We start from the raw sequence: 71,208 nt of genomic DNA on the forward strand, positions 1-71,208 counted from the left end.
CCCCTCCTGTGCTGCTCCCACAATCAAGAAGGGATGGGGATGCATTCATTTGCCTTTTTTCATTTGATTTTAGGGAAGAACTGTGTCACTGCAGGCATTTACCCATTTAGACACTAGCCTGATACTGGCTCCTTCTGGTTGGCCATCATTTCCACACATTTGCAAGATGACTTTTAGGGAATGCTGAGAAGTCTACATGAATAAACAGAACACTGTCGTCTAGACCTTAAAGTGTGTGCCCTGAGGCTTCCCCGTGTGTCCTCACCACAAGGCCACGCACCTGCTTCTTCTTAAGATGGTTCATTAACTGAGATCGCCTGTGAGGAATAACACACTCTTCCTTGCAACAATCTCATGAGCCAAAGAATGCTTTTTAGAAATAAAAAGTATGTTGTAAGTCCCTTTATTTAGGAATATTGGATTCAATTTTTAATTCACTATGGGTTGACTGGAAACCCTGGTGGCGTAGTGGTTAAGTGCTACGGCTGCTAACCAAAGGGTCGGCAGTTCGAATCCGCCAGACGCTCCTTGGAAACTCTGTGGGGCAGTTCTACTCTGTCCTATAGGGTCGCTATGAGTTGGAATTGACTCGGCGGCACTGGGCTTTCTGGGAAGGGTTGACTGTCACTTCTCTGTAGTCTCAAGGCAGAGCGTGCCTGCCAGCCTGTTTTCTTCCTCCCTCCCTCCCATTCTGAAAAAAACCACATCTGTTGCCCATTGCCAGGCCCCTAAGGGTGGTGGAGCCCCTTCTCCGAGCTGTGGGGATCTCGAGGTCACCCTCCTTGTGTTTCCAGGGCCGGGTGTACAGCAGGGCCTGGGTGCTGAAGATAGCCGTAGGCTTTTTAGCCTCATCTTGTTTATGTCATCTACTTGGAATCTTGAAAACGCCCCTGAGATGAGGATGCAGGGAGCCTCAGTGCCACTTCTAGCATGGACGTGGCTCGCAGGCCTGGTGTCCCTCGCTGAGTACAGATGCGCATTGTTCCCCGAATGGCTCTGGAATGCTTCCTGCCTACTGCCTGGCTGGCTCCTGCCCTTCCCCACCCTGAGCCTCCCCTCCCTACCCTGAGCAACCTCAGCTGGGACCTGTGGCCACAATTAACAGCTGCCTTTGAGGTGCTTAAGCTGTCAGTGTATCTCTGGATCTTCAGAGGTGGAACGCTGTGTCAGAGATAGGATGGATGATAGGGTCTTGGTGAGTGGAGGGTCCTGCATTGGGAGCAAGGGAAGCCCAGTGGCATCTGAGGGGTTTGACTGATCTGTCCCTTCTGGGGCTAAGGAGGCGGCCCCTGCAGCCTTGTGTGACGTGAGAGTCATGGTCTCCTTCTGGGAGGTGCAAGGATTCCCATACTTTTTGGCCAGGAGGAAGGACTCTCACTTGTGGCTCCCTGGGCCTCTGTAGAAGGCTGACATGTCACATCTCTGATGGCCCCAGCCACGGTAGGGTTGTTTGGCCACCCCTTCCAGAGCTGACCTCTGAAGACTCCAAGCTGTCTGTAAGGCCTCACATATTGGGAAACTGTAGGCAGGGCCATTGCTCTGTGGAAACTCCCCGGCCTCAGTGCCCCAGGGGGAGCAAGTGGCTCAGAAGAGGCCCGTGGCCGTGAGCGAGGACATGAAGAGTGGGGCCTGGGGTGGGGGGATGATGGGGGCGGTGTCCGAGGTGGTCTCCTCTGGCTCGCTGTCCCCATCGTCCAGGCCCTCAGTGAGTGATGGGATGATCCTGACCGCTTTCTCTTCAAAGTGCACCTGCTTCTTCTTGGGCAGTGTGTCTGTGGGCTCCAGGCTCAGCTCCATCAGGGTGTCTGGGGGCTTGCAGTCACCGGGTTGTGTGGCGCCCTTCAAGATGCTCTTCATGTGGACGAAGAGGGAGCCTGGCCCCTCCTTGAGGGCCCCGTGGAAGGTGTAGGTTTGCTCAGTGTCCCCGGAGCCGGTGGTGCTCACAGCGCTGCTGGAGGGGTCGGTGTAGTGCTCTAGGGAGGCTGGTCCCCGGGGGGCTGCTCTGCTCTTCTTCCGCTTGCTTAGCAGGAAGTAGGCCAGGCCAGTGATGATGAGCATGGAGCCTGGAAAAGAGCTGGAGATCAGGGGCACTGGACATGGTGTGGGGAACACAAAGGCCTTCCAAGCCACATTCCGAAGGGCTGCTGCAGCACAATGCTGTGTGGCGGTGGCCAGGCCCCCAGCCCAGCTCTCACACCTGGCTCACTTGACATACAGACACACACACACACAAACACACACACACACTTCAGCCTCAGGGACAAGGCCTGCCTCCAAGCCAGTGCATGTGACTAGCACAGTGACCACTTGCCAGGGAGCCTGGGCTCTGGATTGGAAACCTGAGGAAAGGCTCTGCCTGGGTCCTGAGGCCTCTCTCCCTGTGTCCCTCTGCCTGAGGCCTCTACTCGTTGACCGTTCATCTGATGCTGCTGCCTGGCTTCCCACTACCATTCTCCACTGCTCCCCTCTCAGGACAGCTTTTTGGGCTGGACTTGTGTTGCTGGCCATGAGTCTGGACCCTGTTTTGGTTGCTGGGCCTATTGCTGGACTGGGCTTCCTTTCATTCCCAGAACTGGGTCATCCCTTTACTTCAGCCTCCCCCAGTCCTGTGGGTGCAGCTAGCATGGCATTTGCCCTCCCTGCAGGCCCAGCCCAGGACCATGCTGCTTTTCATCTCCTGTGTGAGACTTGTCCCATCTCAAAAGGAATGGGTGGAAGGGGTTGTGCTGTCTGCCAGGGCCACAGCCTCCTGTATATCTGCTTCTCCCCAAGGAGTGGAGTTTGTGGTTTGTTCTGGCCTCGGTCAGAGCTGAATCCTTCTCAAGTGCCTGCCTGGAAGGTTGGTGCATCTAAAAAGATCTCAGAAAGGATGAGGGCAGCTTTGCCTTTCAGGTCAGTCTCCCTGGACAGTTGGCCTTATGGCACTTTAGATGGGCCATAAAGGAAGGGTACATTTTTACAGAGAGAGAGGATGGAAGAAGAGGGTGATAGAAGAAAAGGTCATGGACAAAAACACAGCAGCGGGAACACTGAGTCCTAGGTTCTGGAGGACTCGGTGCCTGCTGGGGTGTAGGGCTTAGAGGGTGAGGTCTTTTGGGATCAATCATGGCGTGCCTGGAAAGCCGACCTGAGGAGTTTGGGCCTAAATTGGTAGGCACTGGGGAGACTAGAAGGTTTGGATAGAGAATGAACCCATCTCAAGCCTTCTGCAACCTCTGACCACAGATGCAATGCAAGGAATGAAGAGTACCCCTGTGTGGGTGCAGCCTTGTGCCACCTCCACAAAGGATGTGGCTTCTTGTCATGTCCCTGCCATTCAGCCAGGATGGAGGGCATCTGATGGCTTCTCACCCCTGTGCTCTAGGCCAGGGAACTAGCAGTGGGGCTGGTGTGGGTCATGAAGCCAGCTTCAGAGCAGATGTACTTCCCCGAAGGAGACCAGAGAGGGAGACCAGCCCTTCCCGCTCCGAGGCCTGGCTTCGCAACTTCCCAGTGCCCATACCTGGGATGGTCACATGCCAGACCAGGACTGGGTGGAGGAAGCAGGCCACAGACAGCAGCAGGTAGGCCAGGAACTTCTGGAAGCAGCCCAGCCAGCGGGCCTTCTCCTTTGCCCTGTAGGCCAGGGAGCCTGGCTGGCACCTGGGGGAGGGAGTCCTAGGATTAGCCTGAGGTGGGCATTCCTGGAAATCCCCTTCCATACCAGAGACTGCTTCTGTCCCAGGTTTGGCTCCACTCCCCATGGAGGCTGTGAGAGGCTGGGGCCAGGCTGTGCTGTGGTGATTTCCTCTGTGGTGGCCCCAGGGGCTGGAGTTCTGGGAGCTTCAGAGATCCTCACTATGGGTGCCACAGCTAAGGGTCTTGCCTAAGCCTCTCTGGAGCAGCCACAAGTTTTCTGAAAGCCCGCCTAGGCCTGCCCTTCTGGTCTAGGGGGAAGGAAGGTGAATGCTCTCGTACCCTGCCCAAGGCAGTCAGAAGGAGAATGGGTTAAGGGCTCACCATGGAGCCCCAAGAGGAGTGAGAAGGTATGGAAGACAGGGCCCACTGCCGCCAAGGTGTGTGGAAGAGCACTGCACAAGGGGCCTCATCAGGTGAGTGAGCAGGGGGCTGAGACCCAGCCTTGCCTCATGCCTTGGGACCACATCTTTCTAAGTCAGAGGCCTAATGGGAAGTGGGTTTCCCCAGGGGTGGGCCTCCAGGTTCCAAAGGAGGAAAACACCTGTCTCATCTTCTTCACCTCTGAACTGGCCTAACGGGGTTGCCTAGGCCCTGGCCAGGTGCGTCCTGCCCAGGCGGACTTTGCAGGGAATGGTGGAGGTGAGCAGGTTAACGTGGAGCCCAGAGCATCGGGGGCCAGCTGCCCTCATCTCACACCCGAGCCGCAGGCAGCCCTGGCTCGGGGCACCTTGGCGACTGCTAGTGGTCACTCCTTGTTGGTCAGATTCCAGGTCAGAGTGCAGGGAGACCCTAGCAGATAGAAGGCTTGCTTTAGATGCAGGACTCTTCCCTCCCCACACCCCTGGGAAGTTACAGGGACTCCTTGGCAGAGCAAGCAGGCAGCAGAAATGGGGCTCTTGCAGTGTTCCTGCCATTTGGCCAGGATGGAGAGCGTCTGATGGCTCCTCATCCCCTGCTCTAGGCCAGGAAACTAGCAGTAGGGCTGGTGCGGGTCCTGGAGCCAGTTTCAGAGCAGGTCAGAGAGGGAGATCAGCCCTTCCCGTTCAGAGGCCACCTGTCTCTGATGACCCTGGAGGAAGTCAGTGGCCCTGCAAAGTGCTGGCAAAGATGAGCTCGAGGTCTGGCTCTCTCACTGACCACCTAGTGACCTACTGTGTAGGTTCCAAGAGCCCTTGGCAACACTGATGACAGAAAAACCAAAAAAGACCCAAACCCAGTGCTGTCGAGTTGATTCCGACTCATAGTGACCCTATAGGGCAGAGTAGAACTGCCCCATAGAGTTTCCAAGGAGAGCCTGGCAGATTCGAACTGCCGACCTTTTGGTTAGCAGCTGTAGCACTTAACCACTACGCCACCAGGGTTTCCACACTGATGACAAAGTTGATTTATTGAGCTTGGTCACAGAGCAGGCTCAGGGACTCCATGGCCTTTGGACTCTTACGATGACCTGCAAGGTGGGGCACTTTTGCACTTAAACAGGGTGTGGGATTGCAGCCCCTGACCCTCTGTGGCACTGGCGGGTGGCAGAGTGCGCAGACACCCAGCTCTGCTCCCCCCAGCCAGGCCCTCTGTGGGCTTGCTCCTCCCCCTACTTGTAGATGGCTTGGACCTGAGCTCAGTGATAGGCTAGTGTTTTGGTGGGGCTTGGCTTACCCCAGGAACTGTGAACTGAGGCAGGCACTGAACAAAGATGTGGGTTCACTCCCTGGTCAGGAGTAAGGACAGAGGACGAGTGAGCCGGCTTACCCTAACAACAAACCTCTGGGCCGGTGGCTTACGGTCCCTCAGGGAGGGGCCGCTGGTGTCAGAACAGGAGGTCCCAGGGGCTGTGGTCTCACTGGGGGTGCATGGAGCTGGGGGGGTAGGTGGTGGGGGAGAAGCAGCTCTCCTGGTACTTACTGGAAGCAGGTGGTCAGCAGCTGAGCCATGAAGTAGGCACCTTCACACACAGAGACAGCGGCTCCTGTAAACCTGAGGATGCAGACAGGTGAGGAGGGCTCGGCCAGCCCTTGGATCCCCTCTTCACTCTCCCACAGCTGTCTGCTCACAGCCTTCTTGGCCTCCTGGGCATCTGCAGCTGACTGGACGATCTATATTTCTTAGCATGAGGTTCCCACTCCAGCCACCAGCCAACAACTGCCAGGTGCTGTCTGGGCACCAGGGCCAGGCCTGGGCTGTGCTTGGTGGTGGAGGGGGAGGGGGACAAGCTCAGAGACAGGTGAGGAGGAAGCTCCTGTTGAGCACAGGAGACCACCATCACCTCAGGACCCTGTGAGGACACTGGCAGGACACATCCCTCTGTCTGCTGGGCGCCAAGATTGACCCTGCTGCCTCCTTGTGCAAACCTTAAAGCTGCATTCATTTCCAAGCCGTTTTCTTCTCTCTCTTTCAGGATCAGCTACCAGAATCTATTGATTTTATTCCTTAAATGCCTTTAGAGTCATTCCCGTTTTCTCGGGCCTCACTGGCATCACATGTGGTCAGGAGCCTACTCCGGGCCCCCTGGCACCCTGGCTCCATCTCCTGAGCCTTCACTGTATCACCACTGAGCCACTCAGGGCTCCTTCTGACGCCAGAATCGGATCACGTTCCTCCTAATCCAGATGCTTCAAGGCTCCTCGTACTCAAAGTGTGGTAAAGGGACGCTCCAGAATCTTCCAGAGAAATGCAAAAACCCCAGATTTTTTTACCAGCATCTTTGGGAATGGAACCTACACTGGCCTCTAGAATTGGAATTTCTTAGAAAGTCTTTTACGGAACTTCAAGAACTCCTGTACTCCCCTGACTACACAGGAAGCTGTCAGGTTCCACCGGGCCTTTGCGCGGGCTAGCCCCTTCCGTTGAAGGTCTCCCTCTTCTTGCTCTTGTCTGCCTGGCACCCTCCTATTCCTCGTGTTGTCCAGTGTGACCAGAGCCCCTCTCTAGAGCCCCCGTGCAGCCAGGCTCAGCTCTGTGCATGTGCATTGGAATGAATAGATGCGTGAGGGTCAACGCCGCCCAGAAACACTCAGGTTGGGGTAAGCTACCTGGGCAAGAGCAGGATTTCCCCAGGGCCACGGGCATCTCTTGCTCTCTCTGTGACCATTTTGGACTCAGGTTTCTACTTTCTCCCACTCTCTGTATGCCTCTCAGTGTCTGCCTAACTCTTCTTGTTAGCTGCCGTCGAGCTGCCCCAACTCATGACAACTCTATGCACAATGAGCTGAAACACTACCTGGTCCTGCACCATCCCCATGGTGGGTTGTGAACTAGACCATTGTGATCCACAGGGTTTCTAATGACAGATTTTGAAATTAGATCGCCAGGCCTTTCTTCCTAGTCTGGAAGCTCCACCGGAACCTGCTCAGCAACACCAAGCCTCCACTGATGGATGGGTGGTGGCTGTGCATGAGTTGGCCAGGAATCGAACCCCAGTCTCCCACATGGAAGGCGAGGATTCTACCACTGAATCACCAATGCTTGTTAAGTCTTAACCCTTAGCTTTAAAAATGATAATAACTAAACTTCATATAAAGACCTCTGGTGGTACAATGGTACAGTGTTAGGCTGCTAACCAAAAGATCAGTGGTTCAAGCCCACCGGCAGCTCTGAGGGAGTAAAGACCTGGCAATCTGTCCCTTTAAAAATTACAACCTAGGAAACCCTACAGGGCAGTTCTACTTTGGCCTGTAGGGTCGCTATCAGTTGGAATTGACTTGATGGCACACAACAACGTTTATATAATGATTACTGTGTGCTGAAGGTAATTCAAAAATGGTTGCAGCAGTACACCCACAGGGAACTACCAGAAATTCAAACTGGATTCAGAAGAGGAGGTGGTATGAGGGATATCATTGCTGACATCAGGAGGATCTTGGCTGAATGCAGAGAGTACCCGGAAGATATTTACCTGTGTTTTACTCACTATGTAAAGGCATTTGACTGTGTGGATCGCAACAAATTATGGATAACATTGCAAAGAATGAAAATTCCAAAACTCTTAATTGTGCTCATGAGGAACCTGTACATAGACGAAGAGGCAGTCATTCCAAAAAACAAGGGGATACTGCGTGGTTTAAAATCAGGAAAGATGTGTGTCAGGGTTGTATCATTTCACCATATGTATTCAATCTGTATGCTGAGCAAATAATCCAAAAAGCCAAACATGGCATCAGGACTGGAGGAAGCTTCGTTAGCAATCTGTGATATGCAGACGACATAGCCTTGCTTACTGAAAGTGAAGAGGGCTTGAAGCACTTACTGATGAAGATCAAAGACCACAGGCTTCCATATGGATTAAACCTTAACATAAACAAACAAACAAACAAAAATCCTTACAACCAGATCAGTAAGCAAAATCATGATAAATGGAGAAAATATTGAAGTTATCAAGAATTTCATTTTACTTGGATCCACAATCAACACCCAAGGAAACAGCAATCAAGAAATTAAATGACGTACTGCATTGTGCAAATCTGCTGCAAAAGACCCGTTTAAAGTGTTAAAAAGCAAAGATGTCACTTTAAAGACTAAGTTGTGCCTGACCCAACCCATGGTATTTTCAATTATCTTATATGTGTATGAAAACTGAACAATGAATAAGGAAGACCAAAGAAGAATTGTTGCGTTTAAATCATGATATTGGTGAAGAATATTAAATATACATGGACTGCCAGAAGAATGAACAAATCTGCCTTGGAAGAAGTACAGCCAGAATGTTCCTTAGAAGTGAGGATGGTGAGATTTTGTCTCACATACTTTGGACATGTTATCGGGAGGGACCAGTGCCTGGAGAAGGACTTCATGGTGGCTAAAGTAAATGTCAGCAAAAAGAGGAAGACCCTCAATGAGACGGATTGACATAGTGGCTGCAACAAGGGGCTCAAATAAGGATGGTGCAGAACTGGGCAGTGTTTCATTCTGTTATATGTAGAGTCACTATGAATTGGAACCAACTCCATGACACCTAACAACAACAACAATGTGTGCCAAACATGGTTTTAAGAGTTTTGCAAATATCAACTTATTTAATCTTTATAACAATTTTATGAGAAGTAGTATAATTACCCCCATTTTACAGATGAGGAAATTGAGGCACAGAGAGATCAAGTCCCTTGCCCATGGTCACACAACTGTCCAGGAGAAGGGGCAGCATTTGAATCTAGCACTCGGGCTCCAGATCTGTGTGTCCAACAACTGCACTAATCTGCGTGCTTTGCAAATAAATTGGCATTGCCTTTTTCTAGGCCCTGGGACAGAGGCAGGAATTGAGGCTAGTAGAATCAAGAGGCTCATTCAAACTTCAGTCTGGTGCTACAGAGGCTGTGCCTTTTGGGGCCATGGGAGTCCAGGTGCTTCTGTGGGACAGCAAATTCAAGCAGAGGGCCTTGCCCCGGTAGGACCATCTGCTGAGAGGCCCCTGCCCTGGAGCACCATGCTGGTATTGGCCTGGCTCTGAGTCATCCATCCCACCACTTGCACATGAGAGTGAAGAAGGCAGTGGAGGCCTTACTGGAAGAAGGAGGAAGACAGAGAGGAAGCAAGTGTGGAAAGGATAAGCAAAGAAGAAAATGGGAAAAGGCAATCACAGTTTAGTTCCTGGCAGTGCTGCTCTCGGCCATGGACCTGCTTGGCGCTGGGGATGCAGAGAAGTGGGGGACAGTTTTGTTTAGGGCGATTTGCTACCATTGACTTGTGCTGCCAGTGGGAGGGGCCACAGTGGCTGGAGTACCAGAGAAGACGGTGTGGCGGGGAGGGTGGTGTTAGAGGATTGAAATGAGAGAGGCTGGTGTCTAGACACCGCCTTGAGGAGTAAGTGGGGTAGTCAGGTGGCAGGAGTGATGGGTGGAGTGGACAAAGGGTGTCGGCCCTGCAAGGCTTAGAGAACAGAGTGTTGAACTAGTTCATGATGAGGGGCAGGGGACACAAGGCACAAGGCTAGAAATAATGTCTTGTGGGACTGGACCATAGATTGACCAGATTGGCACAGGGACAGAATAGACAGGAAGAAAGGACCCCTCAGAGGACCTACCTGTCACACTGGGATAATAACTCCCCATCTCTTATTCAAGGTGATGTTGGGGTGACTTCACAATCATGTGAAGAGGAGGAAGCTGAAGCCTGCTTCTAGACACAAGGGAGACAGTGGGACAGTGTGTAGGGGCAGAACCAATGAGACACGGGGTTGGGGCGGAGGGGGGGATCAGGGTGTGGAGTAATGTCTTCCAGCAAGTAGGGGCTCCAGGGCTTGGTGCAGGCTTCACAGGGTGGAATGTGATAAGTGGATGCCAGGCCTTCCAAACCCATTGCCGTCAAGTTGATTCTGAGACTCTATAGGACAGAGTAGAAGTGCTGCGCATGGCTTCCAAGGCTGTAATCTTTTCAGAAACAGACTTACACATCTTTCTCCCACAGAGTGGCTGATGGGTTCAAACTGCTGACCTTTTGTTTAGCATCCGAGGCTTAACCACTGCACCACCAGGGCTGTTGAAATGGGTGGACAGGCACTCAGGGCAGAATCAGCAGTGTGAGCAAAGCCTCACAGGCAAGGTGACGTGGGTGAGTTTGAGAAAATGTTGGGGGCTCCAAGGTGTAAATATGAATGGTGGAGGCCAGGTGCTGACAGAGTGTGGACCAGAGGCAATGGGAGCCCTTGAAGATTGTGAGAGCTCTGAGTTTCTAGGAAGTTACTTCTGTGGCCTCCTGACCTGTCTGCTCGTTTGTTGTACTGTGGAGGCTTGCACGTTCCTATGATGCTGGAAACTATGCCACCAGTATTTCAAATATCAGCAGGGTCACAGACTGGGAAGAAAGGCCTGATGATTTACTTCTGAAAATTAGCCAATGAAAACCCTGTGGATCACAACGAATACTGTCACATCATGAGAAAAGATCAATTGCTAGAAAAAGGACATCATGGTTGGTAAACTAGAGGGCAAGGAAAACCAGGGGAACCCACAATGAGATGGACTGACACAATGCTTTTAACAATGGACTTAAACATACTGAGGATAATGAAGATGGCACAGACCAGGGGATGTTTTGTCCTGTCATACATACGGTCACCATGAGTCAGAGCCAACTTGATGGCAACTAACAACAACAACAACCACAACCACAACAATTCTGTGGCAGTGTGGAAAATGGGCTAGAAAGGAGGAATCTGGTTGGGAAATTGTAGGTGTGATGCAGGCAAGCCAAATCAAAGAGCCCACTCTAAGGAGGGTTGGAAGGAGGGCCGCAGACTTGAGGGCTCTTGGGTATCCAGACCGGGCAGATTATGAAAAAAGAGGATGCAGAGGGTGAGGGAAAGACAGGATCGGAGGACACAGCCTGATGGCACTGCAGGAGGTGAGGATTCTCAGGAATAGCCGCCACAGACTAGTGCTTCTGTGGTCTGCCCAGCCGGTTATTACCCACAGCTTCCCAGCTCAGTGGAGCTGGAGAGAGCAGCCTTCCTGCATTGCCAGGAAGAAACTCCTGTTAGCTCCAGGGCCCTCAGTAGAGGGCAGCTGAGAGGCCAGGTCAGAGCCTGCAGGGACCCCAGGCTGTCCTCACTCCTGTGGGGCACCCTAGCACAGTTACCTCCTTCCTGCCAGGGAACGTTCTGGGTGGAGAAGAAAAGGCACAGCTGGGGATATGAGGGACCTGGTTCCAAACTGGACTTTGCTGGTGATGTGCTCTGTGATGTGGGCTGAGGGGTTTTCTGAATGTTCTGATTTGTAAAGCTCAGCAATACATGTTTCTCATATGGTAGCTGTGAGGCTTAAATCACATACTATAAACAAACGCTTAACTGTACTTGGCATGTAGAGGAAAGCAAATATGTATTCCTTGGACCTGATTTCTTTCCTCTAAACAAGAGCTCAGTTAATGTTTACTCAATGAAGAAATGATCGAAGGAATGGATAGATGGATAGAGGAATAGAGTTGGATGAAATGGTTGAATGGATGGGTTGATATATAGATAAAAGAATATACATATGGATAGAAGGAATGGATGGATAAATTGATATATGAATGGGTGGGTGGATGGATGGATAAATGGATGAATAGGCAGATGGAAGGATAGATATAGGGATGAATTGATGGATGGGTGGGTGGACTGATGGATAAAAGAACAGATATATGGGTAAACAGATGGATGAGTAGGTGAATAGATGGATGGAAAAAAGGATGGATGGATGGATGGATGGATGGATGGATGGATGGATGGATGGATGGATGGATGGGTGGGTGGGTGGGTGGGTGGGTGGTGGATGGAAGGATAACTGGCTGATTTAGAGATGGTTTAACTAAAGCCCTGGTCTGACCAGGGACCATCCTAGAAGGCCCCTCAACTCTTTCCATCTCTGTGATAGCATAGGATTAGTATGGGGAAAGGAGGCTCCTCTGGTCTGTTCTGAGCATACAGATGCAGGGTGAGTAGGAGCAGACAGGTGGGGAGGGCACACTGGGGTCATACTCACAGCAGATAGAAAGCCAGGCTTGTGAACTGACCCCGGAGGAAGGTCTCGGTGCCCACGCCGATCAGCACTAATGGGGAAGAGGAAAAGAGGAGTGTTCCCAGTTGTTCCTCGCCATAGCACCGCCTACCAAGTGTGCAAATTCACACTGGGGTGGGAAGTTCTGTTGAGGGCTCCTCAGGTGTGGAGTGAGCCTTCTCCTGGGGACCAAGAGTCAGAGCAGTCTTTTCGCATAGCACTGGGAGCTGTGGCTGGGAAGAAGCAGAACAGGGATCTTCTTAGATTGGTCTCTGGAAACCACAGGGAGAATCCTGGAGGTCTTAAAACCCAGAGCACAATGCCTGTCTTTCTCAGCACATGCTGGTCCTGCGGCTGCCCCTTAGTGCCACCAGATATCACCCACAGTGGCCAGGCCCCCACTCCTCTGCTCCGCACTGTCATCCTACCCATGTTTCTCACCTGTTGTGGCTTCAAGGGCCCTCACCAACATGGCAGCCATTGCCAATGTGTGCTGAGTGTCTGGGCTTGAGGGTTTGCCCCCCCCCACCCCCTGTCCAGAACCCTATTCTTGCTTTGCCATAACTTTGTTTTCACTTGCTGATTTGGCAGCTGCATCAACACTCTTGGCTCATTGCTTTGGACAAGGTGCTGCATGCCACTTCTGTAAGGCCTTCTACAAGGCCCTGAATCCCACTTTTCTCTGAAATGCCACTCAGCCTCTTCCATTTCTGGGCAGTTGGTGTTCTCGCCCAAACATCCCACCTTCCCTTTGTCCTGGGCGAATTTTGTCTTGGATCCAGGCTTTGCAGACTTGCTTGCTCCTGATACTCGTTTCACAGGGCTTCTCTCAACCAGCTGCTGTTACGACCCTGTCCAGTCCCTGACACAGACATTCCAGAGACAGGCTGAGGACAGAGTCCAAGAAACACCCCTGGACCTTCCTCCAGGTTGGCACTGACCCCTAACCAGGCCTCTTTATGTCCCTAAGTAATTACATCCCCATGCATGATACCTGGCCAGTGCCATCTTTGGCTAGGTGTCTGTGGGTGGCCCTCTGTCCTTGCCACTCATGGCTTCCCTTCTTTTTCCTGGCAGAGACATTGCATGCGCTCCCTCTCCACCCTGAGTGTCCAGGGTCCTCTCTGCTCTCAGTGAGCAGCCCACCCATGCTGGCAGGGCCCTTTACCCACTGCTGAACTGCTGCCTTCTGAGAAGTAGGCCCTGTTCCCGACCTGTCACTTCAGGGAGGATTGTAGAAGTAGCCCAGGGAGAAGGGGGCAGAGAGCTTACATCCAGGAAGGGGACGGCATTTTCCCAGTGATGAAGGGTTCAATTGCTCCCTGTGCTTTAGGGGCGGAGCCTATCTTCCAACCTCTCCAGATTCTACCTGCTTTGCCAGTTCATGCTGGGGGATGGGCTGGTCATGCAGTGTTGACATAATTAAACAGCCCAAATTCACGGAGCACTTAATACCTATGCACAGCGGTTACACACGCACCGTGACTCCTCACAGCAGCTCCTGACTCCGGGAGTCCTAATCTCCCCATTTTACAGAGGAGGAACTGAGGCTCAGAGCCTTTGTATAGTTCACTCAAGGAAGGTACTAGAAAGTAAAGGGCCTAGAGACCAGTTAACAGCTGAGCCACTCGATTTCTTTGAGTCTCAGTTACCTCATCATCGTTACATAAGTGGTCACGAGGATTCAATACACTAATTGATGCCAGTAAATGTTCCATAAAATCAGTCTCTAATTTTGGTACACAGGTCCGGCCCAGCCTGGGGAAGGGGTATTCAACTCAGGGATGATGCTCACGGTTGTGTGAGCTGTGCTTTGCACTTCTCCTGGGCTGCATTCACGTTTGTAGCCTGAGTAGATTTGTGGAGTCCCTGGGTGGTGCAAATAGTTAAGGCACTTAGGTGCTAACCAAGACTTGGGAGGTTCGAGTCCACCCGGAGGTGCCCCAGAAGAAAAGCCTGGCAATCTACTTCCCCCAAATCAGCTATTGGAACCCTAAAGAGTACAGTTCTACTGACACACAGTGGGTCACATGAGTCTGCAACGACTTCAAGGCAGCCGGTTTTTTATGGCAGATGAGCAGCAGATGGCAGTAGAGGGTGTTGGGAATGCAGCCTCTTTCCTTGGTTTGCACCAGGTGGGCACCTAGACAGCTACTCTGATGCTTTTTTTTTTTTTTCCCCTGGTCTGCTTTAGAGTGCAGCCAGGGTCAACAGTCAAAGGAACATGCGAGAAAGGCTCTAGAGGCAGCGCTGGATTTACAGTTAAAAAAACAAATCCAAATAACAATAAAACATGAGAGTGGGCTGGAATCCCAGGTCTGCCTGTTATCACCTGTGTGAGCCCGGGAAAGTACTTCACCCATCAGATTCAGTGTCCTCATCTGCAGAATGGGAATAACAATATACCTCACAGAGTTGTTGCTTGGGTTTTAGGAAATAGCAAAAATGAAGTGCATGGCTTTGTGTCTAATGGTAGGTGGTAAATAGACGTGAGCTCCTCCTGCTCCTAACTGGGGCCATGGCAGCTCTCACGGCCATCAGCTGGCACATTTGGCACCCAGGAGAGAGGAAGCACCCTCCCAAAACTACTCAACCAACCACGCCCAGGGAACAGAGTGCTGCCCTTGGCTGGAGGAGAAGCACCAGGGGTGGGGGAGTGATGAGATCTGGGTGGAAGTCAGGAGAACAGACCCTCAGCTGGGATATCCTTAAAGAGACCCCTTTCTGATTCTTCTGGGGTGCTGTAAGGCCCTTTGACCCTGAGTCACCTGCTTTCCACTCGATCCTCCTGGTTCTGGGGCTCATCTCTCAGGGGCGGGTCATGCCAAGGCGAGGCAACTTTGACTGCCATGAAGTCCTTCCTCCTGCCCCCGCATCTGTCTGTCTGTGGTCCTGGCCTTCTGCCCAGGTCTGCATGCTCTGCATGGACGATGCTGGCCATCATGCAAGTGACTTGGGGCCAGGCCCATGCTGGGCTGAAGTCAGGCATGGGGATCCTCTCTAGGTGTCTTTGGTCCAGTAGGAGCGATGGGGTGTGGACTGAGGAAAGCACATACATGGAAGACAGCATCCTGGGCTCTGGGGCCAGAGGAAGGAAGGGCCAACTCTGGGGACTGTCAGGAAAGACTTTATAAAGAAGATTCAATCTAGGCATGCTAGATAGTCAGGTGGGAAATGGACATTGCACATGGAGAAGTCATAGCATACCAGAAAGGGGACTCTCCTGTGACAGCAAATTGTCTAGTCTGGAGCAGAGGGCACAAAGGGGGGCAACAGGTAGTGCAGTTGGATTGTGGGGTCCTTAAATACCAGATTCCACATGGTGGGCCAAGGGGGACCATGGAATCTTTTGAGGCAGGGGAGGAATATTTTAGAAAGTAGCATTTTAGAAAGTTCCCTGACCTCAGGCAGACTGGGTAAGAGGTTTTGGCAATATTTAGCTGAGACTTTGGGCAGCTGGGAGGTGGTGGTGAAGGGACAAGGCCCTGCTCCAGATGTTCCTGGTCTTGCCCACCCCCAGCACACTAGCAGCCACTAGGTCCTTTATTGGTCCTGGCTTGAGGTGGAGCTCTGGTTCCAGCCTCTGGTGGGGCTCGGATGGCCCCGTCCACCTATCTGCATGGCCGGTGGGAAGTTTGGCATGTGGCATGAGAGGGACGGATTGGCTCTGGCCACTGGAGAAGCAAGCTTCCTGGGGCTCGGAGGAGAAAGGCATTCCCTGCCATTGGTGGGCTGGCTTTTTGACTCTTCCTGGGTAGCGAATGGTCACAGGTGGGCATCTGGGCTTAGGATGCTCTCTGGCTCTCCATGAGGACCTGCCACAGCCACATGCGGCAGTAGCCCACACGCACATCTTGTTTACTCTGTGAAACATTCTCAAGGGTGGGAGCTGCCAACTCCACGTTATTTATAGGAAACAGCAAGTCACTGGGAGGTGAAACACCTTGCTCAAAGCCACACAGGTAGTTAAGCATAGAGGGAGCCAAGGTCTAGCAGGTGTTGGGGAAGGACTCAGGCAAGATGTGCAGGCTGGGGAGGACATTTGCTGAGTGAGCACATGAAGGGTGTCAGTGGAGTGATGAGATCCATCTTGCCATTGGCAGCGGGGCAGTACTCTCTCCCAAGCCTGCTGCTAAGGGATTTCCTAAATGTCTGAATCAGAATGAGGCAGAAACTACCTCTTTGCTGCTTCAATGATCCCAAGCTGAGAGTCAGAGTGGAGCATGGAGACCTGTCCCTTTGCCCCAGGTGAGGGCTCTCTGCCTGTAAGAAATTCTCTTCTGAGTGTCAGAAGCTGTCACAGCCTGCATCTCCCCTGCCAGGACCACCTAAACCCAGTAACCCAAGCTTGCCCTGGTCAGAGTTCAATCTTCCCTCAGACAGTACACAGCCACATTCACGTGCTTCCTTTGTGCCAGGCCTCCACGGAGTGTGGGGGTATAAAAAAATCACGGGCTGACAGTCCCAGACCCAACACGCGGTGTGGAAATAGAGGCCACAGTGCTCTGGGCAGGACCCCCTCTGCCTGGGGACCCAGATGGCTGCACAAGGAGCCGCCTGACCCATGTCACTGAAGCTCTACCTCCACAGGGCTCTGGCTTAGTGTGCAGCAGTCCTCACCTGCAGCAGTAGCTCACAGTACAAACCTGGGCCCTTCCCTGAGGAGCTGACTGTGAGATAGAGGAGATGGACAAATGCTATATACATCCACAGAATCAGGAATTCATGACAGCAAAGTTTCAGTAAGGAAGAGTTGCACCCAAGCACTCCGTTGGCCACTAGGTGTGTTGTTCTTCCTGCTGTAGGTGGGGAAGGCTGAGTCTTACTACACTGTTTACGCTGTCATTAGTGGTGTTATGTTTTCTTCCTTTCATTCCTTCCCTGCTGTCCCCACCTCAACATTCCCAGTTACCCCTCATTCCAGCCCCACAGACCTGCATCACAAGCCTCCCAAAGCCCAGTCCACCAAGATCTTCTATCTCACTTCCCAACACAGCCCATGGGGACATGTCCTGGATCATGCCTTGTTAGGTGGCTCTTTGCCTTCCAGCATTAGCTGATGGACAGGGCCCTCGATCATCCCATCCCTTCTCCTAGGTCTCTGTTCCCTCCTGTCTGGGCGGGGTTGGCCTCAGGTCTTTTCACCCAAGCTCAGGGGAGCCACTTTCTTCTCTCACAGGCCCTGGCTTTCTTCTGAAGTTACCTTCCCAAGCTATTTGTTCCACTTCCCAAGCTATTTGGCTTTAGCCACCTCTGAGCATCTTCTTAGAATTCTGAAGACTGGGTCCCTGAGTGTGGGTGGATGAAAGTTATAAATGTGCTGTGTTGTCGCAGAAGTAACATGAGGCTTGAACTAGAAAACCTGAGTCCTGTCTCTCTGTTAAGTCATAAACTCTCTGACCTGCTTCCTTTTCTGGAAAATGAGGGTAATAAAGACACGCGTCAAAGGGTGGCTCTGAGCATTCTCTCAGCAAATTACAGAGTGCTGTGCAAACCTAGACGATTGCTAATCATTAGGAGAGGCAGGCTGTTCCCATCAATGCTGTCCAGGGGGAGAAGAAAGTATACTCTCATCCTTTCCTTCCATTAACCCACACTTTTGTTGTGGCTAAAGAGCTCTTCTCTATGCATCAGCATTGCTCATCGATTTCTCTGTCTCTGGTTCCATCCCTAGGCAGAATATAAGTGGTCCAAAGCCTCAGCTGATTTCCCTGTCTCTGGCGCCATCCCTAGGCCAAATATAAGTGGTCCAAAGCCTCAGTCAATTTCCCTGTCTCTGGTCCCATCCCTAGGCAGAATATAAGTGGTCCAAAGCCTTAACCATCTGTACATTTCTTTGTAAGGGCCTCTGTGTACATGCTAGGGACTCTAAAGGGCACAGGAGAGGGCCAAAATCCGTCTACGGTGCTGACTGCTGAAGGGACAACCCCCTTGTGGTTTCAGGACTCATGCTGTATTTGCTTCAATGATTGACTTTAGCGCTGACTATTGCTTGTCTGGTTCCGACATCATTACTGGGTTGAGTTTTGACACCTGTCTTGAATTCAGTGCAGGCCCCTCGGTGGCAATGTGGGGACACTACACAAAGGTTTTGCTTGGGGACACACTAACTAGCTTTTCACGCCAGTCAGTAATCTTGGCCCTGGATGTCTTGGGAGTCAAGTGAGAATTTCATACTCACTGTTACTGAGGGCTCTTTATCCTCAAATATGCCCTACTGGTCTTGGAGTCTTCAAGAACACTTTAGTCGAGGATGCATCAGGTTTATGACAATGGTTAGGAATGGTTTACGAGAAGTAGCCGCAGCTGGCTGTAGAGGTGAAGCTAAATTTTCACCATTTCTAAGAATATGGAGATGCCGGAACCAGTCGCTGAGTCTACTGAGAAGATAATGTAGCAGTAGCAGGCTCCTGTAACTTAGGGGAGTTTTGGCGGATTCCAAGCATGGCAGAGAGGTTTGCCTGTCTGTTGAGAGCAGTTCAGCTGATACAGGGAAGCCAGAGCTCAGAGACACTGTGAGAAAAGGCCCAGATTCTATAGTAAAAAGTGTGGACGTTCAGTTGAAGAGAGCTTAGAGTATAGTGCTGCAGTCAGAACCTCGAAAGCCTGGGAGAATTTCCCAAAGATGTTCCAGTCCACCCATTCTCTACTAGATTCTCTAACATGAGCTAGAGATTAAAATGGACCAGTCAAGGGGTCTCTTTTGTTTTGGCCTGTGGAATTCTCCTGTGGTAGATTGCAACAATGCCCCCAAGCCCACACCCCCCTTTTTTTATGTGACTATGCAATCACTAAGTCACTACGGTGAAATCTATTTCTACATCCCTTGAATCTGGGTTAGCAATGTGACTATCTTTGGCCAATGGAATATTATCAGACATGATACAAGAACAGATATGAAATGGGCTCACACTGGGCCTGCTCCATTGTGCCTCTGCTATTGACATGAGTATATGCCCAGGCTATCCTGCTGGACCAGGAGACACACAGAGCAAAGCAGTCCTCTTATCATTCCAGCCGAGGGCAGCCTAGATAAGTCAATGGCTGGTTCATCTAAACTTGGCAGAGCTGCCTAGCTGATTGTCTTAGGCATGTGAGCAATCAAAACTTACTGGTGTATGCCACTAAGTTTTTCCAGGTGTGACACAGCATCATTTTGGCAATAGATAACTGTTACACCTACTTTCGAAAGCAGACTTATTGTAATATAATGGATATATAAGACTGCATAATTAAGGTGTACAATTTCCTAAGTATTGATCTATCTATATAAATGTAAACCATCACTACAATCAAGATAATAAACATATATCACCTCGAAATTTTCCTCATACCTTTGTAACCCTACTCTTCCTCTCCTCTCCCTGTTCCCACACAGCCGCTGATCTGTTTTCTGTTTCTATGGATTAGTTTGCATTTTCTTAAAGTTATATAAATAGGATCATACAGTATGTACACTTTTTTGGCTGTCCACATTCATTTGGCACAATTATTTTGTAATTTGTCTAAGTTATAGCATGTATTAATAATCCATTCCTTTCTATTGCTGAATAGTATTCCATTGTATGGATGGATATACTGCGGTTTGTTTATAATTCATCTTTTTATAAACAAGTGGGTTGATTCCAGATTTTTGCCATTACAAACAAAACTGCTATGAACACTCATGTACAACGTCTTTTTTTGACATATGTTCTCTTTTCGCTTGGGCAAACACATAGGAATGGAATATCTGGATTATATGGTAGGCATATGTACCATTTTACATTCCCACTAGCAGTGTATGAGAGTTCCAGCTTCTCCACATCCACACCAACAGTTGGTCTGATGAGTCTTTTTATTTTTTAGCTGTTCTAATAGGCATATAGCGATGTCTCATTGTGATTTTAACTTGCATTTCCCTCGTAAGTAGTTATGTTGAGCATCTTTCCCTGTGTTTATCTGTCGTTCATATCTATTTGTTCAAATCTTTTACCTTAAAAAATTAAGTTGTGTTGTTTGTATTGTTTGTGTTGTGTTTTGAGAGTTTTTAATGTATTCTGGTTATAAATTCTTTATAAGATGTATGATTTGCAGGTATTTTATCCAAGTCTGTGGTTTGTCTTTCATGCTCTTAACCGTGTATTTAGAATAGCAAAGTTTTTAATTCTGATGAGTCCAATTTATGAATTTGTTCTTTTATAGATCGTGCTTTTGGTGTTGTATCTAAGAAATTTTTGCATAACCCCATCATTGGAGTTTTCTCCAATGGTCTAGAAGCTTGAAGTTTTAGGTTTTACATTTAGGCCCATGATCCATTTTAAGTAAATTTTTCTGTACAGTGAGATGTATAGATTGAAGTTAATTTTTTGGCATGTGGATATTCAATTGAACCAGTACCATTTGTTTGAAAAACTATCCTTTCTCCACTAAATTGTCTTTGTAACTTTGTAAAAACTCAGCTGTCCATATATATATGTGGGTCTATTTCTGGGCTCCCTATTCTATCAATAGACATCGATCTATTTGTCTTTCTTTGTGTAAGTACTGTACTCTATCAATTTTGTAGCATTATAAGTCTTGAAACAGGTCATGTTAATTCTCACAGTTGAAAAACAAGGCAACATATGACCCATGAGGTTAGAAAGCAAGGAAGGAGGTAGACTGCAAAAGCCTTTTACATTGGGTAACATTTTCCTTCATATTTTGAGTTTGAGTCATTAAGACCAGCCTATAGGAACCTTGTTATCTTCAGTGGATGTAGTGATCAAAGCACATGGATAATAATAATTACATTCTCTATTTTGATGGACCGGCAGTCTTTCAAGATTGTCCTTGGTTCTTTTCTCTTTTAACTTTGCTCTTTCTTTTGCAAAGTTGTTTTGGTTATTTTAGGGTCTTTGAATTTCCACTTGAATTTTAGAAGCAGCCTGTCAATTTTTAGAAAAACAAACAAACAAACAACAGCAAACAAACCAGCAGGGATTTTGATTGGAATTGCATTGAATCTATAGGCAGTTTGGGCAGAACTGACATCTTAACAATATTCTTTCGACCCAAGAACAATATATATCTTTCTATTTATTCAGCTCCTCTTTACATATATATATATCAGCAATATTTTTTAGTTTTCTCAGGATACAGGTCTTTCACATCTTTTGTTAGACTTATCCCTAATACCTTTGTATCCCTAATGCTGTTGTACATAGTATATTTTAAAATTTCATTTTCCAATTGTCTATTGCTAGTACATACAAATACAATTGATTTTTGCACTTTGGTCTTGTCTCCTGCAGCCTTGCTAAACTCCTTATTAGCTTTTCTTTCTTTCTTTCTTTTTTTTTGGTGTAGATTTCATTAGATATCCTACAGATGATAATGCCATCTGTGAATAAAGAGTTTTATTCCTTCCTTGCCAATCTGTACAGCTTTTATTTCTCTTCGTGCTTTATTGCATTAATTAGAACCCCCAATGCAATGTTGACTAGAAACGGATGTCCTTGTCTCATACCCAGTCTTTGGGGAAAAACACTCAGTAATTTACTATTAAGTAGCTCTGTGTTTTTTTTTTTTTTTTTTTGTAGATGCCTTTTATTTTTTTTATTAGATTGAGGTAGTTTCCTTCTATTACTAGTTGAGAATTTGTATCATGAAAGAATATTGGAGTTTGTCAAATGCTTTTTTGCATTTTCACCACCCATCTGTCAGTTCGTCACACTGTGGAAGTTTGTGTGTCGCTATGATGCTGGAAGCTATTCCATCAGTATTTCAAATACCAGTAGGGTCACCCATGGACAGTTTCAGCAAAGTTTCCAGACTAAAACATACTAGGAAGGAAGGTGTGGAGATCTACTTCCAAAATTTAGCCAGTGAAAACGCAACAGATTTTTCCACATGTGGAAATCCAGTTTTCTCAACACCATTTATTGAAGGGATTCTTCTTTCCCCGTTGAATGGATTTAGCACCCTTGTCAAAAATCAGTTGACCATAGATGTGTGGGTTTATTTCTGGACTCTCAATTCTATTCCATAGGTCTATGTGTCTATTATTATGCCATCACCAGGTTGTTTGATGCCTATAGCTACATAATATGTTTTAAAATCAGGAAGCATGAGTCTTCCTACTTTGTTCTCTTTCAACATTGCTTTATCTATTTGGGGCCTCTTGCCATTCCACATAAAGTTGAGGAGATCCTGATCAAAAGGTGGAAAATGCAGAAAATGCAGAAATTCTCATGGACTCCAGAGTTTCTCTAGTCATGGGGACTAGATGAACCCCTGAAACCATTGCCCTGAGATAATCTTTAAAAGTTAAACCAAAATATCCCCTGAAGTCTTCTTAAAATCAAACAATAGTTTACCTTAACTAGTTAAAAATGTCTGCTTTGAGCATAATGCTCTCTTATGTTGTTGCTGTTAGGCGCCGTTGAGTTGATTCTGACTCATAGCAACCCTATGCACAACAGAACGGGACACTGCCCGGTCCTGTGCCACCCTCACAATTGTTCTTATGCTTGTGACCATTGTTGCAGCCACTGTGTCAATGCTCTTAAAATGCTCTTTGAAGAACTACCTACATGGGCTCAAAGTGGCAACAGCAACTTGAAGGATTAGATAGGAACCTTAGGGGGCAGTTTATATTAATGGAAGAAGAACAACTCAGAAAAGGAGGGTAAGAATGGTTGCACAACTTGAAGAATGTAGTCAATGTCGCTGAATTGTACATGTAGAAACAGTTGAATTGGCGTATGTTTTGCTGAGTGTAATCTCAAAAACAAAAACAAACAAAAAACCGATGGATCACAACAGAAGTGTTACTCACTTGCTTCGGACATGTTATCAGGAGGAGGACATCATGTTTGCTGAAGTAAAGGGCCAGAAAAGGTGAAGAAGACCCTCTATGAGATGTATTGGGACTACAGTCTCAATAATGGACTTGAGTACGCTGACGATTGTGAGGATGATGCAGGACTGGGCCACGTTTTGCTCTGTTGTACATAAGGTCATCGTGAGCCAGGGTTGACTCAATAGCAGCTATCTCTCTATCTTTTCTGAAGTTATTGAGATGATAATATGGTTTTTCTTTTTTTGTTGGTTAATATGGTGAATTACATTGATTTTTGGATATTAAACACCTTGCATTCTTGGGATAAACTCCACTTGGCTATGATATATTATTCTTAATATATATATTTTTATTGCATAAATTTTATTGCATAAATTTTGCTTAGAATTTTTGCCCATATGTTCATAAAGGATATTAGTTTATAGTTTTCTTGTAATGTCTTTGTCTAGTTTTGGTATCAGGGTAATGCTAGCCTTATAGAATACTTGAGTCCCTCCTTTTCAAGTTTCTGGAATAGTTTTTGTAGAATAAAAGAGGAATAGGCATAGATTATTGCTTAAGTGTTGGTAGAATTCACCTGTGAACCATCCGGGCTGATATGTCCACTTTCTTGGTAATTTTACCAGTTTACACGGAGGGACTCTATAGGCCTACACAATTTATTGGTACTATTGAGAATATCATCTCCCATTTAGAATAGTGAGGGATTATGAGGATCCGCAGGAGAAATTTCTTATAGGTCTTAATTCAGGAATACTTGAAGGTTTTGCTCCTTATTCTTTCTCTGTGTTCAAAGAGACTGTGGTAACTTTTCTAGTGTCGAAAAATAATGACCACGGCTCTACGAAGGGTTTGTCTATGCCAAACATATCATCTGATCTTTACCCGATCTATAGCACAATTTCCTGGGTTCCTTCTCCCCAACATTGGCCACTTGTACCTGACTACACTTCTTTTTGTTCATATCCTTCTTTGTTGTTGTTGTCATATGCCGTCGAGTCATTTCTGACTCATAGTGACCCCATGTACAACAGAATGAAACGCTACCTGGTCCTGCACCATCCTCACAATTGTTGCTATGCTTGAGCCCAACACTGCAGCCATAGTATCAATCCATCTTGTTGAGGGTCTTTCTCTTTTTTGCTGACCTATTTTACCAAGCATGATGTTCTTCTCCAGGGACAGATCCCTCCTGATAACAAGTTCAAAGTGTGTGAGATGTAGTCTCGCCATCTTTGCTTCTAAGGAGCATTCTGGTTGTACTTCTTCCAAGACAGATTTGTTCATTCTTTTGGTAGTCCATAGTATATTCAAAATTCTTAGCCAACACCACAATTCAAAGGCATCAATTCTTTTTCAGTCTTCCTTATCCATTGTCCAGCTTTCACAGGCATATAAGGAGATTGAAAATACCATGGCTTGAGTCAGGCACACCTTAGCCCTCAAGGTGATATCTTTGCTTTTCAACACTTTAAAGAGGTCTTTTGCAGTTGATTTGCCCAAAGAAATTCATCTTTTTATTTCTTGACTGCTGCTTTCACGGGTGTTGATTGTGGATCCAAGTAAAATGAAATCCTTAAGAGCCTCAACATTTTCTCCATTTATCATGATATTGCTTATTCATCTGGTTGTGAGGATTTTTGTTTTCCTTATGCTGAGGTGTAATCCATACTGAAGTCTGTAGTCTTTGATCTTCAGCAATGAGTGCTTCAAGTTCTCTTCACTTTCAGCAAGCAATGTTGTGTCATCTGAATAAAGCAGGTTGTTAATGAGCCTTCCTCCAATCCTGATGCCCTGTTCTTCTTCATATAGTCCATTCATAAGGTTTTATCTGGCTAATTCTTTTCAGAAGTAGACCACCAAGTCTTTCTTCCTAGTCTGTCTCAGTCTGTAAGCTCAGCTGAAACATGTCCACCTTGGGTGACCTTGCTGGTATTTGAATACTGATGGCACAGCTTCCAGCCTCACAACTATACACAAGCCCCCACAGTACGACAAACTGACAAACGCTTGGGGATATTATTCTTTAGAGGATTGAAAAGAGCCAAAGACACTCTTGAAAGACTGCTAGCCCATCAAACTTGAGAACATGGCTACTATTTTCCTTGTGGTTTGATCACTGCAGCCACTGTAGAAATGTCAGGTTTCTGTAGGCTGTTCTTAATTACCCAAGCTCAAAATCAAGGGAAATTGTCATCCAGTGTGAGGATTTTCACAGCCTAACTCCTCCTTTGCTTTCTAACCTCATGGGACGTGTGTTGCCTTGATCCGTTCCTTTGACCTTCCCATCTTTTTCCATTTCTCAAGGACAGCCTATCCCTTACACTTGTGCTGTGTCTGTGCCCTGTATATTCCTCCAAAATTAACTAAAACTAATTGTTTATCATTCCTGGGTGGTGCAAATGGTTAATATATTTGGCTGCTAACCAAAAAGTTAGAGGTTCAAGTCTACGCAGAGGCACTTTGGAAAAAAAGCCTGGTAATCTTCTAAAAATCAGCTATTAAAAATTCTGTGGAGCACAGTTCTGCTCTGATGCACATGGGATCACCATGAACTGAAACTGCCTTGATGGCAACTGGCAGCGGTAATTGATTATCTATGTTCCAATCAGTTTTCTGCTTTAGTTGTTGTTTCATTGGATCCTCACAACCCCAGAGAGCTGATACAATTGTCATCCTCATTTCACAGATGAGAAAAGTGAAGTTAAAAGAGGTTAGATGATTTGCCCAAGGTCATACACTTCTTAAGTGGTAGAAACAGGACACAAACCCAGATCTGTTGACCTATTGCCTCAAACCCTACAATTCAGTGCTTAGAGCTGTGATGTAGATTTATTAGCTTGTCTCCTTGTCAGACTGTGTCCCCCTCTACAGCAGAGGTCATGCCATCCTAACCTATGTGTCTACATTGCACCAAGTATGAGGTCAGCAAATGTTAGCCAAATAAATGAACCGTAACTGGAGTTCCAGATTTCTTGTTCTAAACCTAAGAAGGAGGAAATAGGCACAAAGAAGTAAAGAAAAAAAAATGTTTGAACAAAATCATATTATCGTTCAGTGGTAGGAGGGTAGAACAGAGGAAAGCATATTCAGTTTACTCAGTGGGACAACTGGACGCATTGGAAAAGGATACCAGTCAGCATTAACTTGGAAGATCTGAAAACACAATTCAGTCTTGCATGGGTAATAAACCCACCTGCATATGTGTTGGAGTACATGATATTTTCTTGAATGGTAGGAAGTGGTCACGGGGATATACATGTAACAGGAGTGGAAATTAGTATGGAAGGCCCAAGGTGGTTGCTTCGGAAGCATAAGGCCTTTAACAGAGCTAAGGTCAAACTATGCATTTGCTGTACTCTTTAAAAAATAATGAGAACCCCTGGGTTTTAAACACTTTTTTGTTCCTAGTCTATATTAAGAAGCCAAGTCTCCATTTGGAATGAAGTGTAGCAAGGAATGGGGTCATTGGGAATGTGACACTATCCTTTATGTATGTTGTTGTTGTTGTTAGGCGCCGTTGAGTCAGTTCTGAATTCATAGCAGCACTGTGTACAGCAGAACGAAACACTGCCCGGTCCTGCACCACCCTCACAATCATTGCTAGGTTTGAGCCCGTTATTACAGCCGCTGTGTCAATCCCTCTCTTTGAGAGTCTTCCTCTTTTTCACTGACCCTCTACCAAGCATGAGTCCTTCTCCAGGAACTGGTCCCTCCTGATAACATGTCCAAAATATGTGAGATAAAGTCTCACCATCCTTGCCTCTAAGGAGCATTCTGACTGTACTTCTTCCAAGACAGATTTGTTCATTCTTCTGGCAGCTCCTGGTATATTCAATATTCTTTGCCAATACCATAATTCAAACGCATCAATTCGTTTTAGGTCTTCTTTATTCTTGTCCAGCTTTTGCATGCATATGGGGTAACTGAAAACACCATCGCTTGGGTCAGGCACAACTTAGTCCTCAAAGTGATATCTTTGCTTTTTAAAACTTGAAAGAGGCCTTTTGCAGCAGATTTGCCCAAAGCAACACTTTGTTTGATTCTTGGCTGCTGCTTCCATGGGTGTTGATAGTGGATCCAAGTAAAAATGAAATACTCAACAACTTCAATATTTTCTCCATTTATCATGATGTTGCTTATTGGTTCAGTTGTAAGCATTTTTGTTTTCTTTATGCTGAGATGTAATCCATACTGATGGCTGTGGTCTTTGATCTTCATCAGTAAGTGCTTCAAGTCCTTTTTACTTTCAGCAAGCAAGGTTGTGTCATCTGCATGACACAGGTTGTTAATGAGTCTTCCTCCAATCTTGATGCCCAGTTCTTTTTCATATAGTCCAGCTTCTCAGATTATTTTCTCAGCATACTGACCGAATAAGTATGGTGAAAAGAGAAAACCCTGACACACACCTTTCCTGATTTTAAACCATGCAGTATCCCCTTGTTCTGTTCAAATGACTGCCTCTTGGCCTGTGTATAGATTCCTCATGAGCATAATTAAGTGTTCTGGAATTTCCATTCTTCACAATGTTATCCATAATTTGTCATGATCCACACAGTTGAATGTCTATGCATCGTCAATAAAACACAGGTAAACATCTTTCTGGTATTCTCTGCTTTCAGCCAAGATTCATCTGACATCAGCAATGATATCCCTAGTTCCATGTTCTCTTCTGAATCTGGCTTGAATTTCTGGCTGGTCCCTGTCAATGTATTGCTGCAACCATTTTTTAATTATCGTCAGCAAAATTTTACTTGCGTGTGATTTTAATGATATTGTTTGATAATTTCCATATTCTGCTGGATCACCTTTCTTTGGAATGGGTACGAATGTGGATCTCTTCTAGTTAGTCGGTTAGGTAGCTGTCTTCAAATTTCTTGGCATAGATGAGTGAGTGCTTCCAGCACTGCATCCATTTGTTGAAACATCTCAGTCCGTATTCCGTCAATTCCTGGAGCCTTGTTTTACGCCACTGCCTTCCGCTCAACTTGGAGTTTTTCCTTTAATTCCCTCAGTTCTTGATCATATGCTACCTACTAAAATGGTTGAATGTCGAACAATTTTTTGGTACAGTGACTCTGTGTATTCCTTCCATCTTCTTTTGATGCTTCCTGCATCATTTAATATTTTCCCCGTAGAATTCTTCAGTATTGCAACACAAAGCTTGAATTTTTTCCTCAGTTTTCAGCTTGAGAAATGCTGAGTATATTCTTCCCTTTTGGTTTTCTAACTCCAGGTCTTTGCAGATTTCATTACAATACTTTACTTTGTTTTCTTTAGCCCTCTGACATCTTCTGTTCAGCACTTTTACTTCATCATTTGATCCTTTTGTTTTAGCTACTCCATGTTCAAGAGCAAGTTTCAGTCTCTCCTGGCATCCATTTCGGTCTTTTGTTTCTTTCCTGTTTTTTTAATCACCTTTTGCTTTCTTCGTGTATGACATCCTTGATGTCATCCCACAACTTGTCTGGTCTTCATTCATTAGTGTTCTATGTGTCAACTCTCTTCTTGAGATGGCCTGTAAATTCAGGTGGAATATACTCAAGGTCATGCCTTGGCTCTTACGACCTTGTTCTAATTTTCTTCAGCTTCAACTTGAACTTGCATATGAGCAATTGATGGTCTGTTCCGCAGTTGGACTCTGGCCTTGTTTAGACTGATACTGAGTTTCTGCATCATCTCTTTCCACAGATGTAGTAGATTTGATTCCTGTGTGTTCTATCCGGTGAGGTCCACGTGTATAGTCACTGTTTCTCTTGTTGAAAAAAAGTATTTGCAATGAATAAGTAGTTGGTCTTGCAAAATTCTATCAGGCAATCTCTGGTGTTGTTTCTATTTTTCAACTACTGATTCTTTTTCCTTGTTTCCAACTTTCACATTCCAATCATCAGTAACTATCAATGCATCTTGACTGTAAGTTTGATCAACTTCAGACTGCAGACTGCAGAAATTGGTAAAAATCTTCAATTTACTTATCTTTGGCATTAGTGATTTGGTGTATAAATTTGAATAACAGTCTTACTAACTGGTCTTCCTTGTAGGTGTGTGAGTACTGTCCAGTCACTGACAGCATTGTACTTCAGGACATATGCTGAAATGTTCTTTTTGACAATGAATGCTGCGCCATTCTTCTTCAGTTTGTCATTCCCAGCATAGTAGACCATATGATTGTCCAATTCAAAATGGCCAACACCAGTCCATTTCAGTTCACCAATGCCTAGGATATCAATCTTAATGCATTACATTTCATTTTTGGTAACTTCCAATTTTCCCTCATACATTAATCATACTTTGTACATTCCACATTCCAGTTATTAATGGATGCTTGCAGCTGTCTCTTGTCACTTTGAGTTGTGCCACATCAGCAGATGAAGGTCCTGAAAGCTTTGCTCCATCCATGTCATTGAGTTCGAGTCTACTTTGAGGAGGCAGCTCTTTCCCAATCGTATTTTGAGTGCCTTCCAACTTGAGAGGCTCATTTTCCAGCACTCTACCAGACAATGTTCTGCTGCTATTCATAAGGTTTTCTCTGGCCAATTGTTTTGGAAGTAGATCACCAGGTCCTTCTTCTTAGTCTGTCTTAGTCTGGAAGCTCCACTGAAACCTGTCCACTAAGGGTGACCCTGCTGGTATTTGAAATACCAGTGGCATAGCTTCCAGCCTGGCAACAACATGCAAGCTACCATTGTACGACAAACTGACAGACATGTGGTGGCCTTTATGTATAAAACCCGAAACCAAACCTGTTGCTGTTGAGTTGATTCTGACTCATAATGACCCTGTAGTACAGGGTGGAACTGCTGCAAAGTGTTTCCAAGGAGCGTCTGGTGAATTTGATCTGCTGAGCTTTTGGTTAGCAGCCAAGCTCTTAACCACTGCACCACCAGGGCTCCCCTTCATGTATAGAGGCAAGTTAATGGGTCAGAAACCTGGAACAAAAACAAAGCCCCTAGGTGACCCCAGTTTGATCCAACAAATTGATTTGAGATAAAGGGCATGCTACATTACAAGCAGGGCTTGCTCAAAACAGTTTTGTCTCAATTCCACCTCATTTCCTTTTTGGCTCCTTGTGCTCTTTCTCTTTGAGCTGCGTGCCAATTGCCCATGGATGTTCTACTACATCATAGCCATGTGGTTTGGCAAACTAGAGTTCCAACACCAGACCGGCTGTTTACTGGCTGTGTGACCTCTGCCAAGCTATTTAAATGTTCTGAGTCTTTCAGCTCAGTAATGAGGTCACTCCTGATGTTTACCCTTCAGCCAAAGATTGAGTAGGCCCATGGAACAAAACAAGACTAAAGGGGTGCACATGCCCTGGGGCAGGGACTGAAAGGCAGGAGGGACCAGGAAAGCTGGTAACAGGGAACCCAGGGTTGAGAAGGGAGAGTGTTGACATGTCATGGGGTTGTTAACCAATGTCATAGAACAATGTGTGTACTGACTGTTGATGAGAAACTAGTTTGTTCTGTAAACCTTCATCTTAAATAAAAGAAAAAAGAAAAAAAATATTCTGAGTCTCAGCTTCTCATCTGTGAAATGGGACTGATCTCAGCACTTCAGCCTTCCAGACACTTGTGCGGCTGGAGCAAGATAATGACTAAAAAGCGCTTTGTCAGTCATGCACCTCTAGACTCATAAATGGAAGATCCTAGTGTGATAGTTCCCTCTGGAAATGTGTACTAATTTGTCTGTCTCCAAATGAGGTCCAGGAGTGGGCTTGGTTGGAGAAGGTCATGATGGTGCCAGTTAATGCATGAACAGCAATCTTTCAGAGACAGAGAACGAGTACCTGGACCAAATATTGGTGTCTTTAGATTTAAAAAGTCTTTTGCGACCCCCGACTATGTGTTTTAATGTAACTGTGTCCATCCTTACCATGACCCCGCCTGCCTGTGCCTGTGCACTGGTCAGGGTGACTGATGGTGCGTCATGAGGGTAGACTGATGGGGTGGCTCTGATTTGGCCTGTCTGCTACCCCTCTGTGTGTTGGTTTGCATCCTCCATTCTGAGGTCACCAAGATATGAACAAGTATACCCTTTAGCCCAATGTAGGTGGAGGGCACAGTGATTAAGAGCAGAGTTTCAGGGGTAGGCAGCCTTCAGTTTGACTCTTGTTGGCCTGCTTCCTGGTTGTGAGATCTTCAGCAAGTCATCTCATCCCCACCAAGTGTTGGTTTTCCTATCTACACAATGTGGATGAGGGTGTGCTTCAAAGGGTGGTTATGAGGATTAAATGAGATATTTTATTTAAAGCATGCAGCACGAAGCTTGACCCACATTAACTACTCAAATAATAATGTTGATTATTAACTGTTATTACCCAGAGCAGTGGCTGAAGAGTGAGAAAAGCCCTTAGGTGTTGTCAGGAGGCCCTCACCAATATGGTCCAGAGACATTTCCTCAGCAAATCCATGAGCCCTGAGGCAAGAGAGCTCTTCCCAGGCTTTCTGGTGGCTTCCGCAGGGCAGCGGCTGAGGAGTGGGGAGGGGGAATGTTTACTAAGATCCCCGCTCAGGAATAAAGAGGACTGTAAGAACTTCAAAGGGAAGACAATCCAGCCTTCTAGGGAAAGCGAGGGAACCATGCCTTTTGGAAGGCCCTTTGCTTGTTGCATAGATGGGTTGGCCCTGGACTCTGAGCTCCTAGCTCAGTTAAACCCATTCTCCCGAATTGCCTCCTCCCCACCCTTGACCGTTAGTTTGTAGTGAGAACAAATCACAGGTTTGAGCACTCCCTGGGGCCTGAGTCTCTAACTCAGGATTTCATCACCCTGTCTGCAGGTGAGCACAGTGGGAACCTGCTTGAGGGATGGGCTGGCATTCCAGTATCTGCAAGGGGAGGGCCAGTGTGCTCACATCTGTCTGTAGCTCCTCAAGTCTGTCTTTGAGCAGGTCCTGGTGCCACATCTGAGCAACAGAAGCCCTCTAAGATCTCTCTTTCTCATACACACACACACACACACACACACACACACACACACACACAATGCCTTCCCAGGCCAGGCAGGTCATGCAAATGAGTGAAGCCAATCAAGTATAAGATAATGTGGCGGGGGAACTCTGAAGACCTGAAGCCATACGACTGGTCCACAGGGTAGAATTTTCTACTTTTGTAAACACCTTCAGTGAGATGTGGTCTGCTGTGGTCTGTTTACCCATGTGGCTGTGGAAATGCAGGCCTGAACATAGGGTGGGGCAGAAATGGCCCATGGGGCAACGGGACACGGAAGAGAGAGAAACTCAAAACAGAGTGTCCAAAATGAAACTGGACAGAGTCCCAATGAAGCTGCAGCCAAAGGGCTGGGCAGAGAGACAGACCAGATCAGGACCTTGTGTGTCCTGGGACAGGTGCCCAGGGTCCTGGTGTCTTTGGCTTCCCTGACAGCTCCAATTCCGTACTTCCTTGTCCTTCCAGGTAACACTCCAGGTGGCCTCGGGTCACATGCCTTGCCTAGCGTCTAGGAGCCCACACTTCCCGCATACTGTGGGACTAGGTGCCACCTTAGGTCCCCCACTGTCTCTGCAAAGTGCCAGCCTCTTTCTCTCTAGCTGTGCTGCCCCTGCAAATGAGGTCTGGGCTTGTCAACAGAGGATTTCAACAAAAAAGAGGCTTAGAGGCATAAGGAATTTGCAAATCTTATACGCTGGAAACAGGCCAGGAAGCCAATGATGCTGGGAGAAACTAGAGATTTGCCCCAGAGTGCCAAAGCCCCTCTCCAAAGCTTCCCACTCGCTCCCAGTGCTCTAGAAAGCCTGAGCAAGATTATTTGAAAGCCTGGCTGTTAGAAGGAAACTTGTGGCCTATTCTTAGCCCGGATCTGTTATCACAACCAAGTAGAGCCCCCACCCCCAGCATTAATAGGAGCTGTCTGTGCAGAAGGAGGGGCTGTGGTTAAGAGGAGGAATAAACATGTGGGGGGGCTGCAGACCTTTCCATTGGCTGAGATAAATCAGCCTCTTAAACTGTCTTTAGCTAATCCATTAGGAGGATAGAGACACACACCTTCAAACAGCTTCCTGACAGGAGGCACATCTCAGCTCTGGTGGGGTGTGGCTGACTTCCATTCATGCAGACAGGGGAATAGTCACCAAAATACCTGATGCTGAGAGAAGTGCATTCTGTTTGGAAACCAAGGCCTGGGCGGGGGGAGGGAGATAGGCGGATTCAAGGTCAATGGTGTCATCCAGGACTTGAACCCTATTTAGGCTAGCCTTCTGGGCAGTCATTCCCTTATGTGTAGGAGACAGTGTGTTCCAAAAGGGGCTGAAGCTGGATACCCCCTCTTGCCCATCCACTCGGGACCCTCGAAAGAGCAACTTGAGACCCCTTTCTTGTGTAGACTAGGCAGGGCTTCCTATCTGGGGTGTAGGGAGGGCTTTGGCCAGAGCCCTGGCCTTTGCTGAACAAAGTCTAGGCTGGCTCCTTCCCACCTACAGCGTGACCTTGGGCAAGGTTACCTCCCCTAGTTACGCTCAGAGGCTCCACCTTGTAAAAGGAAGAGTGGGACTAGAGGATCCCTACCAGCCCTTCCTGCTCTAGCCCATGGCCTAGAAGCTCACAGGACCCACTTGCTAGCTCTCCGGCAGCCTCAGCCCAGCATCTCCTGGGGATGATACCGATCTCCACTGAAGTTTCCAGGGTGTAATAGGGACTTTCCCCACAGGTTTACATTCCTGGTTCCCAGCATCCTTGATCCTCCAAAACACCCTGGCCTGCAGCTCTAGTGATGTCCCTTGGACAGATCAGAAAGCACAGGCTAAGAGGGGTTAACAGGTTCATCCGAGGTCATGCATCTGCTAAGCGACAGGGTTGGGGCTGGAGCAAGCACTGCATGAGTTCAAGCCTGGGGAACTCTCACATTTCGCATGACCCAAGTGTAACTTTTTTCCAATGGGAGGGAAGGACTTTGGTCCCCAAGGGACAAGGGGGCCCAGTGTTAAGGTCTAAGATTGCTCCTGCTCACATCCCCAACACAGATGCTGGCTGAGTAGGGGTCATGAGGCTAAGTGTGAGCAGGCAGAGCTCAGGACTGCAGTGGGTGCTGGTTCTGCTCTGTCTTCCCAGTGAGTTGAACAGCCATGACTCTGAAGACTGGGTGGAAGGGAGGAGCTGTGTCAAGAAAGTCCAGCCTAGGAACCATTACCCCTCAAAACCACACTGGGCTCCTGCAGCAGGCAACAGACAGGGGGCCTTCTGTTAATGGGGCTGAGGGGTGGCCAAGGGAAGCCCGAACCTCCACGTCCAGCCCTTTAGCTCAGCCCCACCTGGACAGAGGCGATCTGGGCATTGGGGATTCTGTCTCTGTGGTTTGAGCAAAACAAATGAGCTCAGTTTACCATTTTCTTGCCTGCAAAGTGAGGTACCCAGTTCTCATGTTTGCCCAGCCCCCTACCCCTCCCCTTTCAGTGCCTGACCTCTCCCTCTCCACACCTCATCGACCCATTTTCCAGATGAGGACACTGAGGCTGGCTCTTGGGCACTCAGAGAGACAGCTGCCAAGCAGAGATCCCGTGCTGGGCGCACTAGCCCCAACCCCAAGCTCACTCCACTGTGCCTGCTGCTTCCTGCAGAGCAGGGCTGCTGGGGGTGTGGGAAGGAAGGTGAGGGACAGGTGTTGTCAGAAGTGCCTGCCTGGCCATCTGGCCACCTCCCACTCTTGGGCAGCCCTGTCTGCTGTGCCCAGCATGCAAGGACAACAGGGCAAGGTGGTGTCTTACCTGCAGCTGTGGTGATGCCCAGGAGCCGGCAAGTGTATTCCAGCCCAGTCCAGAACACCTGGAGCTTCATGGTGCCAGGGGTGGCGAGGGCAGGGTCCCAGCAGGTCAAGCTGCAGAGGCTCCAACCTGGGGTACTCCTGGATGCCCTTGCACAGGCAGAAGGCTGTAGCTACGGGCTCCAGGCCCCCAAGCTTAGGGACCCTGCCTTCCCAAACCAGTCCTGGCCACTGCAGCCTTGCTGAGGTGTGAATAGGGATCACCTTTCTGGCCTTGCCACTGTGCCCTTGCCAGGCACTAGGCTTAATCATTACCTGGGAAGAATGCCCCTGCTGCTGCTCCGCACAGCTTGGGGCCTTGAGCGCTGAAGCCTTCCTTTGCCTCTGCCTGAGATCAGGCTGATTAGGGCTGGGCTGGGGCAGCTGGAGCAAGCAGGGAATTACCGTTTCTGGCTGGGAGGAGGGAGCTGAAGAGGGAGCCAAGGTTCCTTCCTTACCAGACTGCGCTGGGGCAGTCTCACCTGGACCTGACACCTGTCTGGGGAGAGCCAGTTCCACAGGAGATGGGGCACATGAAGGTCCCCGTTTGTGTGGATGGGGAGAGAGGGATGTGCCTTTAAATTACCCGTAGAAACAACTTTTGAAATGAGTTCCAAGCTTCATTCTTCTGCTTAAAGATGGATTAGAATGCTTTGCCAGGCTGTAGTGGACTTGGACTCAGACCAGGGCATACTTAGGCTAGGCCCCACCACAAATGGGCCTTCCTTTATCCTGGACAGGCATCCTGAGCATGTGATGGGGGAAACTACGTATTACAATTCTTCAGGAGGGGAGTCGTATGTCAATAATTAACTGGGTGACCTTGACGAAATCCAAAGAGACCTGTGAGCCTTACTTAGTAACTTTTGCAAAAACTAAATGAGAGGGCTTAGCTGGGTTAGTGGTTCTCAAAGTAGTGTGTTAAATGGAGCTGGGCCTGGAAGCTCAGTCCTGAAAATTGGATAATGATGGGTTTTTACTAATTCTTATTTTACTAATGGACTTACCAAGTTTTAGTTTTCCTCTGAGATATTTTTCTGAAATCTATTGCTTCTTTGCTCATATGGAATAGACCCCATAAACAACAACAACAAAACAAACAGATTAGGGGGAAGAATTCTCATAATAATGGCAAACTCAGACATAGTTGGTCTTACTTTTTATTTGTTGAGAATACATATGCCTTCATATAATTAATTAATAGATACTTTTTGCTATTAAAATTTGATTGATAAATTTGATCAAGATTTCGTGGCATACCATAAACGCTACCATTTTTTTAAAAACGTATTTTATTTTTCTCCATTAAACAAATTTAAAACCTTTATATTTATGTGATCCTTAAGATCAGGTTTTAAAAATGTATGATTTGAAATGTTTTTTTCTTGGATTAGCAGACTATGCTTATAAACTCAAAATTTCCCCAAATTTGACAGGTCTGCTGAGGGCACCTCCGTCCCACCCCCCTGCCCCCAGAAATGCTGGTATTTGGGCGTCCACGGAGCTTCCTGGAGTACCCAGACAGGGCTACTGGACCAGCTGTTACCAGCCCCATGGCTTCATCCCTCTGGGAACCATTCTGTCTGAGCTGGTGGGGAAGCTCTGGCTAACACCCAGAACAGTGCCTTCTTTTTCCTTTCGGACAACAGTTAATTTTGTTTCTTTCCCGTGATGTCCATGTGCTCAGAAGAGATGGATGCTCTGCAGCCCTTGGTGGGTGGGAGGCTGTCCAGTCTACTTATTGATGGTGGCTGTGACCGTTCCCTTCCCGGGTTTAGAAAAGAGCATGTGAATCAATTCTGGTCAAATGCCAGGAAGGGGCATGTGCTGATGCACCTCTGGGAGGTATTCCTCACTCTTACCAAGCAGCACAAGGGTGGCTGCACCTTCCTCTCTCTGGGTGCTATGGTGTCAGGATGGTGGCTGTCTCAAGACAAGAAGGGTGGAGGCAAAAGGCATGACCCCTGCCCAGAGACTGGTGGGCGAGATGCGGAACGCTGGGCACCTGATGATGTGATGGAGCTGCTGAACTTACCAACACCGTCAATGCCACCAGCCTAGTGCTGTCCTGTGCCCATTGTTAAGTTGGCTGCCTTGGGTTTTTGGTTACAGCTGAAAGCGTTTTGCTTGACATAGTGTGTTGTGCCTGAACTGAGTCCTCTCCACAGGCTTTTTCTCAGGAAGCTCTTTCCTGTGCACTTGGCTCAGGTCGGTGGAGATTGAGAAACAGAGAGGCTGAGGGAGAGGGTACCCTTCAAGCCCTGGGGTGCCCCTTCTTTACAGGGGCTGCCCTCTTCAGAGGGGTAGAAGTGGGAGTGTTGGGCTGATGGTAGAAGGAAAATAAGGCCCACTACAAAAATAAAACATGGAGAAACCCCAGAGAGGGCTGGGAAAACCACAAAGAAGACCCTAGAACAACTTTGATCTCTCTGTACCATTGAGCCCATTTATGGAACTCCATTGGGGAGGAGAAGCCCCCCATGGGTGGAGGCAGACATTTTTCCTAAACTCCTAAGATAGATAGCTACTGTGGAGTCAGCTCTGACTCATGGCAACTTTATGCACAACAGAAAAAAATGCAGCCCGGTCCTACATCATCCTCATGATCACCGGCATGTTTGAGTCAGTCCACGGTTGCAGCTATTGTGCCAATCCATCTCACTGAGGGACTCCCATGCTCTTGCTGGCCCTCTACTTTACCAAACAAGATGTCATCCTCCAGCAATTGATCTCACCTGATAAAGTGTCCAAAGCAATCAAGTTGGACAACGTTCTCTTGTGATCCATAAAGTTTTCACTGGCTAATTTTCAGAAGCAGATCACCAGGCCTTTCTTCCTAGTCTGTCTTAATCTGGAAGCTCCACCAAAGCCTGCCCACCATGGGTGACCCTACTGGTATTTGAAATACCAATAACATAGCTTCCAGCATTATAGCAACACACAAACCACCATAGTATGACAAAGTGACAGATGATCGATGGAAACTCCTAATGGTTCAGGAAAAAGATTGTCAGGAAATGAGATCCTAAGACACAAGCTGGCTCAAAAGGTGGTGAGGCTTTCAAACATCAATTCTGACCATGCAGCCAGTCGTGGGCCCTGAGAGGAGAGGAGGGGTTTCCTTGAGAACTTAGTGGGACAGCCCAGGGAGCTCTGCTTCCAGCAACCTGAAGAAAGGGATGTGGGGCCTGTGGAAAGCAAGTGGAAAAGTACTACAATGACAAAAAGGGAGTCTCACATTACAGTGGCACGTGAAGCAGAAGGCGCCGGGGTCACTGATGCATGGGACAGTGATGGGATGTGGATGTTACACAGAGACATAATTTCGATTTCTATTGTACCCTAAGGAGCCCAAGCTTGCACTAATGGGTGCAAGTTATGGGGGGAAGCTTTTAGCTCAAAACAGGGAAATATATTCTAACCATCGGCCTCCCAGTGATCACTTGGGCTGTTTTGGAGGCAATGAGCTCCCTGGGGCCTGCAGAAACCTTGGGTGGGGGTGGGGACCCTGTGGACGGGTCACTCGCTGACTGGATGACTCAGACCTGGGAGGCTCTGGTTCTGTTGTCAGTGCTGTTAGGTGCTGTTGGGATGATTCCACGTGTGCCGAGTAGAACTGTACTCCACAGGGCTATGATCTCAACGGCTGTGATTTTTCAGTAGATTGCCAGGCCTTTCTTCCAAGACATCTCTAGATGGACTCAAACTGCCAACCTTTCTGGTAGTAGCCAAATGCTTCACTGTTTGCACCACCCAAGAATACCAGGTTAGATGGATAGAGTCAAACATGCCTTGTCTAGAGCAGGTTCCAGGGAATGGGAGCTGATAATACAGGGGAACAAAGACAGCTGACTGCACTGTGGCCCACTTGGGTTAGTTTTGTTACTCCAGCAGCTGTTCTTTGTGACATAAGTGAGTTTACTTACTATGCTGTTTCATTTCACTATATGCTTACCAAAGTCTCTGTGTGCTGGAATGATAGCAATGCAGGTTTACCCAATAAACTCACAATAATCCCAGACACTTGACAATGAATGTCCTGCCTCCAGGACTTGTCGAAAAATAGTGGTGATGTCAATGACTATCACAATGGGCAGCGTTTGCTGAACATTAACTGTACTGCAGGCCCTGTGCTAAGTGCTACGAATACAAGCCTATTATTCTTCTTCTCAGTTTACAGGGGAGGAGGCAGGGCCAGGTGAGGCTTCGTGCATTTGCTCAAGATCGCACAGGACATAAAGAAATGAGGGGTAGGGGGAGGAAGAGATTCTAGCCACATCTCCAGCTTGACCTCCTCTGCCTCTCTCTCTGGTTATATGGACATCTCAGTCATAAAGCTGCCGAGGGTAAGACCATCCTAGTAGCCCAGAGGCAGATCATCCAGGAGGGCTTCCTGTCCAAACCAGGTGATTTCCTCAGCTGCTATTAGACAAGGGGAGGCAACGGTGGATTCACCAAAGGCTCCCCAGCCGCCTTCTCCTGACGGTAGTCAATGGGAAAGAGTGCCTCCAACTGTCAGTGCCACTCCCTTTTTGTTTGTTGCTATAAATGGGTGCTCCCAGGCATCCTCTGCCATATGGGATGGCCATAAATTGGGTGCCGTTAATAAAAAGCTCATTGCCGTTGAGTTGATTCCAACTCATAGCAACCTTATAGGACAAGGCAGAACTGCCCCATAGGGTTTCCAAGGCTATAAATCTTTACAGAAGCAGACCGCCACATCTTTCTCCAGTGAAGCAGCAGGTGGGTTCAAGCAGCTGAACACTTAACCACTGCACTACCAGGACTCCTTGCACCATTAATAGCTGCACAAAAATTCGAGATGCTTGGGATGGCCCTGGGGAGCTTGAGAAGTCAGGAGAAGATGAAATGTGGGTATGTGCTAATCACCGTTCAGCTGTTGTGGGTGAGGAAGTTTCCACAAAGCAGCAGGAAGGTCATAGCATAACTCAAAACAAGTGCCTGTCCCTGGAGGCAGATCCCTGAGCTATGCTAAGCTTTGACCTCTTCAGCTCCCCTCTCCCATCACACCTCTCATCTCAGTGTCAGCAAAGAAACTCAAGACCCTCAGACCGGCACACTTCAATCCCCCTCACAACCCTCCTAGCCATCCACATCCTCACCCTCACCTGTCTTGTCCCTCCGTTAGAGGAAGAGGGCTAATCCTCTCACTTGTGCCTTCAATCTGCTGCCTCTGTGTCTTTGGGGACCTTCACCATCAATTATAGTGTCTATTCTGTGTATCCAAAGTTTCTCCTCCACCTCTTCCTTCCACTCAGTCTATAGTCGGGGTCAAGGTTCTTAAGCCTTTCGGTCCTCCAGCACACAGAGACGATGGCTAGTCCATAGCGAAATGAACTGCCTTCCCTGCAAACCTCACCTCTCCACAAACCTCAAGTGGAGGTGACCTCCCCTTCACAGCCAGGACACTCCCTCCCACTTCTAAGATGTGGCTTCCGCCTGCTTTCACCTCACTGTGACCATGTGGGCTGGCAGCTGATCCCAGACCCAGTGACCTCATTTCTCAGCTCATTCAGATCCATTCTTGGACCGTTTAGTATTTAAAACTGTTAACCACCCCTTTCTTCTTGAAAAGCCTCCTTACAACATGCCTTTTGGTGGTGTCCTCCATGTGTGAGGCTTGCATTCTCTCTCTTTTCCTGTGTGTCCTTTGCTGTTTCCCAGGTAGGAACCTGTGGTAGGCAGCCTCCAAGATGGCACCAACTATCCCCCTCCTGGTATTCACACCATGTGTAGTCCCCTTCCATGTTGTATCAGGGTTGGTCTGTGTGACCAAGACAGTATGGCAGAAGTGATGTGTCAATTCCGGTAGTTGCTCTCTCTTTCTCTCTCAGTTACTCTCTCAGGGGAAGCCAGCTGCCATTTCATGAGCAGCTTTATGGAGTGGTCCATGCAGTGAGGGATTGAGGCCTCCTGCCAACAGTCACAAGAGTAAGCTCAAGCGTAGATACTCAGCTCCAGTCCAGCCTGCAGATGACTGTAGCCTCCGCCAACAGCCTGATCAAAAACTCATGAAAAACCCGGAGCCAGAACCACTCAGCTAAGCTGCTCCCAGACACCTGACCTCAGACACTTCCTGATACAATAAACATTTGTTGTTTTAAATTGCTAGCTTTTAGGATCATTTGTTATGCAGCAAAGGTTAACTAATACATCATTCTTAACCCTATTTTCACTCTCTTATTTTCTTCTTTTTCTGGTTATTCTTCTCTAAATCCATGGCTTAAGTATGACCAAACCAACCAACCAAAAAACAAAAAATCAAACCCATTGCTATCAAGTCGACTGTGACTCATAGCAACACTATAGGACAGAGTAGAACTGCCCCAGAGAGTTTCCAAGGAGTGTCTGGTGGATTCAAATTGCTGATCTTTTGGTTAGCAGACTAACTAGCCCTGCCAGGACATTATCACCAGCCACCTAAGTTTCTACCTGTCTGTTGGTCACCTCCGCCTCAAAGTCAGTATGTCCCAAATCAAACTTAGCCTTTCTATCTCAATTGTTTTCCTTCTTTTGAGTTTTATATCTTGGCTACTAGCCTCATTATTACCCTAGTCACCAAAGCTAGAAACTTCAAAACCAGTTTTGGCATCTCCCCTTCCTTTTTCCCAAGTTCTGCCAACTTTATATTGCCATTGCTTACCGTCCACCCTTTCTGTCTGCTGCTTCTGTCCTTCTCTGTGTTTAAACACTCATCTCTTGCACCGATCACTGCCGTGGCCCGCTATCAGGACTTCCAGGCTCCAATTCGCCCCTCTCCACTTGAACTCCATCCTGTAGCCTGCGTTGTGTTTTTGAAAGTGCCGATATTCAGAAGTTATACCCTGCCTAACACTTTTAATGATTTTTTATTGCCTAAAGAACAAAGTTGAGATTGCCTAGGTTGGAAGGCTAGGCCTTCCATAAGCAGACCCCACACTGTCACCCTAGACTCATTGTGTGCCTGTCCCTTCCCTCCTTCCCAGACGTCTGGGCTTTCAGACTCCACGGACCAGATACAGCCTTTCAAGCTGTCTGTGCTCATGTTGTTCTCTCTTCAATGTCTTGTTTCTTTCTTCAATATTCTCTCTTCTTCAACACAATTACAGTCATTATTTTTGAGTTAGTTTAGTATCACCTTCTTGATGGATTCTGTTTGGTCTCTGCAGTCAGAATTAATTATGTCCATGCTGCACTTGACTTGCCTGTGTTAGTGTTGGCTTCTCCCACCAGGTGGTGAGACTTTGGACTCAGGGATGGTAGATGCTTGAGTGGATGAAGGAGGCTTATCAAAGTGGGCTGTCATGGATCGAATTGTGTCCCCCCAAAATATCTGTCAACTTGGCCAGGTCGTGATTCCCTTGCATAATTGATTGTCCACCATTTTATCTTCTGATGTGATTTCCCTATGTGTTGTAAATCCTATCACTATGATGTAATAAGGTGGATTAGTGGCAGTTATATTACTGAGGGCTACAAGATTACATAGTGTCTTAAACCAATCTCCTTTGAGATTTAAAAGAGAGAGGCAAGCAGAGAGACGTGGGAACCTCATACCACCAAGAAAGCAGTGCTGGGAGCAGAGTGCATCCTTTGGACCTGAGGTTCCCATGCAGAGGTGCTCCCAGACTGAGGGAAGACTGATGACAAGGACCTTCCTCCAGAGCCTACAGAGGAGAAAGCCTTCTCCTGGAGCTGATGTCCTGAATTAGGACTTGTAGCCTACTAGGCAGCGAGAGAATAAGTTTCTCTTTGTTAAAGCCATCTGCTTGTGGTATTTCAGGTATAGCAGTGCTAGATTACTAAAACATGGGCCCTGTAGTTATATTTAAGTTCTTACGATCAGTTTAGCCAAAGAATAGGAAGTAAGCAAAGCCATAAACCTAACAATTTAGCCAAATTTTAACAGGACACAGCTGATAGATTTTTAGGTGAAATCATCTTCGCCCTCACTTTTCCTCCCTTCTCCAAGTTGGGTGTAATCAACTTTTCCTCCCTCACATATCCAGAGCCCATGCAGTGCTTGTGTCCCCCAGAAAAAGAAGACAGGCTGTGGTTCCCATTCAGAGTTACGTTAACAAATCCCCTGAGAACACTTTAGCTTGTGTGGTACCAAGCAGGGGTTAGTCTGGGTGGGGCGGGGATTAGGTTAGCCTCCTGCCCCTGAATGGAGAGAGGAAGAGCTGGCGGAGCAGCCTGACCTGCTCTCCTGGAGGCTTCGAGAAGGGCTTGGCAGCTGTCATCTTGCCACCTGGTTCCAGCAAGGGGATGGTGCAGTGGCCCCTGAGTCAGCTGGTTGTTGTTGCTGTTAGTCGCTGTTGAGTTGGCTCCAGATCATGGAGACATGATCTTTCCTAATGACGTGTCCAAAGTAAGCAAGTTGATCTCACCATCCTTGTTTCTAAGGAGCATTTTTGTTGTATTTCTTCTAAGACTTATTTGTTCATTCTTTTGGCAGTCCATGGTATATTGATTATTCTTTGCCAACCGCACAGTTTGAACGCATTGATTCTTTTCCACCTTCCTTTTTCATTACCCAGCTTTTGCATATATATGTTGTTACATTGTTGTTAGTGGCCATCAAGTCACTTCTGACTCAAGGAGACCCCGTGTATGCAGAGTTGAACTGCTGTATTGGGTGTCTAGGCCGTGACCTTTCAGAAGCAGACCACCAGGCCTGTCTTCCAAGGCACCTCTGAGTGAATTCAAACCACCAACCTTTCTGCTAGTAGTTGAGTGCTCAACTGTTTGTGCCAAGCAGTCATGCATATGAGGCAATCAAAAAGACTAATTCTTGGACAAGTCATGCTTTTTGGGCTTCCGTATTTGTGATGAGGCAGTTGGATCCTTCTGATCCTCCTGAGTCTCTGAAGCTGAGGTCTGTACTACTGTGAACTCCATTTCAATTAAGCCACCTTGAAAGAGAAGATGGCTGACAGGGTGAAAGATCGCCATGCCCGTTGAGGCCCAGCCCAGGCACCACCTGCTCTGCTGGACATCAGTCAGATGCTCCTTCCAGCTCAGCTCTGTCTCCTGGGAGGAGCTGTCCTACGCAGATTTACAGCAGGCAGCTAGGGAGCTTTAAACGTTCCCAGAGCCTTGCCCTCTTCATGATTGCAGATTTCTATAAATTGGTCTCTGACATCAGTCTTCCTCAGCGACACTGTGAGACTAAATACCTGCTGAGATTTGTAGCATTAGGAGGTCAAATCTCTAACCCTCCCAGGAGTAGATTCTAACATGTGGAGGAAGCAATATTTTAGTCAAAGGAGAAGAGTCACTGTGGACAGATTCCTCTTCTGCTGTGCTATGAGGAGAAGGTTTTCAAATTCACTAGAGCCTCAGGGTGGGCGAGTTGGGGGCCAGCCCAGGAGTAGAAAGCAAGGTCCTTCATGGGGTGCTGGCTGTGCTCTCCCAGAAACTTCATCTGTATGGAATGTAAAGGCTGGTGTGAAACTTTGGAGAGGAAAGCTATGATTTTTCCCCTTCCCTTTATCTAGAAACAACCTAGCTGTGATGGTTAAGATTGTGTGTCAACTTGGCTGGGCCATGATTCTCAGTGTTTATATGTGATCACTCCCATGATGGAATCTACTGTGAGTAGCCAATCAGTTGAAGGGGAGTTTCCTTGGGGGGGTGGCCTACATCTGAATATAAGCAGACGTTCTGGCTTTTTGCTTGCTCTGGATCCCTCGGCTGCCTCCTGTTCATCTGACCTCCGGTTCTTGGGACTTGAGCTATCAGTTTATCTGCTAATCTTGGGATTTGTCGATCTTCACAGACTGTGAGTGGGAGCCCTGCCCTCTGACCTGCCGAGCTTGGGTTCGCCAGCCCTTGCGGCTATGTGAATCCAGGGAAGCCTCCATCCTGATCCATGGACTTGGAATGTCCCAACCTCTACAATTTCGTGAGCCGTTTCCTTGATACAAATCTCTCCCATATATGCTTTACTGGTTTTGCTTCTCTAGAGAACCCAGCCTACGATGGTAGCTGAGCTGATCCAGTAGAGATTCCTAGATTATGGGTTTCCAGGAAATACTCCAAGCCACAAGTGTAGAGGTCTGGGGGATGGAGAGCCCCAAGTTTGCATGGGCTAATGCTAGCCCCATGCACTCCTCAGCCATTGAAGCTGCCTGCATCCTGCTGAAAGCGTGGCCCCATATAGTCATGGCGGTAGCCCAGGTTGAGGCCAAGGGCCAGGGAGCACTGTCTCTGTCTGGGAAGGAGGTGATCTGGGGCCAGGTGTCTTTCTCCACCCCAGTAATGATAATGAGCTTTGGTCCTGAAGGCTTACCACGTGCCTCACCACCCTAGACTCAGTTCTTTCTTTCCTTGCTGGGGAGTTTCCAGCAAGTCTATCCATAGTATGTAATGATGAACTAAACTGCCTTGAAGACGGTGAGGTCCCCATCACTGGAGGTTCCTAAGAAGAAGCTGGTGGCACTGTTCAGAGCTGCTGCAGAGGGCTCCCCTGTGGGGGGAGTGGGTGTGCCTGTGTAAGTTTCCACTTGGGGATAAAGCCCTGGCTCTGACCACCTCCTGATCATGCCTTTGTGAGCTCCTTTTGGACCTGTTCTCAACTTTAAATGCCAGGCCCTCACTTTTCCTCTGCCTGTGTCCTTCCATGTGATGCCCTCACCCCTCTGTTCCTTCCACCCACACTTGCTGACTTTTGACATCCCACCTGCTTTACCTGATCCAAAACAATTATCAAATGATTCCAAAAGCTTTAAAGGATTCCTGTGTCCCAGACTAGGTCCTGGGTGATGCAGTTTGTGCTCATCTACTAACTTAAAGGTTCAAACCCAGCAGGGCTATGGAAGAAAGGCCTGGCAATCTGCATCCATAAAGATTACAGCCAAGAAAACCCTATGGAGCAATTCTACTCTGTAACACATGTAGTCACTATGAGTTGGAATCAACTCAACGGCAACAGGCTTTTTTTTTTTGGTAGCCCAGATTGATGGCTCCCTTCTCAAAACCCCTGAGTTTGTTTTTTGAGACTCTGACCTGAGTGGGTGTTCCTGATGTATGTGCCTACCTTCTCTCCTCCTGAGTATGCTATCCCAGAAAAGGGGTCTGGGCTTTGTTCCTGCTTCTCTGCAGATCCCAGCATGTTGCTCGTTGCTTTGTGCTGGTGAAGTTGCTCTGGGATATTGCAGATGTCATTTGTGCTGATAACCTCCATTTGCTGCCCATCCTCAACTCCACTCCCAGATTCATTCTTCACCTTTCTCTGCCTGGAGACTGAATCCATGGGTGGCGTTGGCTGGGCTCTCTTTTCTCTGGAAGGCACAACAGGAGATCAGAGGGTGGGAGAGAAAGAGCTTGGGTGTTTCTTCCTTCTACTCCCTCCTGGCTTTGCCACAATTCTGGCAGTGGCTGGGTACCACTAAAGCTAAAATCTCATATTGCACTTGCCCTCGAGGCTAAGGAGGTTAACAGTTTATTCCTATTAGTTGGCTATGGATACCTCACCATCTCTTGCAGGTTTTCTTAATCTGTTCACACCTCCATACTTAAGCTTTATATTCAGTTCACTTCAGTTAAATTCTGTGGATTTTGCTGTCTATTCCTGAAGTGGCACTGACTGATGTGTAACCAAAGATATCTTAGCACAAATCCTGAGTAAAAGACTGCACCATTCACCTTGTGGTGAGGCCTTGGACAAAGCCCCTTAATCAGCATGAGCCTCAGTTTCTTTTTCTGTAAATTGGGGACAATATTGCTTGCATCATATAGTCATTTAAAGTGGATGGAGACACACCTAGAAAGATGTGAAATGCTATCAGTCAATCAGCAAATATTTATTGGTGTCAGTGATGTGTCTGGCAGTCTGGTGTTATCTTATGTGTAGATGGCACGACAGAGAACAAAATGGGCAAATCCCTGCCCTCCAGGAACTCATTCTAGAGAGAAGAGACAGTCAGTAAACATGACCAAACTAGTTGCTGTCGAGTCGACTCCAACTCATGGTTACCCCACGCATGTCAGAGTAGAATTGTTCTCCATAGGGTTTTCAATGACTGATTTTTCTGAAGTAGATTGACAGGACTTTCTTCCAAGGTACATCTGTGTGGACCCAAACCTCCAGCATTTTTGTTAGCAGCTGAGCATGTTAAAAGCTGGTAACCGCCCTGGGACTTCCAAGAAACACGATAGTCAATAAGAAAACTTCAAATCTTGGTTAACGCTACGAAGAAAATCAAGAGGCTTCCTTAGTATGGTCGAGTGGCATCTGAGACCTGCAGCCAAGCAAACATTATGGCTAAGGTGTCTCAATAATAAAAAAAGCAAGGGCAAGCCCCTGACAAGGAAATAAGCTTGTGTATCATAATTTTTTTTTTATCAGAAGGAGAGGAAGGCTAGGGTGGCAGAAAGGTACGGGGTGAATGACTTGGGGAGTAGAGGAAGGTATGGTTGGAGAAGTAGGAAGGGCCACATCCCAGACAGCCAGGGGGACACAGTGATAAGTAGTTATTTTACGTAAGCCGCAGTGGGAATTCATGGAGGGTTTTAAGTAAGGGGAGAGGTGATGACTTGTTGTATGCCTTATAATAGCATTCTGGCTACTGAGTGGAAAATGGACCATCGACCATGGCAACAGTGGAGACAAGGAAGACTAGGTAGGAGGCCATTGCTACAGTGGCTTGGATAAGAACGTCACACGGAGATGGTGAGAAGTGGCGGGACATGGGTGGAAGAACCAGTGTATTCTGTGTCAAGATGTTCTTAGAGTAGATGCTCAATGAGGAATCGTTTACAGAGTATAAAATTTATGCTAGGGGCGCTAGGCTAGATCATGCCCTCTTAGATGTTAACATCTTTGTCTTATTTATCTTTGTACACTCACTGTTTATCATAGGGCCTTGTACAGTGAGCATTCAAAAGAGTGTTTAATTTCAAGGTGGGCCAGCACAGGATGGTGTATATATTTTTTAGTGCTTCTGAAACAAACTACCACAAGCTGGGTGGCTTCAAACAATGGAAATGTATCCTCTCATCATTCTAGAGGCTAGAAGTCTGAAATCAGGGTGTTGGCAGGGCCATGCTATCTCTGAAGGCTCTAGGGGAAAAGTCTTTCTTGCCTTTTCCTAGCTTCTGGTGGTTCTTGGCAATCCTTAGTTTGTAGATGGATCACTCCAATCTCTGCCTCCATCTTCTTATGGCTGTCTTGCCTCTGTGTCTGTGTCTCTTTGCTTTTATAAGAACACCAGTCTGATTAGATTAGGACTCACCTTACCTATGACCTCGTATGAACTAATAATATCTTCAAAGATCTTATTTTATATGTACCAGAGTTAGGATTTCAACGTATCTTTTTGGGGGACACAATTCATTCCACAACATCTAGCATGTGCAAAGCCCCTGGCCCCTCTGGCCCAGGTAGTGCTCAGTGAATGCCCTTTTGCTGTCTGTGGAGCTGGATCTTATTTGTGTCCAAGAGGGAAACCTGTGGCAGAAGGCAGGCTTGGGTCCCACATATGAAACCTGGATTAAGCCCAGAAGTCACCCATGTAGCTTTGAGATTGGCTCTAACTAGATATGTTCTATTTTTAAATTCAAGACCAGTACCCATATGTTGATTGATTGCAAAATGATTTCCCTCTGGCAGTTGTGTAAAACCCAGAGAGAAAAACAAAACAGAGAAACAGAAGAGATGACCACTCCTCTGTGCATGCAGGTGCCTTTTCCAGACCCCTACCTGGGGAGATGGGTGATGCAGAAATGGGAACTTCTCCATGTAAGAGCTGGACGTCTGGTTCCCAGTGGTCTTTTCTTCTTGAGGGGCAGCCAGGGCCTCTCCTAAACTACCCTCTCTGCCGCAGTCAGCCCCCCAGGGTTCTCTTTATGGGCTAATTGGTGGAGTGTTCTCCTTCTACTACAGCCTCTGGCTTCACGTGGCTGGCTTCTTTCTTTATAAACCACGGTAATATGTGCTGGTGTGGTTAGTAAATGCAGGCTTTGTGGACCCTTTTGAGGTTCAACTATTTCGAAGCTGCTTGACTCTAGGCAAGTTACTGAGCCTCCCTGAGCCTTGGTTACTTCACCTGCATTTAGCAGGTATGGATCCTAGTCCACACACTCGAGTATAAGAATTGTCACGTTTCTCCAAATTAGATCATTCTCTCTAGCTCCTAACTATTAAGATGGTGGAAGATGCAATCTCCTTCTCCACAGGGGTGACCAAGAGTCTCAGGGGTTATGTTAAATCATAAGATGTCCTCTGGTGTTCATTCTACACTGGTCACCACTGATATTCTTGTTGTTCAAATCCAAAGGGCTTCTTGTGGCACAGTGTAATAAGGACCACAACCCTCCCCTCCTTCCTGTGATGTCTTTCTTTGCAGTGTGACATGGTGGCTGCTATTGAGAGGTGGACACTTTTTCTCTTCCCCTTGAGTCTGGGCTGGCCTATGCCTCGCTTTGGCCAGTAGCAGGTGGTGGAAGTGACAGGGCCAGGTCTGAGCCTGGCCCTCGAGGGCTCTCGCATGCTCTTCCTACCTCTGAACCCCACCAGCGGCTATTTGAACAAGGCTGGGCTAGCCTGCTGGAGGATGGGGTCCATGTGGAGCTGGGAGGGGCCATCTCTCCTTCAGTTGCCTGGCAGTGAATGAGCTGGAATCAGGGGCTCCTGCTCCCCCTGCTGAGGGGTTGTGTCCAAACTCTACTCCTTCAGGAGGGGTCCCAAATTTTCCAGGTGCAGGGCTGCTTCATTTCTAACACTTTCCTATGCACCCGGTACCCATGCTCAAAATCTATTCTCCCCACACAGATCTACTTTTCTGCTGGCTCTATCAAAGGAATAGGAGTGGGGCTTGGTGACAGCTATGCCCAGCCCAAGCCTGTTGTTGCAGAGTGTAGTGGGGTAGTGGCTGTGATGGTTAAGGGTATGTGTCAACTTGGTGGGCTGTGATTCTCAGTGGTTTGGCAGTTGTAATGTAGTTTGGCAGCTATGTAATGATGTAATCATCTCCGTAATGAGATCTGATATAATGTAATCACTTCCATGACGAGATGTGCTATGAACAGCAAATCAGCTGAAAGGAAGTTTCCTTGGGGGTATGGCCTAGATTTAATATATGTGGACTTTTTGGCAAAGCTCACAGGCTTTTGCTCTCTCTGGACCCTGCAGCTGGCTCCTGTTCATCTGACCTCTGGTTCTTGGGACTTGAGTTAGCAGCTTACCTGCCAATCTGGGGATTCATCAGTCTTTGCAGCCTGTGAGCCAGAGGCATGCTGTCTGACCTGCCGATCTTGGGTTCACCAGTCCCTGAGGCTCTGTGAGTCAGAAGAAACCTTTAGTCTGACCCATAGACTTGGGACTTCCCAGACTGTACAACTTCGTGACCCATTCCCTTGACATAAATCTGTGTGTCTCTCTCTCTCTAAACACATCACTGGTTTTGCTTCTCTAGAGAACCCAGCCTAAGACAGTGGGTGACTTTTGCCCCTGCTGGCCCTTTTGCTTATGAGGTCCATCCTGCACCGAGTGACACCTTGTTCCCTGAGCCGATGAGACAAAACAGCAGTGCTCCCAGGGCCGCTGGTGGTCTCGTTGCCGTAGCAGTGGGAGGGCCTCGAGCTACGGGAAGGTGGTGGAATCACTGAGCAGAGGCGGAGCTGAGGGCTTCCCTCGGGGTCTTTCACTTGTCTGATCCTGGAAGCACATGAGAGTGGGGAGGGGGTGTGTGTTCCTGGGGAGCCAGTTTTTCATTCTTCCAAGGAAGTGTCTCCTGCCTCACAAGGGCAGGTTCAATTTCGCATGAGATCAGCATATTTGGCTTCTCCCCTTTTGGGCCTCTGCAGCACAAGAATCTATGTTACACTTCTACCACCAAGTCTCATGGCTGAGCCTGCATGTGGGCATGTTGTTCTCACCAAGAGAATCAGCAGGTTAAAATGTCAGTGTCTTTGAGCAGACTTATGGATGATGACCCCCAAATAAAGCCCCCACTTGAGGGGCTGGCAAGCACTGCCTCCTATAGGCCCATTTGGTCACCTCGGTGGGTCTATAAAGGCTGCAGGGCCAGCCTGGGGGTGAGAGGCTGGGAGCTGCTGAGCTCGGTTCAACCTCTGTGCCTTGGTAACCTCACCTGTGCAATGAGGTGAGAAGCCCTGGGGACCACAGATGTTCTTCCAGCTCTGATACCTGAGACTGTGACAGTGTGCTGAAACCTGCCGAGCAGGGGGACAGGATCTGTTCCCCAAAGATTCAGCATCTTTCCTCCAATCTCTTCTTTGCTGTCACTGAAGTCCCTAAAAGTATTCCTCCCCAAGAGTTCAAGATCTGACCGTGTGCAGCCCACTAGCCAGGAAAAACAGCTTCTCGTTCATTTTCTCAGATCATAAAATGTCAATGTATGGACAAGCCAGGATTTACATCTGTGGCACTGGCTGCTATTTGGGGTTTGCTTGGGTTTTGAGATATGAATCACTTGTAAGTGTGTCTCCTGCTCAGGACTCATGTGATTTGCTGTTTGAGTTTAAGATAGGAAGAAATCAGACAGGAGGACAGGAGAATCTGGCCTGCACAGTTGACAGGGCCCTGCGTTATGGTCCCTATTCTTTATTCATGCACACTGGCTCCAATCATTTTGAAAGTGCACAATAGCCCATAGATGTGAGCGTGAAGCCTGGGCGGCGGCTGCTGACCTTCCCCAGCACTGGCTTGTGGCCCATGTGTTTTCTGCTCCAGGCGTCTCTGCTGTTGCCTTCTCTTCTTGCCTGCACAAGGGTGGCTGGCTGCAAGGGGTGGGCGAGGAAAGCATTGGGACTGACTCCTTAGGGTTGCAGCTTGGAGAGCAACACATTGTCAAACTTTTTAAACAGGCTGGCAGCCCCCACGTCACCTCTATTTCTGTAGAAAGGGACTTAGAGACAGTTACAAATTTGCTGACCGCCTTTGATAATCTCTTGAATTGCCCATGAAGTATAGAACACTTAGCCTGGTGAATACACCTCATACAGCAGATACGTTATAAAGGTATCGTGTCTACAGCAATGTAGGCGTGTAATGAGTACAGATTGCGGGGTGCAACCTGAAAATATTTAATTATAATTACAAAAAAGATCCTTATCAATTGCTCTGTCGTGCGATGTGCTCTCCCAGCCACAGCTGCGCCCCTCGGAGTCCTGTGGGCTGGGAGATCTGGGGGTATTACCAGTCCCTTTGTATAGGTGGGTAAACAAGGGCATGGGGTCCCTGGGTGGTGCAAATGATTAATCTGCGAACAGAAAGGTTGGAGGTTAGAGTCAACATCTAGATGCCTCTGAAGAAAGGTCTGGCAATCTAATTCAAAAAATCAGCCACTGAAGACCCTGTGGAGCATAGCTCTACCTTGACAGACATGGGTGGCCATGAATTGGAGCCGACTTGACAGCACCTGGCTGGCTGTGTCAGCCGGTAAACAAGGGCGTGAAGAATTTGCCTCAGAGTCCACTATTGTCCGTCCTTTCTTCGTATGCGTCCATAACACATTCTCATCTGTATACCTGCTAACATCCTTACCTGTCGTTCATTCTCTCCACGCATTCGCTCAGAGCAGGGACCATACGGGCCCTCACCACAGTGCTTTCAGTGCCTGGAGCAGTGCCTGGCACAAGGGAGTGATGCCCAAAGAAGTCTGTAGTGAATGCGAAAGCAAACGACACTGTTGGCCTGAGGCTGGCTCCAGAGCTGGCCCAGCGCAGAAACAACCAGAGCGAGCCTTGTCCCTCGGGCTCCAGCTGCCTGTGCTCTCCAGCACCCCAGGCTGCCCAGATGGGCCAGCAGGTGCCCCGTACACATGAGGACTCTTTGTGCTCCAAGGAGACAGGAGCTCTGTATCACTGTACTCTGAGCAGGAGGGGCCTCCCTTGGTGGTCATGGGGTCTCCCCACTGAGGTCATCTCGTTTTCCTTGGCTGGAACTCCTCCTAGCTTCCTGCTGCACCATAAGGCTATCCTGCCCCTCAGCGAGGGCAGGCACCTGGAGCCCTCTTCTCTTCCTTTGCTCCCACTGAACCAGGTACATTCTGCTTCCCCAGTCCTGGGCCAGAGTGGGAAGCTGGCCCTGTCCCACTCAGGCTGGCAGAGGGCCAGCACACAGGATGTGCATGTTTGGGAAGAAGGCGCCACCCAACTCTAGCTTAGTCCTGAGCTCCTCACAGCAGGCCCCTCCTCCTTGGAATGCCTCCTCCACACCTTCCTCCTAACTGGTGGCCAGTGCTCTAGGCTGTTCTGGCACTCCCAGATCGTTAGGGCCCTTGCTCTGGGATGTCCTGGTACCTCCAGATCCTTAGGGCCCATGTTCTAGGATTTTCTAGTACCCTCAGATGTTTAGAGCCCATGTTCTAGGATGTTCTAGTACCCTCAAATGTTTAGGGACCATGTTCTGGGATGTTCTAGTACCCCAGACCCTTAGGGCCAATGCTCTGGGATGTTCTAGTACTCCCAGATTTTTAGGGCCAATGTTCTGGGATGTTCTAGTACCCCCAGACCCTTAGGGCCCATGCTCTGGGAAGTTCTAGTACCCCAGATCTTTAGGGCCCATGTTCTGGGATGTTCTAGTACCTCTAGACCCTTAGGACCCATATTCTGGGATGTTCTAGTACCCCCAAATCCTTAGGGTCCATGCTCTAGGATGTTCTAGTCCCCCTGGATCATTAGGGCCCATGCTCTGGGATGTTCTAGTACCCCAGATCCTTAGGGCCCATGTTCTGGGATGTTCTGTTACCCCAGATCCTTAGGGCCCATGTTCTGGGATGTTCTAGTACCCCAGATCCTTAGGACCCCTGCTCTGGGATGTTCTAGTACCCCTGCACCTTTGGGGCTGCCTTTCCTTCTTTGCTCCTCATCATCCTCTCCAGCAAGACCTGCCTGTCCTGCCAACATTGATCAGAAATAAAGAGGCACCCTTGATGAGCTGGTAAGCATTGCCAACATAGACCCCACTCCCATCCTGGTTTCTGGGAGTGACAGGGCTGCTCACTGACATGGGGTGTTAGGCCTGGGAGTGACAGGGTTGGGGCCAGATAACCTCAGACCAGGCCCCTGGGTCTTGATGACCTTATCTGCAAAGTGAGGAAAGAGGACCTGAGGACCACTGTCTTCCTTTCAGCCCTGACACCTGGGATTGTGACACTGAGAGGAAAACGTGCTGAGTGGGGGAATATGATCAGTTAGCCAAAGATTCGACATTTTCCTCCAACCTCTTCTTAGCCTATGTCCTATATTTGGGGTTCACAGGACTCCATCAGTTACTTCTGCTTCAAAATAGTCCACTGAGACTCATTTTTTCTGAATTTCTGTCCTCAGTTGAGGCCTGTTTCTATCTCTGAGACTTACCAGTCACTCAGGCTTAAAGCCTCAGAGCCAGTTTTTGCTTCTGTTTTTCCCTCAGCAGCAGCACTTGCCATTTAGTCAATTCCAACTCATGGCAACCCCACCTGTGTCAGAACAGGGCTTTCAAGGCTGTGACCTTTCAGAGGTAGATTACCAGGTCTTTTTCTGAGGCACATCTGGGTGGATTTGAACTGTCAACCTTTTGGTTAGTAGATGTCGTGGACTGAATTGTGTCCCCTCAAAATATCTGTCAACTTAGCTGGGCCATGAGTCCCAGTGTTGTGTGATTGTCCACCATTTTATGTGATTTCCCTCTGTGTTGTAAATCCTATCACTATGATGAAATTAGATGGGTTAGTGGCAGTTATACAGATGAGATCTACAAGATTAGATAGCACCGTAAACCAATCTCTCTGAGTTATAAAAGGGAGAAGTGAGCAGAGAGACATGGGACCTCATACCACCAAGAAAGCAGTGCTGGGAGCAGAGTGCGTCCTTTGGACCCGAGATTCCTGCGCTGAGATGCTCCCAGACCAAGGGGAGGCTAATGACAAGGACCTTCCTCTAGAGCTGACAGAAAGAGAAAGCCTTCCCCTGGAACCAGTGCCCTGAATTCAGACTTCTAGCCTACTGGACTGTGAGAAAATAAACTTACCTTTGATAAAGCCATCCACTTGTGGTATTTCTATTATAGCAGCACTAGATGACTAAGACAGTAACTAAGAGCTTAAACATTTGTGTCAACCAGGGACCCTCGGCCCTGCCCAGTCCAGCATCACGCCTGCTACTTCCACTGCCCTGACTCTGTCCTCACCTGCCCCTTCTCACCATTCCTGGTTTCCGTCAGTTACAGGAACTGCCTGTTTCTCCTCTGAGGTGGTGCCATGGACTGCTAGCAGACTTCCCTGTTTCTTGTGCCTCCTTTTGCTATTCCAGCCTCCACATGACAGCCAGTTAAAGACACAGACTGGATCACACCTCTCCTCAATTTAAAATCTCGACAGCTTTCTAGTTCCGGCAGGCTACAGCTGCCCTCTCAGCAGGCGCTGGGGCAATAGCCTGCTGGCTGGGGTAAAAGTTTAACAACAGCCATCCAGGACAAAAGCCCTCATCTGCGGTGTTTGCCGAGTTCTGTGGTGTAAATACTCCTATCGTGGCTGATTTTAAGCTACCAGTATGATTGTCTTAGGTATCTACTGCTACTGTAACAGAAATGCCACAAGTGGATAGCTTTAACAAATAGAAATGTATTCTCTTACAGTCCAGGAGGCTAGAAGTCCAAATTCAGGGTGGCATTTGCAGGGGAAAGCTTTCCGTCTTTGTTGGATCTGGGGGAAGGTCCTTACCATCAATCTTTCCCTTGTTTAGGAGCCTCGCAACTCAGGGACCCAGGTCCAAAAGACACACTCTGCTCACAGCTCTTCTGTCCTGGCAGTAGGAGTTTCCTCTCCTCTGTCCTCACTTCTCTCTTTTATATCTCAAAAGAGATTGACTCAAGATACAACCTAATCCGGTAGATTGTGTTCTGCCTCATGAACGTAACTGCCTGTAATCCTGTCTCATTAACATCATAGAGGTTAGAATTTACAATGCACAGGAAAATTACATCGGATTGCAAAATGGAGGACAACTGCACAATACTGTGAATCACTGCTTAGCCAAGTTGACACATATTTTGGGGGGCACAATTCAATCCACGGCAGTGATCTAGCCGAGTACAGAGTTGCGGAGAGACACACAGTAATTTACCATAATACGACATTTTTACTGTGAGAATACAAGGGTGTTAAATAACATCAAAAGCAGAGATAATAGTAAAATAATCAGGGTATAATGAGTTTTGAGTAGTTATTACATTTAAATATATTATTTACTTAATTGAAGCTTTATATAATTTAATGTACAGTAATGGCTTTATGAAACACCTGGCTCTAGAAGTTCCTGAGTATTTAACAGCTGGCTTTCACGAACAGTGAAACCCTGCCTCGGGCTGTAACGAAGGGTCCTTGGTTTGGGAGCGCAAACTCCTCGGCTTTTGCATGGGCTCCTCTCTTGTTCCTGATGACCAAGCCCTGCCTGGAAGGTCTTGTCCCACTCTGGTTCCCTGCACAGTTCCTCAGAGCCTCCATAAAGTGGTCCTGTCTTGCAGGTCTCCAGATCCTTCCAGCTTTAATCGTCTAGTGCTGGTTGTTTGTGGGACCAGGCTGGGAGTTCAGGAGCACCCCCTCTGGGGGGGTTCTGGTAGCTTGACCACTAATTGCCTTTGCACCATCATTCTTGCAGAGCTCTGAAGTCAGGAGTTCTGTTCTGCAGCCGAAGTTGTGGAGTGGCTGCAACAGACTGTGGCCTGGGCTCTGTGCCTAACGGTCCTCTCGCTGCACTGTCCCTGTCCTGTACCATCTTCAGGATCATTAGTATGCTTGAGTTCATTGTTGCAGCCACTGTGTATTTTGAGTGTTTTCCAAACTAGGGGACTCATCTTCCATCACTCTATCAGACAATGTTCTGTTGTGATCCATAGGGTTTCCATTGGCTGATTTTTAGAAGTAGATTGCCAGGCCTTGCTTCCTTGTCTTAATCTGGAAGTCCCACTAAAACCTATCTACCATGGGTGACCCTACTGGTATTTGAAATACTAGTGGCATAACTTTCAACATCATATCAACATGTAAGCCACCACCATATGATAAGCCAACAGAGGGGTGGTAGATATATATAGTTATAGTTGTTGTAGTTACATACCCAAAAGCTAAACAAACAACAACAGCAACAAAAAAACGGATGCTACATATCAGAGTACATTGTCTTCCAGGAGTGCAGGAAGTTGTAAGAGGCCAGGGAGACTAATGAGTAGAAGAGTTGGAAGAGAGAGGGAGAGGCCTGTCTCCCTTCCTCTTCATGAATTCAGGCTCTTGGAGGATGCCGCGCTTGTTCATAAAGTAAGAATAAGCCCAAGTCACCTTCCACCCATCTAAGGAGCTCAAGAGGAATTGACTCTTCAAATGTTGTTGTTGTTAGGTGCCGTCAAATCGGTTCCAACTCATAGTGACACTACGCACAACAGAACGAAATGCTGCCCGGTCCTGCGCCATCCTTTGAATAGAGATTACTTTCTTTTGTCACAGGAGGGGCTTGTACATGATCGTAAAAGCCTTACACTGATCTGGGCCCAGGCTGAATGAAGAGTTATAGGCATGTCCCAGAATCTGAGAACCTGGTAGAGGGATCCTGAAACGTAGGGGTGGAGAAAGCGACCCATGGAGTTGAAACATAAAGCATACACAATCAAGCTTTCATCCACACATCCTTTTCAGTTATGGAAAATGGAGCGCAAATGGCTTTGGAAAGCCCCTGAAATCTGATAAAAGGTCATTTGAAAGTATTCTCGGTTTTTCATCATGAGAAGTCCAAGGAATTGGTAAGATTTATGATTGGCATTCCACAGATTATGGTGGGAGAATATTTTCAGTGGCTTACCTGCAAGATTTTTTTCTGAGATTCATTTCAAATATGTGGGATTGAAGTGGGGAAAAGCCCCTTGCTGGGGAAAAAAAATTTGCTTTCCCGAAGCCTGCCCGTAGTGATGGTGATGGTGCTGCCACAAGCTGGGATACGAACGGGCCTGCTCTTGGGCATGGAGCCTGGGTTTTGGCTCCGTGTCTCGTCTCTTCCCCTGCTCACCAGCCTACCCCCCCTTCACTCTGTGAGCCCTCTCTGACCTCCCCAATAGACTTGGTTGGTTCATCTTCCTCTACGCTGCTGGAAAACCTCATCCTCACTTCTCTCATTGCCTGTATCTCACTGTCATCATGATAATAATAATAATCATTGTTATAGCCACTGACATTTTCAAATACTTACAAGGTGCTGAGCACAGGGATGAGCAGTTCTGAGTTGTTTATGTGTCTGTGCTCCACCCTGTGCTCTAGGAGCCCATGGGAGACAAGGCCCATGTTTCATACAACTTAGTCCCTTGTCCAGTGGCTTACCTGCTATTTGACTTATAGGAGGTAGCTTATAAATACTTGTTAAAGGAACCTTCATTAATGTATTTGCATCTATGTCCTTTGCAAAATCAACCTCATTCTTATTTGATATTCTAACTAAATGGCTTTAGCCATTTACCTTTTGTGAGAAGGTCCTTCTCTTCTCTCAAAGTCCACCCTCCAGTAATAAATTTAACCCATTCATGGGACACTACTTCAGGTCCACAACGTCAGCCAGCTGCTCCTCCTCCCCTCAGAGCAGGGATTGGAGGGCCCCTTGGCTGGGATCAGAGGCAGCCCCTGACCAAGAGGCTGAAACAGTATCACACTGACACCTGCTCTTGATGCTTCGGGGTGAAGCTCATCACTGGGGTGTCTTCCATCCCCATGTGGTCCCCCTCATGGTTGCTATCCTCCTGCATCTGTCTGGCTGGTGTCCACATTCTTCCCCCTACACTATCCACACATGGGACAGAGTGCGCAGACTCAGGAGGCACCTGGGAGTCTTGATGTTAGAAATGTGAGTGGGGGATTGAACTTGAATAATCAAAATTCAATCTATGTACGTCATGAGAGTTGAATGTCACAGGAGCATTGTAAATAGGTATCCCAAACTGCTGAACTCCAACCTCAATGATAATGGATTACCTCCATGTAGCCCCATAACCCCTGTGGATGGTAAGACCTCTTAATTTGTAATAAAGTCATTTCTCTTCCAGTCATGAGTAACTGCTTTGTTTTTTAAATTTCAGGCCACTGTAATCAGCACTAGGTGCTGTTGAGTTGATTCTGACTCAAGGTGGCCCCACACGTGTTAAAATAGAATTGTGCTATATAGGGTTTTCAATGACTGATTTTTTGGAAGTAGATTGCCAGGCCTTTCTTTGCAGGCACCTCTGGGTGGAATTGAACATCCAACCTTACTTTTCATTATTTAAAGATGATGAGAGCTTTTCCACAGTGCTGCTGGAGATAGTGCAGGTAACTCAACTCTGACCTACCTCATGCACTAGTCAGGGGTAAATGAATGAAGGTCTATCTTGGGGCCAAAGAGTCTGAAGCAGGAGTTGTAATCTGCCTTTTACCTCCTCTCTGCGTTCTATTGCAAAAGAAAGTTGGAGAAAGCAGAGGTGAGGTAGATGAAGGAGAAGGGTGTCATATGGCTTTTTTTTCCCCTTTATCTATTGCTTCACAGAATACATACATGATTGTTCCCATCAGCATGGCAACACGCTAGAATTTCTTATGTCCAGAGAGTAAGAGAGGGAGGCACATAGAGGGAGACAAGACAGACCTCCTACTCCATCTCACCCTTTAGCTACGGTCTCATGTCTCTGCTCCCTTTACTCCTGAATGAATGAGCTTGCTGTCTCTAGGTCTTCTTCCCTCACACTCAAGCCCTCTCCAAACAGGCTTTTGCCCTGTTACTCCTTCAAAACTGCCATTGTAATGGTCACCAATGACCCTGTGTAATGTATGGTCCAAAGCCCTGAACTGAAAAACTTTTGAGATAGGGCTAGAACCCAGGAAACCTAGGTGGGGGCCAAAGGGTTAGATGCACAGGGCTGGGAAATTCCTGGAGCTGGAGGGAGCAGCCCCGGGAGTTTTGTATGGGGTATTGAGGCCTCAAGTGTGGCCAGGAAGAGATTCTTTAAGCCCCCCAACCCAAGGCCCTAGGGGACCAAGAGGAAGGGGACCCAGGCCAGTGGGCAATGAGGTGTGCAGAAACTAGAGAGCAACAACGGCTGGGGGGGGGGGATGCAAATAAGCTGACCCTTGTTGAGAGCTACGTTGTTCCTGGTTCCCTGCAAGGTGGACACCACTGTATCTGCCTCACAGATGAGAAGAATCAGACTCAGAGAAACCTGGGTTGCCGTCCAGTGGATTTCTACTCATGGTGACTATGTAGTACAGTGTAGAAGTGCTCCATAGGGTGTTGTTGGTTGTAATCTTTATGGAAGCAGATTACCAGGCCTTTTTTCCAAGGCACTGCTGGATGTATTGGAATCACTAACCTTTAGGTTAGTAGCTGAGTACAAACCGACCTTTGAAGAACTCTGGTGGGTGTGAAATTGTGTCTCACTGAGAGTGGTTCTGTCTGAGCACGGGTCCCAATGCTCACTTGTGTGGCACCTCACACTGCACGTGGTGTCTCCCACTGTCCTGTTAGGAAGGAGGATGTTTTGGGATGCCTATTTTACAAATCAGGGACATGATGCTCATGAATGTGAAAGCTTTGTCCAGAGTGAGCCAGATGGTACATGGTAGCCCTCACATACCCACCTGATCTGGGCGACTCTTGGCCAGCCCACATTGCCCTTTCTGCTTTCTGTAAGCAAAAATATTCAGTTTTCCTTTTCACAGCAGATAGGTTCTGCCAGTGTTAGGACTGAGGAGTATATGCGAGTCCTCCTGAGGCCCCCTGAAATATGCTGACACTTGGTTTGTAAAAACAGCAGTCTTATGTGAGTGGGAAGTCTTCGTGGATTTGCCAAACTCTATGAATCAAGTTTCTCAGGACAGGCTCTTCACGAAACTGAATTCTAAAATGTGCCACAAAGGCAAGCAGAGGAGACAGCAGACAACCCAAATTGCCAGTTGGGAAGAGAGGGAGATGACAGGAAGACATTTTTGTAAGAACACTTTAATGGAAAAGTAAATTTAATCAATGGATGAGAGAGACTAAAAGGTAATGGAGACATTTTATGACTTTTATTATGTTTTGTGCATTTTAAAATATTAATAACAGGAAAGGAGGGACGTCATCAGAATTTTTGTCCCCCATAATAATTTATACAGAATAAACATATCCATTAACATTGCTTGGCTTATTTGCCAGTTTTAATTTTTCCAGAAATGATCTCCCTCTCCTCCCCTCAAGTATCTAGGGCAATCTCTCCCATTCCGAGTTCTCATGCCTCGAGTCTATTGCAGTTCAGGCTCTGAAGTTGACTTTATCAAGAGCATCTCCCTGAAACACTAAGCTCCTAAGGAAATTCTTCCCATATTTGTCCTAGAAAGAAACTGAGGGAATTCCTCGGGCATTGAACTGAGACCGCATAGGTATATAAGCACATATTGTGGAGAATCATGGGATGTTGGACATAGAGTTCTGTAGGATTTTGGAAGATTAAGTGACCCTACATGTCATCTATTGTCACCACCATTTGGCAGATGAGGAAGTTGAGTCCTGGGGAGGTCAAGCTGGCTGAAGGCAGAAGTGGGTGGAGAAACCTCTCTCCTTGAGCACTTGCTGCCTGCACTGAAGGCTGTGGAGCAACGCCACGCCCCTAGAAGAAGGAAAGGAGGAGAAGAATGTCTTAGGAGAATGTTGTTGTTAGTTGCCATCAAGTGACTCTGACTCATGGTGGCCCCATGTGTGTCAGAGTAGAACCGCGCTCCATAGGGTTTTCCAGGCTGTGACTTTTCAGAAGCAAATCACCAGGCCTAGCTGCCGAGGTACCACTGGGTGGATTTGAACTACCAACTTTTCAGTTAGTAGATAAGAGCTTAGTTGTGCCACCTAGGGACTCTTCTTAGGAAACAAAATCTGCAATTTACTGAGCACTTACTCAGTACCAGTGCTCTGTAATGCTTCGTGCATATCCATAGCCCTAAGAAGGTGAGTAGACGGCGAGCTCTCCACTGCTGCTGTGGAGTCCTCTCTCCTACTCACTCAGTGATCTGGTCTTCACTCTCCTACTGGGCTTTTGCCAGTGTGGTTTGCACTCTTACACTCACACACTCAGAGTTCTTCGGTTGGAAACACTAGGAACCTATTCAGGTAACTCAGGTAGAAAGGAGTGAGTTGAGAGGCATGGGGTTGCCCTGGGACTGAGAGCTGGCAAAACAGGCCTGCAGCTGGCTAACCTCGAGGGTCTCACTGGAGACAATCAGCTCCCTTCCCCACCTTATTATTGTTTTTAACCCAATGCCCACTGCAGATGCCAACTGTGTGATAGTGTACGGCCTTCTCTGATACAGGTAAGGGAGCTGAGCCTGAAAAATGGCACAGCTTCCCTGCACCTGAAGGAAGAATTTGTAAGGAAGATAAGGCGGTTATGGGCAGTGTCTTTGGGGATAAAAGAAATCAGAGCCAGAAAGACCATGTGCATAAGTCACTGACTTGAAGAGGCAAAGCAGGGGATGGGAGGCGGGGCAGGATGAGGGGAGAGAGAGAGACAGAGAGAGATAAGGAGAGACAGAAAAAGAGGGGAGGGAAGAGGAGAGTGAGGTGGAGAGAGAGAAGGACAGAGAAAGATGCTGGAGAGAAAGAGAAGAGAGACAAATGGAGACAGGGAGAGAGAGGGAGGGAGGGAGAGAGAAGATTAAGATGGAAGGAGGGGACATGAAGGGAATAGAGAAAAGAGGAGGTTTTAGATAACTGAGGTAGGGCTCTCATTGCCTTCTAGATGATTCCACCTCATGGTGGTGACCCTGTGTGTTACAGAGTAGAATCGCTCCATAGGGTTTTCTTGGCTGTAATCTTAGCAGAAGCAGGTTGTCAGGCCTTTCTTCTGTGGCATTGCTGGGTAAGAGTGAACCACCAAATTTAAGATTAGTAGTCAAGCGCCAACCATTCATACCACCCAGAACCTTCGAGATAAGCCTAGGACCCAGGAAACCCAGGCACGGGCCAAAGGGTTAGATGAACAGGGCTGGGGAATTCCTGGAGCTGGAGGGAACAGCCCAGGGAGTTTTGTATGGGGTATTGAGGCCTCAAGTGTGGCCAGGAAGAGATGCTCTAAGACTCCAAATCCAAAGCCCTAGGGGAGCAAGAGGAAGGGGACCCAGACCCTGTCATCATGAGCCTACAGGCCAGTGGGCAGTGAGGTGTGCAGAAACTAGAGAGCAACAACAGATAGGAAGGGATGCAAATAAGCTGACCCTTGTCGAGAGCTACGTTGTTCCTTGTCCCCTGCAAGGACACCATGGTCTCTGCCTCACAAATGAGAAGAATCAGACTTAGAGAAATGAAGTGGCTTCACCGACACCACACAGCTAGAAAGCAATAAGCTGGGACTCAAAGCAGGCTGTCTGACTCCCACGTGTGTGTTTCCTGCCTCCTAAGCAACCTTCTGAGGACAAGTATGAGGCACCGGGGGTGGAGGAGGCGCATGGCACCCCCAGCTTGGTCTTCTCGGGCAAAGGGGCCTTGGGGCTGGGCGGAGGGGCCACTGCAGCTGGGTGAGGGCTCCCAAGCAGCTCCTTGGTCCTCGGGCATCTCGTCTCTGCACTGTGGCCTGGTCCTCTCACCCCCAGCCCGCTTCTCTCCCCGTGTCCAGCATGGCCCCCAGCTGCTGGCTGCTTCATGGCCAGCAGGAATGGGTCTCACGACAGAGCTGTTTTCTCAACTCTGCACAGTCACGAGGGATTGTTTTGTTTTCCGCCACTGTTATTAAATCAAACCTTGACACGCTTGGCTGAGACTTCCAAGCACCCTCTTTCATCTCATTTTCAGGCCTGCTTCCATTTGTCACACCTTTCAGTATTATCATCTGGAAATCCCGTAACCATTTGGAAAGACAAGAGACCAGGATAAGGAAAATTATTACTTGGAATTCTCCACACCTCTTCTAATTAGGAGCAATCATGTCAGTGGGCTAAGTACAAAGCTGCCATTAGCTCTTCTGAACATGCCAAGTTCTGACGAATCTGAGTTTTTCATTTAGATATTTCTTGGATCTTGGCCCAGCCCCATAAATCAACAAATACCTGAAAGTTATCTGGTTACTTTGTTTGATGTGCTCAGCTAGAACAACTCATTCTCTTAGCAATGGGGTAATTGAGCCCTCAGATATAGTTTTGGTGAATTCTTTGATTTGGCAGCCTCTTTTGGTGGTTCAAGGAGCCACGGTGATGTAGTGGTTAAGTGCTTGGCTGGTAACTGAAATGTCTGAGGTTCAAACCCACTAGCTGCTCTGTGGGGAGAAGATGTGGCAGTCTGCTTCTGTAAAGATTACAGCCTTGGAAACCTTATGGGGCAGTTAGTTCTACTCTGTCCTATAGGGTCACTATGAGTCAGAATCAACTCAGTGGCAATGGGTTTGGATTGGTGGTTCAGCGGTGTAATTCCCACCTTCCACGTGGGAAATCCGGTTTGATTCCCAGCCAATGTACCTGTTTTATAGCCACTACTATCTGTTAGTGGGGAGTTGTGTGTTGCAATGATTCTGAATAGGTTTCAGTGGAGCTTCTAGACTAAGACAGACTAGGAAGAAGGGCCTGGGGATCTATTTCCCAAAATCAGCCTGTGAAAACCCTATGGATCACAATGATCTGATTCACAACTCATCATGGGAATGGCGCAATGTTTTGTTCTGTTGTGCATAGGATTGCTATGAGTCAGCAGCTAACGACAACAGTTGAGCTGACTAATAAGAGAATTTTACTTTTCCCTCCTTTTGGGCCAGGTGCAACTAGTCACCTGGCCCACTCAGCTTCAAGGAGCCTGGCAAATGTGATCGTCCTGTGAGGCCTTGAATACAGAAATGAAGCTGGATGCAGTAAACACTGAGCACCATCAGTCCGGTGGTCCCTGCTTCACACAGGAGAAGCGTAACTTTCAGGACCATGGCGAGAAGCAGTGACGATGAGGGTCATACAACTGTTGAGGGATGGCAATTTGGAGCAGAAAGCTTTGTACTCAGAAGATGACTTCTGAGCTGCAGCGCAGAGTTTGACACTAGGCTGTGAGCATTTGGATGATGGTGGCTGCCTCTGATGGGGTGAGTAACCCTGAAGGGGGTCACGAGGAGAAAGCATCCTCAGCAGGAGGTAGGGGAGCCAGGGGTTCCTGTGACCCAGGAGGGTTGCTTGTTTCCATTGGCCTGAATTCCCACATTGTGGCAATGTCTCCATAGACCTGGGAGGTGGTCGTTTGTATTCCTGACGTCGACGTTTTGTATATGATTCCACCCAGGTGTGGAGCTGATTCTGTCTAGTTGACTTTGTTGCTCTAGTTTCGCAAGCCCTCTTTAAGGAAAGTGGCCGGACTGACCACAGCCAGTGGTTGTTTTAGTCCCTGTACTTTATCATCATATATGTTCTTCAACACCACATCGCCTCACCCGCCTGGTAACCACTAATCTTCTCTTGTCTTCGTGGATTTACCTACTCTAGATATTTCATGAGTGAGATCATACAATACTTGGCCTTTTGTGTCTGGCTTATTTCACTTAACATGTTTACACGATTCATCCATTCGGTGGCATGTATCAGAACTTCGTTTCTCTTTATGCAAGAATAATATTCTGTTGTATGTGTTGTTGTTGTTGTTGTTAGATGACATCAAGTTGGTTCCAACTCGTAGTGACCCTATGTACAACAGAAGGAAACACTGCCTGGTCCCGCGCCATCCTCACAATCATTGCTACGTTTGAGCCCCTTGTTGCAGCCACCGTGTCTCATTGAGGATCTTCCTCTTTTTCACTGATGATTTGTTTTACCAAGCATGATGTCTTTCTCCAGGGACTGGACCCTCCTGATAATATGTCCAAAGTACATGAGACAAAGTCTCGCCATCTTTGGTTCTAAGGAGCAATCTGGCTGTACTTTTTCCAGGACAGATTTGTTCATTCTTCTGGCAGCCCACGGTGTATTCAATATTCTTTGCTAACACCGTAATTTAAAGACATCAATTCTTTTTAGGTCTTCCTTATTCTTTGTCCAGTTTTTGCATGCATATGAGGAGATTGAAGGGTCAGGTGCGCCTTAGTCCTTAACATGACATCTTTGCGTTTTAACACTTTGAAGAGATCTTTTGCAGCAAATTTGCCCAAAGCAACATGTCATTAAACTTCTTGACTGCTGCATCTAATGAGCATTTATTGTGAATTCAAATAAAATGAAATCCTTGGCAACTTCAATATTATCTCTGTTTATCATTATGTTGCTTATTGGTCCAGTTGTGAGGACTTTTGTTTTGGAATTACTGGGTCATATGGTATTTCTATGTTTCATGTTTTGAGGAACTGCCAAATGTTTTCCAATGTGGCTTCATCATTTTACATTTCTACCAGCAGTGCATGAGTGTTCTAATCTCTTCACACTCTTGCCATCACTTGTTATTTTCAGTTTATTTATTTTTGATAAATAGCTATCCTAGTGGGGATGAAGTGGAATCTCATTGTGGTTTTGATTTGCATTTCCCTAATGACTAATGGCATTGAACATCTTTTCATGTGCCTATTGGCATTTTGTAAATCTTCTTTGGAGAAATGTCTATTCAAGTTCTTTGCCCATTTTTGAATTGGGTTTTTAGTCTTTTTGTTGTGGAGTTTAAGAGTTCCTTATATATTCTACTAATATATAATCCCTTATCTGATACATGCTTTCCAAATATGTTCTCCTGTTCTGTAAGTTGTCTTTTCATTTTCTTTATAATGCCCTGTGATGCACAAAAGTTTTTAATTTTGATGAAGTCCAGTTTATATATTTTTTAACTTGCTGCTTTTGGTGTCATAGCTAAGAATCCATTATCCGAAAGAAGGTTCTGAAATTTTACCTTCTTCTTCCCTTCTTATCATTTTAGCGCTTACATTTAGACCTTTAACCCGTTTTGAGTTCATTTTTATGTGTGGGGTATGAGTCCACCTTCATTCTCTTGCATGTGGAAATCCAGTTGTCCCAGCACCATTTGTTGAAGAGACTATTCTGTCCCCATTGAATGGACTTGGCGTCCTTATTGAAAATCAGTTGGCCATAGATGTATGGGTGTATTTCTGGACTCTCAATTCTATTTGATTGGTCTGTATGTCTATACTTATACTAGTACTACATTTTATTATTATTATTATTATTATTACTGTAGCTTTGTAGAACATCTTGAACTCAGGAAAGGTGAGTCCTCTTACTTTGTTCTTTTTTTCAAGATGATTTTGGCTATTTAGGGCCCTTGCAATTCTGTGTGAATATGAGGATCGACTTCTCTGTTTCTGCAAAAAAGACTGTTAGAATTTTAATAGGAATTGCATTGCATCTGTAGACTGCTTTGGGTAGAATTGAATCTTGACAGTATAAGTCTTCCAGTTCATAAACATGGACTGTCTTTCCATTTATTTAGATATCCTTTAATTTCTTTTAACAGTGTTTTATAGTTTTCAGTGTGAAGATCTTTCATCTACTTGGTTAAATTTATTCCTAGACATTTTATTCCTTTATATGCTATTGTGAAAGGAATGGTTTTCTTAACTTCCTTTTCAGGTTGTTCATTGCTGGTATATAGAAACACAACTGATGTCTGTGTTGATCTTGTCCCCTGAAACTTTGCTGAATTTGTTTCTTAGTTCTAATAGCTTTTGTGTGAATTCTTTGGGATTTTTCTATATATAGTATTATGTCATCTGCAAATAGTTATAGTTTTACCTCCTCTTTTACAATTTGGGTGCCTTTTATTTCTTTTTCTTGCCTAATCTGACTAGAACTTTCAGCACAATATCAAATAGCAGTGATGAAAGTGGGTGTGATGGTTAATGTTACGTGTCAATGGCTAGGCTGTGATTCTCAGTGGTTTGGCAGATACTATGTAATTACCCCCCATTTTGTGATCTGAGGTAAAAAGCCAGTCAATTTCCAACTGATTTTTTCTTCGAGGGTTTGGCCTGCATCCATGATATAAACGGGTGTTCTGGCAAAGCTCTGTCTTGGTTCTGCATTCATCTCATGTTGTTCTGGGGACATGAGAAGTCTTCAGCCTGCAGCCTGACCTGCAGATTTTGGGTTTATCAGACACTGCAACCATGTGAGTCAGGAGAAGCCTCAAGTCTGCTGCCTTATCCAAGGATTTGGGACTTGCCAGCCTCCACAACTGCGTGATGATCCTGAGCATTTCCTCACATATCTGTTCACTACCTGAATGTCGTCTTTGGTGAAGTGCCTGTTCATATCCTTTGCCCGTTTTTAATTGGGTCATTTGTCTTTTTGTAGTTGAGTTTTTGTAAGTATCATGTAGACTTTAGAGATCAGGCGGTGAAAGGAAATGTCATAGCTAAAATTTTTTTCCCAGTCTATAGGTAATCTTTTTATTCTTTTGGCAAAGTCTTTGGATGAGCATAGGTATTTGATTTTTAGGAGCTCCCAGTTATCTAGTTTCTCTTCTGGTGTTTGTGCATTGCACTGTTACTAATGTCTAGTATATTCTTTATGCCATGTATTAGGGCTCCTAGCATTGTCCCTATTGTTTCTTCCATGATCTTTATCATTTTAGATTTTATATTTAGGTCTTTGATCCATTTTGAGTTAGTTTTTGTGCATGGTGTGAGGTATGGGTCTTGTCTCACTTTTTTGCAGATGGATATCCAGTTATGCCAGCAACATTTGTTAAAGAGACTGTCTTTCCCCATTTAACTGATTTTGGGCGGATGGATTTATGTCTGGATTCTCAATTCTGTTCCATTGGTCTATGTTGTTGTACCAGTACCAGGCTGTTTTGACTACCATGACAGTGTAAAAAAAATAGGTTGTAAAATCAGGTAGAGTGAGGCCTCCCACTTTGTTTTTCTTTTTCAGTAATGCCTTACTTATCCGGGGCCCCTTTCCCTTCCATATGAAGTGGATGATTTTTTCCTCCATCTCATTAAAAAATGTTGTTGGAATTTGGATTGGAATTGCGTTGTATCTCCAGATCGTTTTTGGTAGAATAGACATTTTTACAATGTTAAGTCTTCCTATCCATGAGCAAGGTATGTTTTTCCACTTATGTAGGTCTCTTTTGGTTTCTTACAGTAGTGTCTTGTAGTTTTCTTTGTATAGGTCTTTTACATCTCCGGTAAGATTTATTCCTAAGTATTTTATCTTCTTGGGGGCTACTGTAAATGGTACTGATTTGTTGATTTCCACTTCAATGTTCTTTTTATCGGTATAGAGGAATTCAACTGATTTTCTGTATGTTTATCTTGTATCCTGATACTCTGCTGAACTCTTCTATTAGTTTCAGTAGTTTTCTTGAGTATTCTTTAGATTTTTCTGTGTATAAGATCATGTCATCCGCAAATAGAGATATTTTTACTTCTTCCTTACCAATCTGTATGCCCTTTATTTCTTGTTCTAGCTTAATTGCTCTGGCTAGGACCTCCGGCACAATGTAGAATAAGAGTGGTGTTAAAGGGCATCCTTGTCTGGTTCCGGATCTCAAGGGGAATGCTTTCAGGCTCTCTCCATTTAGGATGATGTTGGCTATTGGTTTTGTATAAATGCCCTTTATTATGCTGCAGAATTTTCATTCCATTCCTATTTTGCTGAGAGTTTTTATTATGAATGGAGGTTGAACTTTGTCAAATGCCTTTTCTGCATCAATTGATAAGATCACGTGGTTCTTGTCTTTTATTTATGTGATGGATTCTACTCATTGTTTTTCTAATGTTGAACCATCCCTGCATACCTGGTATGAATCCCACTTGATAATGTTGAATTTTTTTTTTATATATTGTTGAATTCTGTTGGCTAGAATTGTGTTGAGGATTTTTGCATCTAAGTTCATGAGGGATATAGGTCTGTAATTTTCTTTTTTTGCAGTGTCTTTACCTGGTCTTGGTATTAGGGATATGCTGGCTTCATAGAATGAGTTTGGGAGTATTGCATCCTTTACTATGCTCTGAGATACCTTGATTAGTAGTGGTGTTAACTCTTCTCTGAAAGTTTGGTAGAATTCTGCAGTGAAGCCATCAGGGTCAGGGTTTTTTTTGTTGTTGTTGTTTTGGGAGTTTTTTAATTACCTTTTCAATGTCTTCTTTTGATATGGTTGTTTAGTTGTCCTACCTCTGTTTGTGTTAGTTAAGGGAGGCAATGTGTTTCTAGAAATTCATCCATTTCTTCTAGGTTTTCAAATTTGTTAGAGTACAATTCTTTGTAATAACCTGGTATGATTCTTTTAAGTTCGACTGGATCCGTTGTGGTATCGCCCATCTCATTTCTTATTTGGGTTATTTGCTTGTTCTCCTGTTTTTCTTTTGTCAGTTTGGCCAATGGTTTATCAATTTGTTAATTTTTTCAAAGCACCAGCTTTTGGTCTTGCTAACTCAGTTGTTTTTCTGTTCTCTACTTCATTTAATTCTGCTCTAATTTTGATTATTTGCTTTCTTCTAGTGCCTGCGGGTTTCTTTTGTTGATCTCTTTCTATTTGTTCAAGTTGTAAGGATAATTCTTTGATTTCGGCCCTTTATTCTTTTTGTATGTATGCATTTATTGATATAAATTGATCTCTGGGTGTGGCTTTAGCTGTGTCCCACAGGTTCAAATAGGAAGTGTTTGATTCTCATTGGATTCTATGAATTTCTTTATTCCATCCTTAAGGTTTTCTATAACCCAGTCATTTTTGAGCAGAGTATTGTTCAGTTTCCAAGTGTTTGATTTCTTTTCCCTGCTTTTTCTGTTATTGATTTCTACTTTTATGGTCTTATGGTCAGAGAAGATTCTTTGTAATATTTCCACGTTTTGGATTCTCCTAAGGCTTGTTTTATGACTTAATATGTGATCTATTCTAGAGAAAGTCCCCTGTGCACTAGAAAAGAAAGTATACATGGCTGCTGTTTGGCGGAGTGTTCTGTATATGTCTATAAATTCGAGTTGGTTGTTTGAGGCATTTAGATCTTCCGTGCCTTTATTGAGCTTCTTTCTAGATGTCCTGTCCTTCACTGAAAGTGGCGTATTGAAGTCCACTATAATTTTGGTGCTGTCTATATCACTTTTCAAAGCTGTTAGAGTTTGCTTTATGTATCTTGCAGCTCTGTCATTGTGTGGTTAAATATTTAATACGGTTATATCTTCCTGGTATAAAAAAATTTTTTTTTTTTAATCATTATGTAATGTCCTTCTTTATCCTTTGTGGTGGATTTAACTTTAAAGTCTATTTTGTCAGAAATCAATACTGCCACTCCTGCTCTTTTTTGATTGTTGTTTGTATGATACATTTTTTCCATCCTTTGAGTTTCAGTTTGTTTGTGCCTCTAAGATGTGTCTCTTGTGGGCAGCATGTAGACGGATCGTGTTTTTTAATCCATTCTGCCACTCTGTCTCTTTATTGGTGCATTTAGTCCATTTACATTCAGTGTAATTATGGGTAGGTATGAGTTTAATGCTATCATTTTGATGTCTTTTTTTGTGTGTTGTTGACAGTTTCTTTTTCCCACTTAATTTTTTTTGTGCTGAGTAGTTTATCTTTATATATTGTCTTTTCCTCTT

The 71,208-nt window shown here is 46.7% G+C and overlaps 1 protein-coding gene across 3 annotated transcripts; it reads right to left on the reverse strand.

Annotated features, from left to right (window-relative positions):
• Nucleotides 1-396: 396 nt before the first annotated feature.
• Nucleotides 397-35,257, reverse strand: TMEM72 (transmembrane protein 72). Of its 3 annotated transcripts, none has more exons than XM_049854841.1 (5): nt 34,994-35,257; nt 12,126-12,192; nt 5,578-5,649; nt 3,503-3,642; nt 397-2,063 (listed from the first exon to the last, which is right to left on the reverse strand). In XM_049854841.1, the coding sequence occupies exons 3-5, from the start codon at nt 5,604-5,606 to the stop codon at nt 1,585-1,587; spliced, it is 648 nt and encodes a 215-aa protein (XP_049710798.1). In that variant the 5' UTR covers nt 5,607-5,649; nt 12,126-12,192; nt 34,994-35,257; the 3' UTR covers nt 397-1,584. The 3 variants fall into 3 exon arrangements, with proteins under 3 accessions (XP_049710798.1, XP_049710797.1, XP_049710799.1); XM_049854840.1 differs by having other exon boundaries at nt 34,683-35,257; XM_049854842.1 differs by lacking the exons at nt 3,503-3,642; nt 12,126-12,192; nt 34,994-35,257 and having other exon boundaries at nt 5,578-5,639.
• Nucleotides 35,258-71,208: the final 35,951 nt, after the last annotated feature.

This window comes from Elephas maximus, chromosome 16 (genome assembly GCF_024166365.1).
Source record: "Elephas maximus indicus isolate mEleMax1 chromosome 16, mEleMax1 primary haplotype, whole genome shotgun sequence".
NCBI lineage: Eukaryota > Metazoa > Chordata > Mammalia > Proboscidea > Elephantidae > Elephas > Elephas maximus.

What these genes read in the sequence shown, in the direction of transcription:
- TMEM72 (XM_049854840.1), bottom strand. Translation starts at nt 34,752, where the DNA reads ATGAAGCTCCAGGTGTTCTGGACTGGGCTGGAATACACTTGCCGGCTC. An exon ending in AGCCTGGCTTTCTATCTGCT is followed by an intron (nt 5,650 to 12,125) that starts GTGAGTATGACC and finishes CTGCATCCTCAG; the next exon opens with GTTTACAGGAGCCGCTGTCT. An exon ending in CTGGCATGTGACCATCCCAG is followed by an intron (nt 2,064 to 3,502) that starts GTATGGGCACTG and finishes GCTCTTTTCCAG; the next exon opens with GCTCCATGCTCATCATCACT.